Source organism: Arachis stenosperma, chromosome 9 (genome assembly GCF_014773155.1).
Source record: "Arachis stenosperma cultivar V10309 chromosome 9, arast.V10309.gnm1.PFL2, whole genome shotgun sequence".
Lineage (NCBI taxonomy): Eukaryota > Viridiplantae > Streptophyta > Magnoliopsida > Fabales > Fabaceae > Arachis > Arachis stenosperma.
Window position 1 is genome coordinate 34,502,727 of NC_080385.1, and position 72,089 is coordinate 34,574,815.

General features: G+C 35.8%; 1 protein-coding gene, 3 non-coding genes and 1 pseudogene across 6 annotated transcripts; 2 read left to right on the forward strand and 3 right to left on the reverse strand.

Annotated features, from left to right (window-relative positions):
- The first annotated feature begins 7,030 nt into the window (after positions 1 to 7,030).
- On the forward strand, positions 7,031 to 7,134 carry LOC130952834 (small nucleolar RNA R71). The gene has a single exon (XR_009075009.1). It is a non-coding gene; the product is annotated as a small nucleolar RNA R71 (small nucleolar RNA).
- Positions 7,135 to 12,843: 5,709 nt separating this feature from the next.
- On the reverse strand, positions 12,844 to 12,951 carry LOC130953946 (small nucleolar RNA R71). Its single transcript, XR_009076105.1, has one exon. It is a non-coding gene; the product is annotated as a small nucleolar RNA R71 (small nucleolar RNA).
- An 18,681-nt stretch (positions 12,952 to 31,632) lies between these two features.
- LOC130950700 (uncharacterized) lies at positions 31,633 to 36,816 on the reverse strand. 3 transcript variants are annotated; one of them, XM_057879259.1, is made up of 12 exons: positions 36,728 to 36,806; positions 36,532 to 36,631; positions 35,832 to 35,986; positions 35,566 to 35,690; positions 35,223 to 35,344; positions 35,037 to 35,119; positions 34,070 to 34,207; positions 33,805 to 33,936; positions 32,849 to 33,031; positions 32,597 to 32,691; positions 32,404 to 32,501; positions 31,633 to 32,049 (listed from the first exon to the last, which is right to left on the reverse strand). In XM_057879259.1, exons 1-12 carry the CDS (start codon positions 36,728 to 36,730, stop codon positions 31,946 to 31,948), a joined length of 1,338 nt encoding a protein of 445 aa, XP_057735242.1. In that variant the 5' UTR covers positions 36,731 to 36,806; the 3' UTR covers positions 31,633 to 31,945. The 3 variants fall into 3 exon arrangements, with proteins under 3 accessions (XP_057735242.1, XP_057735241.1, XP_057735243.1); XM_057879258.1 differs by having other exon boundaries at positions 31,634 to 32,049; positions 35,832 to 35,993; positions 36,536 to 36,631; XM_057879260.1 differs by having other exon boundaries at positions 31,635 to 32,049; positions 35,832 to 35,993; positions 36,728 to 36,816.
- Positions 36,817 to 40,152: 3,336 nt separating this feature from the next.
- Positions 40,153 to 40,800, reverse strand: LOC130949379 (uncharacterized; annotated as a pseudogene).
- Positions 40,801 to 70,262: 29,462 nt separating this feature from the next.
- LOC130952805 (small nucleolar RNA R71) lies at positions 70,263 to 70,366 on the forward strand. The gene has a single exon (XR_009074981.1). It is a non-coding gene; the product is annotated as a small nucleolar RNA R71 (small nucleolar RNA).
- Positions 70,367 to 72,089: the final 1,723 nt, after the last annotated feature.

The window sequence follows — 72,089 nt, forward strand, 5'->3', positions numbered from 1 at the left end:
CAAAGTGACTGACAACCACTCTTGTTCTACAAGCATCTGAGGCTTAGTGAATATCTCTTGGATTCCTGATACACGATGCATGGTTGATCGCCTGACAACCGAGTGCTCGCCTGACAAACGAGCCAGCCATTCCGTGAGATCAGAGTCTTCGTGGTATAGGCAAGAACTGATGGCGGCATTCAAGAGAATCCGGAAGGTCTAACCTTGTCTGTGGTATTCTGAGTAGGATTCAATGATTGAATGACTGTGACGTGCTTCAAACTCCTGAGGGCGGGGCGTTAGTGACAGACGCAAAAGAATCACTGGATTCTATTCCGGCCTGATTGAGAACCGACAGATGGATAGCCGTGCCGTGACAGGGTGCGTTGAACATTTCCAATGAGAGGATGGGAGGTAGCCACTGACAACGGTGAAACCCTTGCATAAGCTTGCCATGGAAAGGAGTAAGAAGGATTGGATGAAGACAGTAGGAAAGCAGAGAGACGGAAGGGAAAGCATCTTCATACGCTTATCTGAAGCTCTCACCATTGATATACATAAGTATCTCTATCTTTATCTTTATGCTTTATTCGTTTATCACTATACCCATTTGAGTCTGCTTGACTGAGATGTACAAGGTGACCATAGCTTGCTTCATACCACCAATCTCCGTGGGATCGACCCTTACTCACGTAAGGTATTACTTGGACGACCCAGTGCACTTGCTGGTTAGTTGTGCAAAGTTGTGTAGTGAATCACAATTTCGCGCACCAAGTTTTTGGCGCCGTTGCCGGGGATTGTTCTTGAGTATGGACAACTGACGGTTCATCTTGTTGCTTAGATTAGGTATTTTTTTTTTCGGAGTTCTTAAAAATGAATTCTAGTGTTTCATGGTGATCTGTTGAAATCTGGCTGGCTGAGAAGCCATGTCTAATCTTATTGGACCGAGGTTTCAACTTATCATCACAATAGCTTGTTGATCTCTATCAATCTTGCTATTGGAGCAATGATATGTGGTGCGCGAAATTGTGAACAATACTTTTTCACAACTCAAATAATCCCCGGTAATGGCTCCAAGAACTTGGTGCGCCTAATACCATGGCATTACACAACTTCGCACAACTAACCAGCAAGTGTACTGGGTCGTCCAAGTAATAAAACCTTACGTGAGTAAGGGTCGATCCCACGGAGATTGTTAGTATTGAAGCAAGCTATGGTCATCTTGTAAATCTTAGTCAGGCAGACTCAAATGTATATGATGATGATAAACGAAAATAACAGAAGAGGTAAAGATAGAGATACTTATGTATATCATTGGTATATGAGCTTCAGACAAGTGTATGAAGATGCCTTCCCTTCCGTCTCTCTGCTTTCCTACAGTCTTCATCCAGTCCTTCTTACTCCTTTCCATGGCAAACTTGTGTAGGGTCTCACTGTTGTCAGCAGCTACCTCCCATCCGCGCAGTGAAAGCTAATGCAGAGCACTCTGTCACAGTGCCGCCAATCACCGGTTTGGTTCCCTCCCCTACCGGAATAGAATCACTCTTTTGCGTCTGTCACTAACGCCCAGTAGGTTACAGGTTTGAAGCACGTCACAGTCATTCAATCATTGAATCCTACTCAGAACACCACAGACAAGGTTAGACCTTCCGGATTCTCTTGAATGCCGCCATCAGTTCTTGCCTATACCACGAAGACTCTGATCTCATGGAATGGCTGGCTCGTTTGTCAGACGAGCACTCGGTTGTCAGGCGATCAACCATGCATCATGCAATCAGAAATCCAAGAGATATTCACTAAAGCCTTGAATGCTTGTAGAACAAGAATGGTTGTCAGTCACCTTGTTCATAGGTTGAAGAACGAGTGATATCTTAGATAAAGAACAAGTGGAATTTGAATGGAAGAACAATAGTAATTGCATTAATACTCGAGGTACAGCAGAGCTCCACACCCTTAATCTATGGTGTGTAGAAACTCCACCGTTGAAAATACATAAGAACATAGTCTAGGCATGGCCGAATGGCCAGCCTCCAAAGTGAGTTCAATCATAAAAACATGATCAAAAGGCTCTCCCTCTATCTAATACAATAGTAAAAGGTCCTATTTATAGAAAACTAGTAGCCTAAGGTGTACAAGAATGAGTAAATGACATAAAAATCCACTTCCGGGCCCACTTGGTGTGTGCTTGGGCTGAGCAATCAAGGAAATTCGTGTAGAGACGTTTTCTGGAGTTAAACGCCAGCTCCCATGCCAGTTTGGGCGTTTAACTCCAACTTTTAATCCTGTTCCGGCGTTTAACGCTGGAATTTCTGAGGCCGGATTGCTTCGCGGGTTTGGGCCATCAAATCTTGGATAAAGTATGGACTATTATATATTGCTGGAAAGCCCTGGATGTCTACTTTCCAACGCCGTTGAGAGCGCGCCAATTGGGCTTCTGTAGCTCCAGAAAATCCACTTCGAGTGCAGGGAGGTCAGAATCCAACAGCATCTGCAGTCCTTTTTGGTCTCTGAATCAGATTTTTGCTCAAGTCCCTCAATTTCAGCCAGAAAATACCTGAAATCACAGAAAAACACACAAACTCATAGTAAAGTCCAGAAAAGTGAATTTTAAATAAAAACTAATAAAAATATACTAAAATCTAACTAAAAGATATCAAAAACATACTAAAAACAATGCCAAAAAGTATACAAATTATCCGCTCATCACAACACCAAACTTAAATTGTTGCTTGTCCTCAAGCAACTGAAAATCAAATAAGATAAAAAGAAGAGAATATGCAATGAATTCCAAAAACATCTGTGAAGATCAGTATTAATTAGATGAGCGGGGCTTTTAACTTTTTGCTTCTGAACAGTTTTGGCATCTCAATCTCTCCTTTGAAATCCAGAATGGTTGGCTTCTTTAGGAACTCAGAGTCCAGATAGTGTTAATGATTCTCCTAGTGAAGTATGATGATTCTTGAACATAGCTATTTATTGAGTCTTGGCTGTGGCCCAAAGCACTCTGTCTTCCAGTATTACCACCGGATACATACATGCCACAGACACATAATTGGGTGAACCTTTTCAGATTGTGACTCAGCTTTGCTAAAGTCCCCAATTAGAGGTGTCCAGGGTTCTTAAGCACACTCTTATTTACCTTGGATCACAACTCTTATTCTTTCTTTTTCTTTCTCTTTTTTTTTCTTTTTTTTTTTTTTTTTTTTTTTTTGAATAGCTTTTTCTTGCTTCAAGAATCATTTTATTGATTTTTCAGATCCTCAGTAACATGTCTCCTTTTTCATCATTCTTTCAAGAGCCAACATTCATGAACCACAAATTCAAGATACATATGCACTGTTTAAGCATACATTCAAAGAACAAAAATATTGCCACCACATCATCATAATTAAACTATTATAAAATTCAAAATTCATGCAATTCTTCCTTTTTCAATTAAGCACATTTTTATTCAAGAAAGGTGATGGATTCATAGGACATTCATAACTTTAAGGCATAGACACTAAGACACTAATGATCATAAGACACAAACATGGATAACATAAAGCATAGAATTCGAAAAACAAGGGAATAAAGAACAAGGAAATCAAGGAATGGGTCCACCTTAGTGATGGCGGCTCTTCCTTGCTTTTGAAGGTCCTATGGAGTGCTTGAGCTCCTCAATGTCTCTTCCTTGTCTTTGTTGTTCCTCCCTCATGATTCTTTGATCTTCTCTAATCTCATGAAGGATGATGGAGTGTTCTTGGTGCTCCACCCTTAGTTGTCCCATGTTGGAACTCAATTCTCCTAGGGAGGTGTTTAGTTGCTCCCAATAGTGGTGTGGAGGAAAGTGCATCCCTTGAGGTATCTCAGGGATCTCATGGTGAGAAGGCTCTCTTGTGTACTCCATCCTTTGTTTAGTGATGGGCTTGAGGTCATGCCTTCTTAATTGAACCGGCTTTCCTCTTGAGTCTTGCCTCCATTGTGCGCCCTCTTCACATATGACTGTGAGGACTTGGTCCAACCTTTGATCAAAGTTGACCCTTCTAGTGTAAGGATGCTCATCTCCTTGCATCATGGGCAAGTTGAACGCCATCCTCACACTCTCCGGACTGAAATCCAAGTATTTCCCCCGAACCATAGTAAGATAATTCTTTGGATTCGGGTTCACACTTTGGTCATGGTTCTTGGTGATCCATGCATTGGCATAGAACTCTTGAACCATCAAGATTCCGACTTGTTGAATGGGGTTGGTAAGTACTTCCCAACCTCTTCTTCGGATCTCATGGCGGATCTCCGGATATTCACCCTTTTTGAGTGAAAAAGGGACTTCGGGGATCACCTTCTTCAAGGCCACAACTTCATAGAAGTGGTCTTGATGCACCTTTGAGAGGAATCTATCCATCTCCCATGACTCGGAGGTGGAAGCCTTTGCCTTCCCTTTCCTCTTTTTAGAGGTTTCTCCGGCCTTTGGTGCCATAATGGTTATGGAAAAACGAAAAAGCAACGCTTTTACCACACCAAACTTAAAATGTTTGCTCGTCCTCGAGCAAAAGAAGAAAGAAGGGAGTAGAAGAAGAAGAAATGAGGAAGAGGGAGATGGAGGTGTATTCGGCCAAAGGGGGAAGAAGTGGTGTTTAGGTTGTGTGGAAATGAAGGGTGTAAAGAGGGGTTTATATAGGAGAGAGGGGGATGAAAGTTCGGTCATTTGAGGGTGGGTTTGGGAGGGAAAGTGGTTTGAATTTGAAGTGTGAGGTTGGTGGGGTTTTATGAAGGATGGATGTGAGTGGTGAAGAGAAAGATGGGATTTGATAGGTGAGGGGTTTTTGGGGAAGAGGTGTTGAGGTGATTGGTGAATGGGGGAAGAAGAGAGAGAGTGATGGTAGGGTCCTGTGGGGTCCACAGATCCTGTAGTAGGGTCCTGTGGGGTCCACAGATCCTGTAGTGTCAAGGAAAAGGCATCCCTGCACCAATTGGCACCAAAATCCACGTTTTGGGCCAATCCTGGCGTTAAACGCCGGGCTGATGCCCATTCCTGGCGTTTAACGCCAGGTTTTATACCTTTACTGGCGTTTAACGCCAGTTTGGTGCCCCTTTCTGGCGTTAAACGCCCAGAAAGGTGCCAGACTGGGCGTTAAACGCCCATCTGCTAGGCTGACTGGCGTTTGAACGCCAGCAGCATCTTCCTCCAGGGTGTGCTGTTTTTCTTCCTGTTTTTCATTCTGTTTTTGCTTTTTTCATTATTTTTATGACTTCTTATGATCATCAACCTACAAAAAAGATAAAATAACAAAGGAAAATAATTAATTATAAAACATTGGGTTGCCTCCCAACAAGCGCTTCTTTACTGTCACTAGCTTGACAGAGGTCTCTCATGGAGCCTCAGAAATGCTCAGAACCTTGTTGGACCTTCCCAACACCAAACTTAGAGTTTGAATGTGGGGGTTCAACACCAAACTTAGAGTTTGGTTGTGGCCTCCCAACACCAAACTTAGAGTTTGACTGTGGGGGCTCTGCTTGGCTCTGTTTTGAGAGAAGCTCTTCATGCTTCTTCTCCATGATGATAGAGGGATATCCTTGGGCCTTAAACACCATGGATTCTTCATTCACTTGAATGATCAACTCTCCTCCATCAACATCAATCACAGCCTTTGCTGTGGCTAGGAATGGTCTGCCAAGGATGATGGATTCATCCATGCACTTCCCAGTCTCTAGGACTATGAAATCAGTAGGGATGTAATGGTCTTCAACCTTAACCAGAACATCCTCTACAAGTCCATAGGCTTGTTTTCTTGAGTTGTCTGCCATCTCTAGTGAGATTTTTGCAGCTTGCACCTCAAAGATCCCTAATTTCTCCATTACAGAGAGGGGCATGAGGTTCACACTTGACCCTAAGTCACACAAGGCCTTCTTGAAGGTCATGGTGCCTATGGTACAAGGTATAGAAAACTTCCCAGGATCCTGCCTCTTTTGAGGCAGTTTCTGCCTAGACAAGTTATCCAGTTCTTTGGTGAGCAAGGGAGGTTCATCTTCCCAAGTCTCATTTCTAAATAACTTGTCATTTAGCTCCATGATTGCTCCAAGGTATTTAGCAACTTGCTCTTCAGTGACATACTCATCCTCTTTAGAGGAAGAATACTCATCAGAGCTCATGAAAGGCAGTAGTAAGTCCAAGGGAATCTCTATGGTCTCAGTTTGAGCCTCAGATTCCCAAGGTTCCTCATTGGGGAACTCACTGGAGGCCAGTGCACGCCCATTGAGGTCTTCCTTAGTGGCGTTCACTGCCTCTTCTTCCTCCCAGAATTCGGCCATATTGATGGCTTTGCACTCTCCTTTTGGATTTTCTTTAGTGTTACTTGGGAGAGTGCTTGGAGGAAGTTCAGTAATTTTCTTGCTCAGCTGACCCACTTGTCCTTCCAAGTTTCTAATGGAGGATCTTGTTTCATTCATGAAACTTTGAGTGGTCTTTATTAGATCAGAGACCATGGTTGCTAAGTCAGAATTATTCTGCTTAGAACTCTCTGTCTGTTGCTGAGAAGATGATGGAAAAGGCTTGCTATTGCTAAGCCTGTTTCTTCCACCATTATTATTGAAACCTTGTTGAGGTCTCTCTTGATTCTTCCATGAGAGGTTTGGGTGATTTCTCCATGAAGAATTATAGGTATTACCATAGGGTTCTCCTAGGTAATTCACCTCTTCCATGGAAGGGTTCTCAGGATCATAGGCTTCTTCCTCAGATGAAGCATCCTTAGTACTGTTTGGTGCATTTTGCATTCCAGACAGACTTTGAGAAATCAAATTGACTTGTTGAGTCAATATTTTGTTCTGAGCCAATATGGCATTCAGAGCATCAATCTCAAGAACTCCTTTCTTCTGACCAGTCCCATTGTTCACAGGATTCCTCTCAGAAGTGTACATGAATTGGTTATTTGCAACCATTTCAATCAGTTCTTGAGCTTCTGCAGGCGTCTTCTTCAAATGAAGAGATCCTCCTGCAGAGCTATCCAAAGACATCTTGGATAGTTCAGAGAGACCATCATAGAAAATACCTATGATGCTCCATTCAGAAAGCATGTCAGATGGACATCTTCTGATTAATTGTTTGTATCTTTCCCAAGCTTCATAGAGGGATTCTCCATCCTTCTGTCTGAAGGTTTGGACTTCCACTCTAAGCTTACTCCATCTTTGTGGAGGAAAGAACTTTGCCAAGAAGGCATTGACTAGCTTTTCCCAAGAGTCCAGGCTTTCTTTAGGTTGAGAGTCCAACCATATTCTAGCTCTGTCTCTCACAGCAAAAGGGAATAGCATCAGTCTATAGACCTCAGGGTTAACCCCATTAGTCTTGACTGTGTCACAGATTTGCAAGAACTCAGCTAAAAACTGATGAGGATCTTCTATTGGAAGTCCATGAAACTTGCAATTCTGTTGCATTAGAGAAACTAATTGAGGCTTTAGCTCAAAGTTGTTTGCTCCAATGGCAGGGATAGAGATGCTTCTCCCATAGAAATCAGGAGTAGGTGCAGTAAAGTCACCAAGCACCTTCCTTGCATTGTTGGCATTGTTGTTGTTTTCGGCTGCCATGTCTTCTCCCTTGAAGAATTCGGTCAAGCCCTCTAAAGAGAGTTGTGCTTTGGCTTCTCTTAGCTTTCTCTTCAAGGTCCTTTCAGGTTCAGGATCAGCTTCAACAAGAATGCCTTTGTCTCTGCTTCTGCTCATAAGAAATAGAAAAAGAAGAAGAGAATGTGGAATCCTCTATGTCACAGTATAGAGATTCCTTGAAATGTCAGAGGAAAAGAGAAATAGTAAGAAGAAGGAGAAGGAGAATTCGAATTTTAATAGATAAAATTCGAATTGTGCATTTAGAAGGAGTAGTACTCCATAAATAGAAGGATGTGGGAAGGAGGGAAGAGAATTTTCGAAAATTCAATTAAAAAATTTGAAAACATTTTGAAAAATGTTAATTGATTTTCGAAAATCAAAGTGGAAAAGAGATAAAGTGATTTTTGAAAAAGATTTTGAAATTAGAAATTAAAAAGATTTGATTGAGAACTATTTTGAAAAAGATGTGGTTAAAAAGATTTAATTAAAAAGTTATGGGTTTAAAAAGATGTGATTGAGAAGATATGATTTGAAAACATTTTAAAAGATATGTTTTGAAAACAATTTGAAAAGATATGATTTTGAAAATTGATGACTTGCCTAACAAGAAAAGATATGATTGAAACATTTAAACCTCTCTCAACAGAAAAGGCAACAATCTTGTGATGTTCAATCAAATCATTAATTGTTGGTAAGTATCTTTTTAAAAGGAAAGAAATTGAATTTGAAAACATTTGATTGAAAAGATTTGATTTGAAAAAGATTTGATTTGAAAAACTAAGAAAAATTGATTTTGAAAACAAAATCTTCCCCCTGGCACCATCCTGGCGTTAAACGCCCAGAATGGTATACATTCTGGCGTTTAACGCCCAAAATGCACCCTTTTGGGCGTTAAACGCCCAACCAGGTGCCCTGGCTGGCGTTTAAACGCCAGTCTGCCTTCTTCACTGGGCATTTTTGAATGCTCAGCTTTTTCTGTATAATTCCTCTGCAGTTGGTTCTGAATCTTCAATTCCTTGTATCATTGACTTGAAAAGACTCAAATTAAAAATATTTTGGATTTTTCTATTAATCAAAATGCAACAAGAATCAAATAACAATGCATGCAAGACATCAAACTTAGCAGTTTGTGCACTACTGACACTAACAATATGAGAATGCATATGAGACACACAAAACTTCAAGTCAATAGAATTCAAAGATCAAAACAAGAAATATATGCATGAATTCGAAAATTATAACAAAAACATGCATTTGACACTAAACTTAAGATGAGACTCTAGACTCAAACAAGAAACATAAAATCTTTTTGGTCTTTTTATGGTTTTATAAATTTTTTTTGTGTTTTTCGAAAATTAAGTGGAAAAAGGCATCAAAATTCTTAATGAGAATTCCAGGAATCAGTGCAATGCTAGTCTAAGACTCCGGTCCAGGAATTAGACATGGCTTCACAGCCAGCCAAGCTTCCAAGGAAAGCTTCGGTCCAAAACACTAGACATGACCAAAGGTCAGCCAAATCTTAGCAAATCACTGCTCCAAGAGCAAGATTGATACGAAATCAACAAGCTCTTGTGGTGATAAGTTGAAACCTCGGTCCAATCAGATTAGACATGGCTTCTCAGCCAGCCAGATTTCAACAAATCATCATGAAACTCTAGAATTCACCTTCAAGAATTTCGAAAAAAAATTACCTAATCTAAGCAACAAGATGAACCGTCAGTTGTCCAGCCTAAACAATCCCGGGCAATAACACCAAGAACTTGATGTTGTTGCCGGATCTTGGCATCTGATGTTACCACAAGCTTGCTCAAAACATGAACAATCCCCGGCAACGGCGCCAAAAACTTGGTGCGCGAAATTGTGAACAATACTTTTTCACAACTCAAATAATCCCCGGTAATGGCTCCAAGAACTTGGTGCGCCTAATACCATGGCATTACACAACTTCGCACAACTAACCAGCAAGTGTACTGGGTCGTCCAAGTAATAAAACCTTACGTGAGTAAGGGTCGATCCCACGGAGATTGTTAGTATTGAAGCAAGCTATGGTCATCTTGTAAATCTTAGTCAGGCAGACTCAAATGTATATGATGATGATAAACGAAAATAACAGAAGAGGTAAAGATAGAGATACTTATGTATATCATTGGTGTATGAGCTTCAGACAAGTGTATGAAGATGCCTTCCCTTCCGTCTCTCTGCTTTCCTACAGTCTTCATCCAGTCCTTCTTACTCCTTTCCATGGCAAACTTGTGTAGGGTCTCACTGTTGTCAGCAGCTACCTCCCATCCGCGCAGTGAAAGCTAATGCAGAGCACTCTGTCACAGTGCCGCCAATCACCGGTTTGGTTCCCTCCCCTACCGGAATAGAATCACTCTTTTGCGTCTGTCACTAACGCCCAGTAGGTTACATGTTTGAAGCACGTCACAGTCATTCAATCATTGAATCCTACTCAGAACACCACAGACAAGGTTAGACCTTCCGGATTCTCTTGAATGCCGCCATCAGTTCTTGCCTATACCACGAAGACTCTGATCTCATGGAATGGCTGGCTCGTTTGTCAGACGAGCACTCGGTTGTCAGGCGATCAACCATGCATCATGCAATCAGAAATCCAAGAGATATTCACTAAAGCCTTGAATGCTTGTAGAACAAGAATGGTTGTCAGTCACCTTGTTCATAGGTTGAAGAACGAGTGATATCTTAGATAAAGAACAAGTGGAATTTGAATGGAAGAACAATAGTAATTGCATTAATACTCGAGGTACAGCAGAGCTCCACACCCTTAATCTATGGTGTGTAGAAACTCCACCGTTGAAAATACATAAGAACATAGTCTAGGCATGGCCGAATGGCCAGCCTCCAAAGTGAGTTCAATCATAAAAACATGATCAAAAGGCTCTCCCTCTATCTAATACAATAGTAAAAGGTCCTATTTATAGAAAACTAGTAGCCTAAGGTGTACAAGAATGAGTAAATGACATAAAAATCCACTTCCGGGCCCACTTGGTGTGTGCTTGGGCTGAGCAATCAAGGAAATTCGTGTAGAGACGTTTTCTGGAGTTAAACGCCAGCTCCCATGCCAGTTTGGGCGTTTAACTCCAACTTTTAATCCTGTTCCGGCGTTTAACGCTGGAATTTCTGAGGCCGGATTGCTTCGCGGGTTTGGGCCATCAAATCTTGGATAAAGTATGGACTATTATATATTGCTGGAAAGCCCTGGATGTCTACTTTCCAACGCCGTTGAGAGCGCGCCAATTGGGCTTCTGTAGCTCCAGAAAATCCACTTCGAGTGCAGGGAGGTCAGAATCCAACAGCATCTGCAGTCCTTTTTGGTCTCTGAATCAGATTTTTGCTCAAGTCCCTCAATTTCAGCCAGAAAATACCTGAAATCACAGAAAAACACACAAACTCATAGTAAAGTCCAGAAAAGTGAATTTTAAATAAAAACTAATAAAAATATACTAAAATCTAACTAAAAGATATCAAAAACATACTAAAAACAATGCCAAAAAGTATACAAATTATCCGCTCATCAATATGCTAAGGCTTGGCTGGCCATTGGCCATGTCTAGTGTTTTGGACCGAAGCTTTCTTTGAAAGCTTGGCTGGCTGTGAAGCCATGTCTAATTCCTGGACCGGAGTCTTAGACTAGCATTGCAATGATTCCTAGAAATTCAAATTGAGAATTCTGAAACCTTTATTTTCTATTTTCATATAATTTTCGAAAAAAAGCACAAAAAAATTATAAAAATCATAAAAACCAAAAATATTTCATGTTTTCTAGTTTGAGTCTAGTGTCTAATCTTAAGTTTGGTGTTTTGCATGCCTTGTTTATTTGATCTTGGTTCTATTTTCAAGTCAATAGTACAGGGGACTGAAGATTCAGAACATGCAGCAGAGGAATTACACAGAAAAACTGGGCGTTCAAAACGCCCAGTGAAGAAGGACAGACTGGCGTTTAAACGCCAGCCAGGGTACCTGGTTGGGCGTTTAACGCCCAAAGAGGTAGCATTTTGGGCGTTAAACGCCAGAATGTATACCATTCTGGGCGTTTAACGCCAGGATGGTGCTAGGGGGAAGATTTTGTTTTTCAAATCAATTTTTTTCAAGTTTTCAAAGTTTTTCAAAATCAAATCTTTTTCAAATCATATCTTTTCAATCAAATGTTTTCAAAATCAATTTCTTTCCTTTTTCAAAGATACTTGCTAACAATTAATGATTTGATTGAACATTTCAAGTATGTTGCCTTTTCTGTTGAGAAAGGTTTAATGTTTGAATCATATTTTTTCTTGTTAGGCAAGTCATTAATTTTTAAATCAAATCTTTTTAAAATGTTTTTCAAATCATATATTCTCAATCACAAGTTTTTAAAACCAATCATATCTTTTTAACCACATCTTTTTCAAAATAAATTTTCAATCAAATCTTTTTGACTTCTAATTTCAAAATCTTTTTCAAAAATCACTTGATTTCTTTTCCACTTTGAGTTTTCGAAAATTATCAATCAATTTTTAAAATATTTTCAAATTCTCTTTGATTAATTTTCGAAAACTCTCTTCCCTCCTTCTCACATCCTTCTATTTATGGAGTATTACTCCTTCTTAATGCACAATTCAAACTCTATCTGATCAAGTTCGAATTCTCCTTCTTCTTTCTTCTATTTTTCTTTTCCTCTGACACCTCAAGGAATCTCTATACTGTGACATAGAGGATTCCATATTTTCTTGTTCTCTTCTCTTTCATATGAGCAGGAGCAGAGACAAAGGCATTCTTGTTGAAGCTGACCCTGAACCTGAGAGGACCTTGAAGTGAAAATTAAGAGAAGCTAAGGCAAAATTCTCTGTAGAGGACCTAACCGAATTCTTCAAGGAAGAAGACATGGCAGCCGAAAACAACAACAATGCCAACAATGCAAGGAAGGTGCTGGGTGACTTTACTGCACCTACTCCCGATTTCTATGGGAGAAGCATCTCTATCCCTGCCATTGGAGCAAACAACTTTGAGCTTAAGCCTCAATTAGTTTCTCTAATGCAACAGAATTGCAAGTTCCATGGACTTCCATTGGAAGATCCTCATCAGTTTTTAGCTGAATTCTTGCAAATCTGTGACACAGTCAAGACCAATGGGGTAGACCCTGAGGTCTATAGACTGATGCTATTCCCTTTTGCTGTAAGAGACAGAGCTAGGACATGGTTGAATTCACAACCTAAAGAAAGTCTGGACTCTTGGGAAAAGCTAGTCAATGCCTTCTTGGCAAAGTTTTTTCCACCTCAAAAATTGAGTAAGCTTAGAGTGGAAGTCCAAACCTTCAGACAGAAGGATGGTGAATCCCTCTATGAAGCTTGGGAAAGATACAAACAATTAATCAGAAAATGTCCCTCAGACATGCTTTCTGAATGGAGCATCATAGGTATTTTCTATGATGGTCTCTCTGAACTATCTAAGATGTCCTTGGATAGCTCTGCTGGAGGATCTCTTCATCTGAAGAAGACGCCTACAGAGGCTCAAGAGCTCATTGAAATGGTTGCAAATAACCAATTCATGTACACTTCTGAAAGGAATCCTGTGAACAATGGGACTAGTCAGAAGAAAGGAGTTCTTGAGATTGATGCTCTGAATGCCATACTGGCTCAGAACAAGATATTGACTCAACAAGTCAATTTAATTTCTCAAAGTCTGTCTGGAATGCAAAATGCACCAAGCAGTACTAAGGATGCTTCATCTGAGGAAGAAGCCTATGATCCTGAGAACCCTTCAATGGAAGAGGTGAATTACCTAGGAGAACCCTATGGAAACACCTATAATTCTTCATGGAGAAATCACCCAAATTTCTCATGGAAGAATCAAGAGAGACCTCAACAAGGTTTCAACAACAATAATGGTGGAAGAAACAGGTTTAGCAATGGCAAGCCTTTTCCATCATCTTCTCAGCAACAGACAGAGAATTCTAAGCAGAACCCCTCTGACTTAGCAACCATGGTCTCTGATCTAATCAAGACCACTCAAAGTTTCATGACTGAAACAAGGTCCTCCATTAGAAATTTGGAGGCACAAGTGGGACAGCTGAGCAAGAAAATTACTGAACTCCCTCCAAGTACTCTTCCAAGCAATACAGAAGAAAATCCAAAAGGAGAGTGCAAAGCCATAACCATGGCCGAATTTGGAGAGGAAAGAGAGGAAGTGAACGCCACTGAGGAAGACCTCAATGGGCATGCACTAGCCTCCACAGAGTTCCCTAATGAGGAACCATGGGAATCTGAGGCTCAAAATGAGACCATAGAGATCCCATTGAACTTACTTCTGCCATTCATGAGCTCTGATGAGTATTCTTCCTCTGAAGAAGATGAGTATGTCACTGAAGAGCAAGTTGCTAAATACCTTGGAGCAATCATGAAGCTAAATGACAAGTTGTTTGGAAATGAGACTTGGGAGGATGAACCTCCTTTGCTCACCAAAGAACTGGATGACTTGTCTAGGCAGAAATTACCTCAAAAGAAACAAGATCCTGGGAAGTTTTCCATACCTTGTACCATAGGCACCATGACCTTCAAGAAGGCTCTGTGTGATTTAGGGTCAAGTGTAAACCTCATGTCTCTCTCTGTAATGGAGAAGCTAGGGATCTTTGAGGTACAAGCTGCAAGAATCTCACTAGAGATGGCAGACAACTCACGAAAACAAGCCCATGGACTTGTAGAGAATGTTTTGGTTAAGATTGAAGACCATTACATCCCTACTGATTTCATAGTCCTAGAGACTAGGAAGTGCATGGATGAATCCATCATCCTTGGCAGACCCTTCCTGGCCACAGCAAAGGCTGTAATTGATGTTGATGGAGGTGAACTGATCATTCAAGTGAATGAAAAATCCTTTGTGTTTAAGGCTCAAGGATATCCCTCTGTCATCATGGAGAAGAAGCATGAAGAGCTTCTCTCAAATCAGAGACAAACAGAGCCCCCACAGTCAAACTCTAAGTTTGGTGTTGGGAGGCCACAACCAAACTCTAAGTTTGGTGTTGAACCCCCACATTCAAACTCTAAGTTTGGTGTTGGGAGGTTCCAACATTGCTCTGAGTATCTGTGAGGCTCCATGAGAGCCCTCTGTCAAGCTACTGACATTAAAGAAGCGCTTGTTGGGAGGCAACCCAATGATTATATTTTATATATTTTCTTTTGTTATTTTATGTTTTTTTTTGTAGGTTGATGATCATAAGAAGTCACAAAATCCATTGAAAAAGCAAAAACAGAATGAAAAACAGGAAGAAAAACAGCACACCCTGGAGGAAGAACCCACTGGCGTTTAAACGCCAGTGAGGCTAGCAGTTGGGCGTTTAACGCCCAGTCTGGCACCATTCTGGGCGTTTAACGCCAGAAAGGGGCACCAGACTGGCGTTAAACGCCAGAAAAGGGCAAGAACCTGGCGTTAAACGCCAGGAATGGGCACCAGCCCGGCGTTTAACGCCAGAAATGCCTCAAAACGTGATTTTGAGTGCCATTTGGTGCAGGGATGACTTTTCCTTGACACCACAGGATCTGTGGACCCCACAGGATCCCCACCAACCCCACCACCACTCTCTCCCTTCTTCCCCCATTCACCAATCACCTCATTACCTCTTCCCCAAAACCCCTTCACCTATCAAATCCCATCTTTCTCTTCACCACTCACATCCATCCTTCATAAAACCCCACCAACCTCACCCTTCAAATTCAAACCACTTTCCCTCCCAAACCCACCCATAATGGCCGAACCCCATCTCCCTCTATCCTATAAATACCCTTCTTCACTCCTTCATTTTCACACAACCTAAACACCACTTCTCCCCCTCCTTGGCCGAATACTTAAGCCACTCCCTTCTTCCTTATTTCTTCTTCTTCTACTCTCTTCTTTCTTCTTTTGCTCGAGGACGAGCAAACCTTTTAAGTTTGGTGTGGTAAAAGCGTTGCTTTTTCGTTTTTCCATAACCATTTATGGCATCCAAGGCCGGAGAAACCTCTAGAAAGAGGAAAGGGAAGGCAAAAGCTTCCACCTCCGAGTCATGGGAGATGGATAGATTCATCTCAAGGGTGCATCAAGACCACTTCTATGAAGTTGTGGCCTTGAAGAAGGTGATCCCCGAAGTCCCCTTTTCACTCAAAAAGGGTGAATATCCGGAGATCCGCCATGAGATCCGAAGAAGAGGTTGGGAAGTGCTTACCAACCCCATTCAACAAGTCGGAATCTTGATGGTTCAAGAGTTCTATGCCAATGCATAGATCACCAAGAACCATGATCAAAGTGTGAACCCGGATCCAAAGAATTATCTTACTATGGTTCGGGGGAAATACTTGGATTTTAGTCCGGAAAGTGTAAGGTTAGCATTCAACTTGCCTATGATGCAAGGAGATGAGCATCCTTACACAAGAAGGGTCAACTTTGATCAAAGGTTGGACCAAGTCCTTACAGTCATATGTGAAGAGGGCGCACAATGGAAGAGAGATTCAAGAGGGAAGCCGGTTCAATTGAGAAGGCATGACCTCAAGCCCATGGCTAGAGGATGGTTGGAGTTTATCCAACGCTCAATCATTCCCACTAGCAACCGGTCCAAAGTTACTCTAGACCGGGCCATCATGATTCATAGCATCATGATTGGAGAAGAAGTGGAAGTTCATGAGATTATAGCTCAAGAGCTTTACAAAGTGGCGGACAAGTCCTCCACCTTGGCAAGGCTAGCCTTTCCTCATCTCATTTGTCACCTCTGTTATTCAGTGGGAGTTGACATAGAAGGAGACACTCCCATTGATGAGGACAAGCCCATCACCAAGAAAAGGATGGAGCAAACAAGAGACCCCTCTCATCATGAGATCCCTGAGATACCTCAAGGGATGCACTTTCCTCCACAAGGCTATTGGGAGCAACTAAACACCTCCCTAGGAGAATTGAGTTCCAACATAGGACAACTAAGGGTGGAGCATCAAGAACACTCCATTCTCCTCCATGAAATTAGAGAAGATCAAAGAATCATGAGAGAGGAGCAACAAAGACAAGGAAGAGACATTGAGGAGCTCAAGCACTCCATAGGACCTTCAAGAGGAAGGAATAGCCGCCATCACTAAGGTGGACCTGTTCCTTGATTTCCTTGTTCTTTATTTTTCTGTTTTTCGAAAATTTTGCTTTATGTTTATCTATGTTTGTGTCCTATGATCATTAGTGTCTTAGTATCTATGCCTTAAAGTTATGAATGTCCTATGAATCCATCACCTTTCTTAAATGAAAACTGTTTTTATTACAAAAGAACAAGAAGTACAGGATTTCGAATTCATCTTTAAAACTAGCTTAATTAGTTTGATGTGGTGACAATACTTTTTGTTTTCTGAATGTATGCTTGAACAGTGCATATGTCTTTTGAATTTGTGGTTCATGAATGTTAAAATTGTTGGCTCTTGAAAGAATGATGAAAAAGGAGACATGTTACTGAGGATCTAAAAAATCATAAAAATGATTCTTGAAGCAAGAAAAAGCAGTGAATACAAAAAAAAAAAAAGAGAAAGAGGCGAAAAAAAAAACCGAAAAAAAAGAAAAAAAAAGAAAAAGAAAGAAATAAAGTTGTGATCCAAGGCAAAAAGAGTGTGCTTAAGAACCCTGGACACCTCTAATTGGGGACTTTAGCAAAGCTGAGTCACAATCTGAAAAGGTTCACCCAATTATGTGTCTGTGGCATGTATGTATCCGGTGGTAATACTGGAAGACAGAGTGCTTTGGGCCACGGCCAAGACTCATAAAGTAGCTGTGTTCAAGAATCATCATACTTAACTAAGAGAATCATTAACACTATCTGGATTCTGAGTTCCTAAAGAAGCCAATCATTCTGAACTTCAAAGGATAAAGTGAGATGCCAAAACTGTTCGGAGGCAAAAAGCTACTAGTCCCGCTCATCTAATTTGGAGCTTAGTTTCATTGATAATTTGGAGTCTATAGTATATCTCTTCTTTTTATCTTATTTGATTTTCAGTTGCTTGAGGACAAGCAACAATTTAAGTTTGGTGTTGTGATGAGCGGATAATTTATACGCTTTTGGCATTGTTTTTAGTATGTTTTTAGTAGTTTTAGTTGAGTTCTTAGTATATTTTTATTAGTTTTTAGTTAAAATTCACTTTTCTGGACTTTACTATGAGTTTGTGTTTTTCTGTGATTTCAGGTATTTTCTGGCTGAAATTGAGAGATCTGAGCAAAAATCTGATTCAGAGACTGAAAAGGACTGCAGATGCTGTGGATTCTGACCTCCCTGCACTTGAAGTGGATTTTCTGGAGCTACAGAAGCCCAATTGGCGCGCTCTCAACGGCGTTGGAAAGTAGACATCCTGGGCTTTCCAGCAATATATGATAGTCCATACTTTGCCCAAGATTTGATGGCCCAAACCGGCGTTCAAAGTCACCTACAGAAATTCCAGCGTTAAACGCCGGAACTGGCACCTAAATGGGAGTTAAACGCCCAAACTGGCATAAAAGCTGGCGTTTAACTCCAAGAAGAGTCTCTACACGAAAATGCTTCATTGCTCAGCCCAAGCACACACCAAGTGGGCCCGGAAGTGGATTTTTATGTCATTTACTCACCTCTGTACACCCTAGGCTACTAGTTTTCTATAAGTAGGACCTTTTACTATTGTATTTAGACATCGGGGTAGCTATCTTTGAGTTTTATGCTATCTTAGATCATTTGGGGGCTGGCCATTCGGCCATGCCTAGACCTTGTTCTTATGTATTTTCAACGGTGGAGTTTCTACACACCATAGATTAAGGTGTGGAGCTCTGCTGTACCTCGAGTATTAATGCAATTACTATTGTTCTTCTATTCAATTCCGCTTGTTCTTTGTCCAAGATATCACTTGTTCTTCAACTTGATGAAGGTGATGATCTGTGACACTCATCATCATTCTCACCCATGAACAAAGTGACTGACAACCACTCTTGTTCTACAAGCATCTGAGGCTTAGTGAATATCTCTTGGATTCCTGATACACGATGCATGGTTGATCGCCTGACAACCGAGTGCTCGCCTGACAAACGAGCCAGCCATTCCGTGAGATCAGAGTCTTCGTGGTATAGGCAAGAACTGATGGCGGCATTCAAGAGAATCCGGAAGGTCTAACCTTGTCTGTGGTATTCTGAGTAGGATTCAATGATTGAATGATTGTGACGTGCTTCAAACTCCTGAGGGCGGGGCGTTAGTGACAGACGCAAAAGAATCACTGGATTCTATTCCGGCCTGATTGAGAACCGACAGATGGATAGCCGTGCCGTGACAGGGTGCGTTGAACATTTCCAATGAGAGGATGGGAGGTAGCCACTGACAACGGTGAAACCCTTGCATAAGCTTGCCATGGAAAGGAGTAAGAAGGATTGGATGAAGACAGTAGGAAAGCAGAGAGACGGAAGGGAAAGCATCTTCATACGCTTATCTGAAGCTCTCACCATTGATATACATAAGTATCTCTATCTTTATCTTTATGCTTTATTCGTTTATCACTATACCCATTTGAGTCTGCTTGACTGAGATGTACAAGGTGACCATAGCTTGCTTCATACCACCAATCTCCGTGGGATCGACCCTTACTCACGTAAGGTATTACTTGGACGACCCAGTGCACTTGCTGGTTAGTTGTGCAAAGTTGTGTAGTGAATCACAATTTCGCGCACCAGCAAGCATGAGAACTTCCTGAAGAAATCAAGGGATAGGGTGGCTGTACTGATGACCTTCATTGATAACCTTCAAAATGATGAAAATGTTGCCACTGATGTTGAAGAGGATGCTGTTTCGGAGGGGAATGGTTCTGATGCCTAGGATTTGTCTCATAAAAACTGCTGCTGCTCTCTTTTTGTCTCATGATTTCTGCTTCTTTTGCTACTTTTGAACTATTTCATTTTGGATGACTGTAATAACTCTTAATATTGGTGCACTTTAGACATCTAAATTAGTACTTTGGTCTGTGCTCTAACTCTTTTCTGCAGGATACAAGACTTTGTTTTTGTTGCTCTTATCCGCCCTTGATGACAAAAGGGGGAGTAAACTTAGCAATAGGATAGGATAGGATAGTAGATCCTAGTACCTCTTACTTATTCTTGCTGCATTAATACTTGTTTTCACATGCTGAATTTGTTTGCTGATAATAGCTTGATGTTGGGCTGATTATGTGATGTTGCTCATTTGATATCCCTTGTACAAGATATATTGTACATAACTCTTTATCGTGCTTTCTTTAAGAATAATGTGAAACAGGGATAAAAAGGAAAGCATGGATTCAGGGGGAGCTACTGTTGAAAAGGATAGGGGGAGCAACATAAAATCAAAAGGAGTTTTCTAAACCTAACTCAAACTTATTTCCTTTTGATTACTGCTTAAATCATGTTTGTCATCAAGGGGGAGATTGTTGAGTTAAGAAATTAACTAAATTAATTAATGATGACAAACATTATTTTTTGAGCAAAATAAATAATTAGTGTTGATTAATTATATCTACTTATTAACTAATTGTTTATTGTTGCAGGCCAAATGTTAAACAGCCCAAATGGAATAAAAGACATTCAGCAAAGAATATTGGGCTGAAAGCAAAATAAAGAGCCCAAGCAAAAGCTAAGGAAGAAACCAAAGGAATTAAATCGGGCCATGCATACTAATACCCGATCCAAGCCCGAACTGGTTTCAGAATTGAAATTCCCTCTCTCTTGCTTAACTAAAAGCAACGTTCTTCTTCCTTCTAATCAAGTCACATCAAGATTTCAGAAAAAGCAAGAAAGAGAAAGAGAAGAAAAGCTTCTTCCATAAGCCATTAACCAAAGAAGTAAGAGAGAGAGAGTTGAAGCTCGAAGCACAGAAGCTAAATCAAGCTTAAGAAAGGTAAACCATATCATCTTGCATGCATCAGATACTCATCCTTTCTTCCCTACTCTCTGCTCTATCCGAAAATGGCTTTGAAGGGAAAGTTGTTCTCTGCCCTATTCTGCTGTGTATCTACGGTCTTAATCAAAACTTGGGGACCAAGTTGGTGTTCAAGGGTTCAGATTTGGTTGACCATTGGAAAACAACTTCGGTTACCCTTTGTGGCTTTCGGTCAAGTTGAAAAGTCAGAAGAAAAGATTCTACTTTGATGATTGAGAAGAAAAAAATGAGCTTGTGGGTTGGTGAAGCTCAAAGCTCAAGATGTTGACCTTGGAGGAAGAACCAAGGAACATGCAAGGAGATAAAAAGAAGCCTGTTGTTCATTCTGAAGCAAGGAGAGAAAACCAGTGAACCTGAGGTGTTTGTTCTGAGAGAGCACTTTGAAGAAGTTCAACTAACTGGACAGTGTAACCTAATCAAAGGTGCATTCCGCCAGTATGAAGAACTGAATCAGAGGCTTGCTAATCTGGTTTTTCGCATAGCACAGAGGCTGTTGATGAAGTCAATCTCCTTCATGTTTTTCTGATTGTAATGTACTTTTCTAAGCTTATCTTTCTGTAATTTCTTGAGAGAAAAAGCATTGTGAGAAATCTTGAGAAAAAGCCATGAGTGGAAAAAGGCTGAGAGATACACTTGAGAGAAAAGCCTAGAGTTATTTTCAGATTTCTTTAGGTTGGTTAAGTGTCTTGTATCTTGAACCTGTTTGGTATCCCTTTCTTAGTTGGGTTAGCACTAAGAGAAAATAGTTAGGTGTTAGCATAGCCAATGTCAAGTTAGGTTAGAACTTGAGTGTGAAATTGGTGTATGTAAAACTGTTAACTATAGGGAAATTCTTCCACATTTGTGGAGGAGACTGAATGTAGGTTGCATAGCACAAAGCAACCGAACCAGGATATATGCTGGTGTTAGCTTTTTCTTCTCTGTCATGTTCTGTTTTCTGATTTTCATGAGACAAAAATAAATTGTCTCATAAATTTTCGCTGCTGAGTTCAAACAGAATCAGATTTGTAACTTTGATTAAAAAGGGTCAAAACAGCAACTGGAAAAGGAAGGCATAGATTCAACCCCCCTTCTCTAAGCCTACCACAACCTTCAAAAGGGACTGGCGTGGGTTATTTTTTTGGTGAGAGATCGCATTGTCCTAATTTGATATGGACAGAAACCGGGTTAGGTATTTACTCTTTTTGGTTGCCAAAATGCTTTAAAAAATAAAAAAGATGAAAAGTTGATTTTGATGAAGTGTCGTTATTTTAAAATTACATATGCATCTAAAGTTATCTCGATAAAAATAATTATTTTTTATATTAATTTTAAAAAAAATATATAATTATTAAATAATTATATAAAATATTTTATATTTATCAATGTAATAGGCAGCTAAATTAGTTAATCAAGAATAAATTAAAATAAATAACTAAAAGATGAGACGGTGAACAATTTAATTAGAAACTTAGCTTGATAATCTCTGTATATAAGCTTTACATAAAGTCCACAAAATCTTAAAAAAATTCTAGTTCTTGTACTATAAATGCATGAATAAAAAAACTCTTTTTCCTTTGTTTCATATTCAGTTTGGAGGCACTCAGATAAAAATATCTAAAATGTTTTTTTTTTAAGATGTTTCTATGTTGTGTTTTAATTGGTTTCTATATAATTTATTAAGTATTTCTCATCACATATTATTAAATTCCTCAAAATATTTTCTTTCCAAAAACAATACAAAATATTTAATTTGAACTAAAACAGAAAAGTAATAAATTAACTATTAAATTTTTTTAAAAAAAATTATTTACATAAAAAAATATATCACATTATATATATATATATATACCATTTTGTTAAGAGTTATGAGTTTTAAAATACAATTTGATAACTAAAAAAAATTAACCAAAATCAATTAGAATTTGTCTTATTTAACATTCATTAATTACATCAATTAATAAATACTAAATAAGACGAGTTCTGACCATATATCAGACCCGGCTCGACCCGACCGGTTCGACTGGAAACCCAGTTACTCGGCCACCTGACCAGGCTGAGCCACACGTTGAACCGAAAATGTAATTGACCCGGAGAAACCCGGTTCACCCCGGTCGGGTTTTGATATAAACCGGCGACCCGGACGGGTTATTTGACCCGATCCGGGCAGTGCAAATCTTTTTTTAATTTTTGTATGCTAAAACGCCGTCGTTCTAATATCTCCCCACCCCTTTTCGTTGAAATGAAACCTAACCCTAGGCTATCCCCCCTTCTCCCATTGCCTCACTGCCCTCACCTCAAATCTCTGATATCCTTAATGGCAGTAAATCAGTAATGCAGTAATACAGTATCTCCGAAGTCACCACTCACCAGTCACCGCCGATACCCCCCTCAGCCAACCTCGTCTCTCCTTCACCCTCGTCGTCACTCTCCGCGGCGTCTTTTCTTCTCCCGGCCGTCACTGCTTCTCCCCTCACCTCGCCGTGTTCGTTGCTATATTGGTCGTTGGTAGGTTGTGCTTCTTGTGCTTCTGCTTTTGCTTCTGTTCTTTCTCGGTGCCTCACCTGGTCGTCAGAAAGCTCAGAGCCTGTGCTCCCTCAGGTCAATGCCTCTGCTATTGACCTATTGACTATTGTTATGGAATCTGTTGATATTAGTTAAAATATGTTCTTGAATTGTATTGTTCTTGAATTGTATTGTTGCGGGTTGCTGGTTGGTATTAGTTAAAATCTGTTCTTGAATTGGTATATTAGTTACAATCTGGTTGATATATTAGTTTAATTTGTTCTTGAAAATTGTTCTTGAATTGTATTGTTGCTAGTTGCTGGTTGGTATTAGTTAAAATTTGTTCTTGAATTGGTATATTAGTTAAAATCTGGGTGATATATTAGTTAAATTTGTTCTTGAATTTTAATTAAAATTGTTCTTGAAAATTTTTATGCTACTGGCTATTGGTTAAACCCTGCTTTTCGATTCAATGCTACTGAATTTGAAAAACATAAGCAAACCATTTCTGGCCTCCTAGATGTAATTGAGAAATATTCATATGAAGATCCAGAATTGAATATTAAGTTGACAAGTGAGAAGAGAATATATTCTAATGCTGAAGATAATTTTGGAAGACAATCTGCACTGCGTGAACGAAGCACAGTGATGTCAGGTAAATATTTTATTTAGTTCTATCTTCGTAAATTCTTCAATTGCTTGAATATTTTAATTGTCAGTTGCTATTACGAATTATTCTTGATATTGATTTCATGATTTGTCAAAAATACATAAATGTAGATCAATTAAATTTGGAAGATGACCAAGATAATGATGGATCAAGTAACAATGCTATGGAAGATATGGATACAAATCAAAATGAGAGAAATATTGATCAAGCTCCTAATTTGCCCTATGAAAATGTCGATGCCGACTTTGAGCTCACCCATTGAACTTGATTTAATGATTGTATTATCTTTAACTTGCTCTTGTTGATTTAAATTGAGAACATATTTTATACTAGAAACAAGTTTATTAACTCTTCTTTTAGATTATTAGTTATGTTTAAGACTTAATATTTGATTATTAATGTTTGTAAGATTCGCATCTTAAGTTTTAATACATTATTTCAATTTTATTAATATATTTTTATATTTTTTTAGTTATGACCGAATTAACCGGGTAAATCAGTAATATGACCGGGTTGATTATCGGTTCGGTTCTGATAACTATGGTTCTGACTATTTTTTTATCTCTCTAACATTAATTATCGTAAAAAAAATATTATTATATCTTAAATTTGAAATCTTTTTATGATTTTACTATTATTTTAATTATTTGTTCTCATTATTAGCATTTAATATGATTTATTTAATTTATTTACTGATTAAACATTCTATATCTTTTTTAAATTTATTTTTATTGCAATTATTTTTCTCCCTCAATCAATCATATATCATCATCATAACTAATGATTCTTGCGTGGTATTTCTTAATTTTAATATTACAAAATTTACATAAGATTACATTTATTTATATCTCATTCTGATTATTTTTATGTATATATATTATATTTTTTAAGAATATCTTTAAATAAGGAAACTGAATCAAATACTAAAAAACTAAATATAACATTTGTTTTAAAGCATACAAAGTTCTTCTATATATATCTACTATACTATAATAGTTGTTCAATACATTTTTATTATTTGCTTTACTATTTTATTTTACATATTTTTTTTTATTTGAATATTGAATATTATTCATTATGTCTGATAAAAAAAAGTACAAGTGTGATCAATATGATAAAAAGTTTTTATTACTTATAATCCAAATAATTGTAGTATATGCAACAAATACTTCGATATTTTATGGTTGCTCCAAGTTTATATGAAAAAAGAACATGATTATTATACATTTTTATGAATATTAAGGTATTTGAAATAAGTTCATAAGTTATGTTAAAGTTTAGAATGCGAATTAATATTTATGGTATTTTATTTATTGCTTTACTAAAATTTTTCTTTAAGAATTTAATTTGAGAATTGTTATCCTATTAATTAGGATTTTAGGGTTATAGTTTATCTTATATTATAGATCCTTGTTATGTATGTACGTCTCGTTTTTTTATTTGTTAAACTTGTATAATTATATTTAATTAATAAAAAAATTAAAATTTAAGTTCTAATCTTTATAAGTATTTTTTAATTCTTGTTAATATATAATCAATATGAATTTTCACGGATAATGTCTTTAATTTTTTGAAGTGAAATTTTATTTATCGTGATATAACAATTCTTTATAATTATTTTTATTAACAATGCAAAATATTAATAATTAAAACTTTATGAATTTAAATGGTATATATTTACCAAGTATAAGGTTTATATATTGATTCACACTATTAAATAATTAATCTTATTAAATAATTAATCTTGTATGTAATATATGTTTATAAAAATATTAAGTATATATTAAAGATTAATCAGTAACTATATATATATATATATATATATATATATATATATATATATATATATTGTTTTACATATTTAATATTTTTTTATACAAATAATTTATTTTTAATATACATATAACAGTTATAATTTTAACGATCTAACTATCAAATTATGTTATATATTTTTTTGTAATTTAAAAAACAAAAACACTATTAACAAAACAGTATCGGATTCTCCTCCTGATGAGACTTTCTCACAGCAACTATACCGATCATACAAATAATAAAGAGTAAGTAGACTATGAAAGTTTAGAATTAAAAACGGCCTATATAGCAAAATTGCACAAAGATTAGAGAAACTAAAGATTTATATTTGGTGTATATTTTATATTTTTAGTTTTCTATATCTATGAAAAGCTATGAACTTAGAAAAAAAAAATTGAAGGTTTAAAAAGGGTTAGGGTTCCAATTTCACTTGATTTTCCAATTATGACTTTTAACTTCAAAATTGTTATATGCACAAAAAATATAAGTCATACATGATATATTTTTGTATAAATATTTATGATATTTAATTTATTTTTAATATATATTTTGAATTTTAATATCTATTTTATATCAATAAGACTATAACAAATTTTTATTACACGTAACATGATTACGTTAATTATTCTAACTTAATTAAGCTCCAGTCTTTAATTGACGGTTAATTTTTTAAATTTACCTAACATCCCATCGAGCTGTTGATATATTAGTTTTCTTTGAGCTGAATAAAATCTTCTAATTCCTTAGACAAATTCCATCTAGGTTTTAGCAACAAGGAAATCTCACACAATCAACATATATAATCTATCATTATCTCTAGATAAACTTAAATTATTGTGTTCGTCACATGAGCAAGCACACATATGAACAATTACACTAGATATACATAATGAACAATTATTAAAGTATAAAATATATATTAAAAAAAATTAAAGAATATATATTTATATATAAATATATAATGATTAATTTTAGTGTATAGGTAAGATTTAAAAGAAAAGATAAACAATATATACTGTGAAGGAGTTAAAGAGGAGATAGGTAATTGAGGTTGTAAGGGTGAAGTGTGTGGCAGTGTTGTTGATGTAGGGATGTTTGGCAAAACAGAAGGGACAGAATCTATTAATAGGTGAGATGGAAGAGTCAGAAGTGATAGAGTTTGAGGGAAATAAACTAGAGAATTCATCAAAAAATACATTTCTAATAACATAATTTTTTTTATTTGGGATCTAAAATCAAGTTTAGTAGAGTTATAAGGTCTTTAGACGTGGATAGCAAGCACATCCAAAGACTCTTTAAATGAAAGCAGGTTGTAAGAAGGCATCCTCCCAATGTTGAAAAATACCATTGGTAGTGAGAAAAGTGTTGAAAGCTGATGATAGGAATTCCTTAGCATTGTCTGTCTGGATTGCTTTAAGAACAGCTCCAGTTTGTTTTTCCATGATAAACCTGTGACTTAGTAGTAAGTAAATAAAGACAAGTATATTGAGAGAAGGCGTCAACAAAGCTAACATAATATAGTGTGAGACTATGCATTTTTGCCATATAGCAATATTCACACATAGTGAAATGAACAGAATCTTTATTAATAATAGAAAGTTTACAATCATTCAGAACATGGTTAATAACCAATTGAGAGCAGTGACCTAATCTTCTATGCCAAATTTCATTTGTGGCTTTACTAAGGAGTCCTCGAAGAAGAGTCTCTTGAGATTTGACAAGACAATGAAAAGGATGAAACTCAAAATATACATTGTTATCTTGACACCAGTGCCATTTGCAATGAAGAGCTGGTCAGGACCAACATATTCAGAAAAAGAAATCAGATTGGAGGAGTCATTGGTGAGGTAATGGATTGCTCCAGAATCTGGATACCTTGAAGCCTCTGATGATGATGAAGAGCCATACAAGTTTTGATCGAATCTCAAGAAGCATTGAAGTGCTGAGTGTCCTGGTCTTGAGCATACTTGCCAAAAGTTTCTTCCACCCCTACCAACCTCTTCTTCCTCCACCACCCCAAAGAGAGAACATTGGATTAAAATTTGATTAAAAGCTCTAAATCTTTCTAACATATTTTCATGAGAGATCATTGCTGATTCAATTTCTCCCAAAATATAGACTTCAGGTTTCGTTTGAATTGTAGTAATGCATGTAGAAAATTCTTCAGGTAAACCATCACAAATAGCAGAAATGTCATCTTCTGTGGAAACTGTGTAACCAACAGCATGAAGGGAATCAACCAAATTCTTAGTTTTAGTGATGTATTCAGATGCAGCAAGATTGAGTTTCTTGATGCTTTTGAATTGTGATCGAAGCTGCTTGATAATAATCTTGGTAGAGGAAATGAAGTATTGTTGAATCTTGTCCCAGATTTCAAAGGCCGAAGTATACATTGAGTTAGTTTGTTTTTGAGTGATTCATCCACTGAAGCTAACAACCAAGAACTCAAACTGCAAATCTTGAAGCATCCATTTTGAAAAAGTAGAGGAGATTGTCCCAGCAGCTTTGGCTTCGGGTGTTGCAAATTCTGATGGAGTTTCGTTGGGGAGAATATGATCATAAAGATTCTTACCTTTGATTGTAAAGATTGCAATCTGCTGCCATGTTACAAATTTTTTTTTTCTGTAAGCTTATCTGGTATGTGGCTGAAAAAGGATTTAGCATTGGCAGAAACAGCATTAATGAGGGCCATGGATCATGAACCAAAAGCTTTGTATACCATGTGAAATTAGAGAAGATGCAGAGAGATGGTAAAGAACAAAAGAGAAGGAATTCTGTGATTTTGTATTTCATTCAATTAACCAAAAACACGTCTCTACTACAATAGAAACTATAGATAAAGTATTAGCCAATTACATATGCATAGCTTTCTTGTTGACTTTTATCAGTTATAACAGAATTGTTTAAATCTGTTTTGACTGAACTTGGGCTTCTCTCTACATAATTGATGAAGATGTTATATTTTATAATCAAAATTAATGAGAATATGGTATTTTAAAATTCTTTTACATTTAATTTTGAATTACTGATGAGAGAATTGTATTCTCTAATGAAATGTTTTGATAAGATATTTTGTTATATTATATTTTTTTTTTGTATTTTGTATAATTAATACTCTTATATAATTCTGTAATATCCTACCACACAAAATTTTATACTTAGGTCGTAAATCAAATGTGGTGAAACGTCACTATCTCTAAAAATAATATATATATATATAGTTTAAGTAGGAGTCTTGAACAAAAATATGGTAATTCTATCTAGGAATTTTAATCTATCTCCTCAGTTTTAGCTCTTCACAAACCTTCCCAGTCATCAGGTGAAACAACCCTCAGTTCTCCTCCACCACTTGAAGGATCTCTCAAGGTCAAGCACGTACAAAACATACAAGTAATACACAGTTAGGGAAGCAGCTACAATATTTAAGTCATGTAGCATATAGAAATAGATAAACAATTATGCAAACCAAAAATATGCATATTCAAAACAAATCATATAAATGCACATGAGACATGTCTGCTATATAGCCGATGATATCATCTGTCGATTATCTAACCAAATCCGATATGTTTGGTAGTAAATCCTGAACAGTCCCCTCAATGTGTATTCTCAAAAGCATATATAATTATTCAATCATTTATCACGTAGGCATGGTTAAAAAATCTAAATCTCAACTTGGAGAAGTGGGGGCGAGCCAGTGCATTTATCCAAGAAGACGCAGATAAATTGCATATATAATGTATTTTTTATGTATTTTTTCAAAAGAATATAATTTATAAAACTGAATGTTTGAATGTTTTAATCCAGTATAATATATAAGAAATTTAATGTATATGTGCAACATCAATAATTTTTTATTGTAAACAACATATATATATATATATATATATATATATATATATATATTTTGATTAAAAAAATAATAAAATTGAATATTTTCGATGACTAAATTATGGATGGCTCTTATACTATTTGTTAGAACAAGTTATTTTTATTAATCCAGATCATCCATATTAAATAACAAAAAATATATATCATAGTGCGGAAACATACCTGTATTCATAAAAGTGATTGAAGTGTTGTTTCAATCTTTATCAACCAAAACCTTCTGTATTTTTTATAGGGCTGAATTGTAACTATTTTGATGGAAAAAGGGTTGCGGAGGCTGCTTTAGTATATTGGAGACCGAAATCTTGAAGTCACTATTTATATTTGAGCATGTCACCTATTAAACCCTAGAGTTCAAATAAAAATAGTATCTAAAGCTCAAATAAACATAATATCTGATTTTATTTTCATTTAATTCCAAATCAAAAGTAATTATGATTTATTCAATTTAGCATTTATAACAATAAATAAGATCACTGTTATACAAGTTATTTAATTTGAAATAACATAATTTGCGATTGTAATTAATATATTTATTGTCCACAAACAAATTAAAAAATTAAATAACTTTTCAACCGCTAATGGATCTTTTTGTACCATTACTTCAAACTACGACGGCAAAGCTTCATAAGAAGCTTTCCAACCACCAAAAAGGTTCGTAACTGCCTTTCGCTTAGCAAGGCATATTTTGCAGTAACTTGTCATATAATTGAATTTTGACTGCATTTCAACAATTACAGATTTCACCTTCAAAGATGGATCATGTTCAACCAATGGCTTTATTACCTTTGCAATCATGTTTAAGTTTAGCTTGGAATGATCTTAAAAAATTTTAGTTTTAGTCACACATCATTGTATCGTCTTATAACCCAACAAAATTTTTTCTTAATAAGACTAGCCCTGATACTGATAAACCAATCGTAACTTGTTTCATAGTATACACACTTAGCATAAAATGTGGCTAGCTCAGATTCACACATCCAGTAATTTACACCCCTACGAATGGTGTAATCTTTAATTGTTGTAATAACAGACTCTCTAAAACTGAACTCCATACCGATAACAAATTCACCGTTTGTAACAATAACAGGATCTATACCAATAACAACAAAAAATAATTATTACTATTGCTCTGATTCAATAATAATAATAATAATAATAATAATAATAATAATAATAATAATAATAATAATAATAATAATAATAATAATAATAAGACTGCTTACTTGAATTGACATACTCAGAAAACTTGGGTGCATTCATAGCGTCTAACTCCAAAGCGTACATGAAAAAAGGCTCTCCAGATGAATGTTGGCTCGCTAGTGTATTTGCCACATCTGCAACGTCAGACTCAACTATTATATCATCTTCACCCACTTTTTCAGTTAGACCAATAATATAATAAGTGTCCTCAAATTCCTCTTCGGTTTCAGTGTTATAAACTGTCCAATCAATGTTATGCTATGGTAAATCATCCTCATTCTTCAAACTCAATATACAACTCGATAATGGACATTTGTCCCCGATTTTACTGGTAGATCAAAAACATCCCTTGCATATTTACTTCATCAACTACATACATTATTTAAAACTGAATAAAACCACCAAATACTAAAATAGGCTGTCTATAAAAAATATTTACGACTCTCTTTAATACTTGATTGACAAAATATACTCTTAAATTTTTCATATGTTATTGTAAAAAGAATAACAATACCATATAAATTTTCACATACAAAATTCGCACCCACAGTTGTTTGGAAAAAAATTAGACTATTATAATATATTTTTAAACTAATACCTATCTCCATTTTTATACTTACATTCTCAAAAAAATAAAATATCCTCACTCTCAATCAGCCTATCAAATCCACTCTCAATCAACCTATCAAATCCGACCCTCCTTTTATAATACTCTAGTTATATCTTTTAATTAAAAAATTACAATATACCCATATATATGCAATCTGTGCATTGTGACTTTAAAATTAAAATAATACATATGCACGTTAAAATAATACATACGCACCTCGCGTATTAACTTATATTTATAAAAGCAATCTGCCCCCAGCATATTGCTGCTAATGAATTAAAAGAAAAATCTACTCGCATTAACTTTAAAAATATTTAAAAAAGCAATCTGCCCTCAGCATATTGCTGCTAATGAATTAAAAGAAAAATATACTCTATCAATTCGCCCTTTACAAATTCTACTGCTCCAAAATTTTGCAAAACACCGTAGCTTTCAATATTAAAGCATTATACGAAATCTCCCAATATCTAAAAAATGAACGGCAATCATGTTCCTCCAATTTTTTAAATTAAAATTGAATTAATAAAGCTAGCACAATATGAACATGTAAGCTAAGTTTGTACGTAAGAACTAGCAACCAAAAGAGTCAAAAAGAAAAGGTTCAAAACATGTTACGCCCTCTTCTAAAGGAACTTAAAGCATGAATTTTCCTTGTTTCTTTTTTCTCCAAGTAATGGGTCAACATGAGGGAAAATAATGCTCAAAATTTCGATACGATTGTAATTTACACGAGTGAAGTGGCTGCAGAGAAGGGAACATTCATCAAGGACAAGCATTTAAATATAAAACTTGCAAAGATGTCATGTCACTACTGCCCAAGGCAGTATTTCGATCGCAGGTTGTCCAGAATCTCCGTAAACTCCATTGGCGTTGCCTCGCCACAGAACACTTCGTCCCAGATCTTGCGTAAGTCTGCCGAAAATGTAGCCATCCAAATTAAAAATCAGGTCAACAACTCTAATTATGGTGTTAACATTTTTACTAAGCAGCCACTCAGCAATTAACCAACAAGAATACTGATAGAAGCAGCAGCATTTTGACAAAATTACTAAGAAAAAGTTATATTTTCGTTTAAGACTGCGAATTACACAATGCTGGTTGATATCTTAAAGAAAATGGTCCGCAACATTCATGTCCATTCATCTACACTCAACCCTACCATTATATGTGTATTTTCTGAACTTTAAAAGTAAAAAAACTTTCAAGATATTTAAAAAAATAATTGTCAACGGAAATGCTTACAATCTTATAACTTACAAAACCTACCATCTTTATCTGTTGATGGAAGGCACATCACAATCATGTCAAATCTTGGTACCTTGGTCAAATGCTCCATATAACTGACAGCTAGATCCATTTGTTCACTGGCAAAATAGAAATGAAAATAAAAAATAAAAATGCCATCATGTCTGGAACCTCAAGCAGTAGTCAATAAAATGGTCTAGGCACAGTAACTTACTTGAAAAAAGATGCCACACACTTGATGATGTCAATCAGCAAGGCAGTAGAGAGGGCATTTTTGAATATTTTTGGTAATTCATGAGGAGATATGGCCTACTTTGCGGAAACCAAATTAGTTTATTCAATAGGAAGCAGAACATTGAAGTCCAGAAATTCAACATACAAGGAGAAAATCTGTTTGCTGTGTCAACAGTTATATCCTTCAAATTGAAATATAATCAAATACGAAATGCACAAACAAGTTGAATACCTTTAACAGGCAAGTCTGCAAAGAACGATCACCTGAAAACCCTCTCCAGGAGACCTCAAACTGATAAGCTGTAGTTGGTGGTGTTATGTTCTTTGCAGCTTCAGCCGTAGCTAGAGAAGCTGCACGAGAAGCAAGTTGTTGAATAGATGTTTGCACGTGCTGCTTACTACCTTTCTGATTTCTCTGTAAAAATTGCAAGGCAGTAAAATCATGTAAAACTGAAACAGGAACATGAACTACTATAGCAATAAGCAAAATAAAAACTGCAAAATTATAATCGACATAATATAAATAAATAAATAAATACATGCAAAATATTCAAGGAGGTAAAACAAAAATAAAAGATCCTAATACGTTCTTTTGTTCCTAGTATTGAGTTTATAAAGTTAAGAAATACACAGGTGATTTAACAGACCCTGAAAAGAATATAATGTGATATTTTAATTTAGGTTTAACTACAATGTAGGTTTCCATAGCTTCACTCAATTTTCAATTAGAACACTATAGTTTGAAAGTAATCAAGTCCCTATATTGTACAAAAAATTTCAATTGAATGCATATTATTTAAATGTTTCTAATAAAGTCCATAAATTCACTCAACAAAAAGTATTCATAGGTCCTGTTATAAAAAATTGATATCAACTCCCCATAATGCAAGATAAATCCCTAATTTTTTTCTGAAAATTTTGGTATAATAAGGAGACTTAATTCGAAATGTTTAAATTATAAGGATTTGAATAAAAAATTATACATAGGACAAGTACTAGATTACAAATTTTTAATATGTAAGAATTTTATTAAAAGTTAGGTGAAACTATAAGAACCTATAGAGTAAAGTATACTTCAATTTGAATATGAATTAGCAAAGAACATCAAAAAACAACTTTAAAGTCACTAGAAAAATTTCCATGCAACTAGGTTACTTGTTACAATAAAGGCAGGATTTGATGATAAACCTTAACATGCTGGACATTGTTGCTTGAACTAGAACCATCTGCCTCTTGTCTTTGAGCCCTGCTTCTGATTTTATTACTATCTACCTCCTCCATTATGTATGACTCTTTAGCTGGAATTTGCTGCTCATTACCCTATCAAGCGTCAAAAGTAAAATATTAGCCTCAACCTTTTTACATGGAAAACACAGAACAAAGATATCTTCGTTTAGTCCAAATCCATAAACATAACAACAAACTTGATATTGGAATCTCTGCTTATCTGTACCTTAGCTGGCCCGGACTTTTGAGTAATATGTGAAATGGGATGGATGCTGCCTCCATTCTTTTTTGTGTCCAACTTCACTTCTTTTTGAGTGCCCTTTACAGTGCTTTTCAGAGCTCCAGATACTTTATCAAGCATTGCCTGGAAGTAGGAACATGGCTATTAAAAATTTGAATCACTGCAACAGAGATGCGAGAAAGAAAAAGCAGATACCAAATTATCTAGAAGACGTATTAATCAGCTGTTTGAATTAACCACGTGAACCACTAGCCAAAAGCCCAAAACAATAAAATTACATCTATTAAGAGAAAAGATAATTAGCCAACCCCACCTAGTGGAGGAAGGCTTTGTTGTTGTGGTGGTGTTAGGAAACATTGACCTCAACACTCAACAGTCCAGTTCTACTCACTCATTTATTTGCTTATTTATTCTCAATAAATCAAATATAGTGTGATAGATTAAATTAAGACAGCTACCATATTTTCTTCATTGTATATTTCTATTATATACCATAATACTGGAAAAACATAAGACTTTAAATTTTTTATTAAAATACCATTTTCCATAGATTTCTCAGTCATGTAAAACACTTCACCCAGTTTTCACATGGCAATGTTTTTTAATATAATTTTCCCTGAGGCCTTATGACCCTGGCAAAAATGCTACTCTCAAGTATTTGAGCTGGTTATTTGATCTAGAAAGTCTTGCTAACAATATGATTCATTTATCTGATCCTAATTGTATGAATTTTCAAGGCCTCATATTCCAAAACAACTTTGGGGGGAAAAGCATTTCATTCTATTTCTACATCTTTTGAGCTCTCTCATCCATCACTGTAGCAAGGTTTAAACCAAAAATTTCCTCACAACCCTATAAAACCCCTTATTGCCTAGCTATGGAAAAGAGAAACAATGTACTTAAAACTCATGTACAAGTCATAGAATAAAACTGGAACAACTGAGATGCTTACTTTGTCGTACAAAGACTTGGCATCAGCATGCTGTTTCTTAATTTCTTGATTGTTAGGTTCCAACCTTAAGGCAAACTCCGCATCTGCAATTGATACAAATCATACGGTCAACAAATTCAAGACTTGAAATAACAAGATGCTTTCATATTTGATTAAAACAGACCAAGTACATCAGTATTAACACACCCTCCATGGATTCTTTAAATTTCGCGAGTTCTTTTCTAGATGTTGCTCGGCGTGAGTATGCTTTTATGTAACGATCATCGAGATTTAAGGCCTCTGTACAGTCATCCTCAGCCTCTTGGAATCTACAAACAAAAACAAATAGGTGATGCATGTAACAAAATACCACTTCAGGAAAAGAAGTGCCCTACAATAGCTTTAGTATGGTGATAGACCAATTAACCCTTTATAGAATTTTTTTCCCCTTAAAAAAATGTTCTATTAAAAATTCCACCAACTTTAATTTTATATATATAATAATATATAAATTTATAAAGATAAAGAAAAGTGAGTTTATTGAGCTTGCCTTCTGAGCTTGATATAGGCCATTGCTCTATTTGCATATGCTACGGCTGTAGGCGAGAAGGCAATGCTTCTTGAATAGCAGTCTATAGCTTCCTTATATTTTTTCTGCTTGAAATACTCATTACCCTGGAAAATACAGATGAGGTTGCAGCAGCAGCATACAGGACAGAAAACTAAGATCAGTCCATCATATCCTAAAGTCCTAATTGATCAAGAAAATAAAACATGATGAAAATTTGGGAAAGCTACACATAGGATGCTTCCTACCAGATCTTTCTCGGACACGGCGTCAGGGATATCTTCGGAAACAAAACTACTAGTCACACGGCTAAATGGATCATTATACAGTCGAGAGTTACTTCTTGCATTATCAAAAGAAAGAGTATCGCGCCTTGAGGACCCCAATCCAGTATTTTGAGAAGCTGAATCCTTTATAAATTGCAGTCAAAATATTATACATCATAAATACATTTGTTCATCAATGTTCATACACATGCACATGAACATAAAAATAAAAACAAACACAATATAAGCAACAGAGAAATGAGAGAATAAGGTATAAACTCATTGCATGCAAAGAAACACTGAACTGTTTTCAGCTGGTTTCTTGAAATATTCTTCCATTCTCTCAATAAAATCGAAACCGTATATACTCCATGTCTACATTTCCTTTGTGCTGAAACTGTGGAGGGAAGAAAATCCCAACCTAAAAAACAAAAATACCCCTAAAAACAACTACATCGGTTCTTGATCCCCCCCCTCTTTTCCCCCGGGTTCATATTCCAGCCACATAATCTACACATTATATGAAAAAGATTGTGTTTGATACTGTAGTGTCTCCTAATCCTATGAACAGATACCCGATTACGCATAATCATGTAGATAAAATTAATTAGCTTCCACACTATGCAAAAAAAAATATGAAGTTTCTACTCAAAGTTCAATAATTATGCAAGTAGAAAATTACCAACATTTTCCTTTTGAGGGTTTTTGTTCGTGTGTGGAGCTTCTTCGTGTTTTCGAGAAAGTTCCCAATCCTGCAAGTCGTTTAGGAAACCCTTGAAATCCTGTTTACAGAAACAAACGACAACAAGAAAGCTCCGATTAAAAGCGTTTCAGTAAGTAAGTTCCCTAAATACCCAGCTAAGAGGAGGAAGTGTTACCATGATTCTGAGGTGCTCCCTTCTCTTCACTTCACTAACACTTCCTGTTTAGCTGAGAAGCATCCAATAAAAGTTGAGGAAGAAGGGGGGTATTTTTTTTTTTTTTTGAGGGTCAGACGGGGCACTTATTAGTTTATTAGAACAACAAATCTTTATGAAATTCGGCCTGTACATGAGCCCATCAACATATTTTCAAGAAGATATACTGTTTTTGTTTCCAAAAACGAACTTTGATTTTGCAATGGATAATGGAAAATGTTAATAGGTAGCAAAACCCAATAAAATAGCTACAGGCTTGTTTTTAGTTTTTGAACACTTAATTTATAGATGATACTTTTTTTTGTGGTTAAGCAATCCACTCGTCCATTTAAACAAGTGGGGAGTGGATCCTCTCCAGTGGAGAAAAAACTGGATGGTATCCAGTGGAAGATCTCACCTTTCATTGCATTCTTTCTCTCATTTATTTCTGGCCCCACTTGTAGAATTAAAGGTGGAAGATTACACTTTATTCTCTCCAGTGACAAAAAAAATGGAGAGGATCCATTTCCAAACAAGTGTCGAAGATTTAAATATTTGTTTACAAATGGATAGAGAACAGGTTAATATTTTATTTTTGTAAGTAAATTTGGATGAATGTGGAAGTATGTGAAGCTTGGATATTTTGAACTGTAAATTACAAAGAAGGTTAAAGTTGTTTGTCTTTCAACTAAGTCCAAATTAAGATAAATTTTTAGCACGGTAATAATTATTATATACACAATAGCTATTAACATAAACTAGCAAGAGGCCGGTGCATACGCGCAGGTGGATGATTAAGTTTGAGCAATTAATAACAAAGATATATGAGAAGAAAATATAAAAATTAGATAATGATATATTTGTCATCTACGCTTATGAAGCTAAGAAATATGATAAAAATGATGTAAAGAATAATTCTGAATCATGCATTAATTAAACATGGTTAATTAATATAAATACATGACAAGAAAAGAAAATTTGATTGTTGATGCAAAAGTGCACATTTTCCATTCTAAATTTGACAGTTGTGCTGCAATAAATGACATAAATACCAAGTAAGTTTGTAAATTAATAATGTGTACAACATATAGATAGAATGATAATGGTAAAATTTGGTAAAATTTTAGAAAGAAAATATTGAGACATAAATAAAGAAGAAATAGTTAAAGAAAGAATTCAAAAAAATTGAGAATATAATCCTTACCTATTGTGTGTGACACAATATACTAAAATCAAATATTTCTAAAAACTTTATGATAAACGACATTGTTGATTTCAGTGTAATTATTTAAATTGTCATGAGAAATAACAATCTTCAGTCTATATTTGTTAGTAACTTTTGAAACTGCAACATATAGTTGGCCAGGTTTAAATACTGGCTGTTTAAGGAGTAACCCAACATAATCCAATGATTGTCCTTGACTTTTATTTATAGTCGTGGCATATGAGAGCATCAAAGGAAATTGCCTTCATTGAAACTTAAATGGCAGTTTTGTATCCGAAAGAGTTAATGTCATCCTAGGTATAAAAACTTTTTCACCAATGTTAGATCCTGATAAGACTTCTGCTTCGATAACTTTATTGCCAAACCATGTGATAACTAATCTAGTACCATTACAAAGGCCTTCTGAATGATCAATATTTCTAATAAGCATGACAGGACAGCCTTACCTAAAGCAAAGCTCATGCTTTGGAAGTCCGGGAGATTTAATAGTTGCCGAAAATTCTGAAATGTGCATTGATAACCTATAGGGACCACACTTTATCCATCTTCTGAATGAGCAAGCTTTCCATCTCCTAAATCAAGGATCCACTGTGCAAATTCTTTTCATTCTCTGACACTTTCATCTTCTATTGAAGACCTTAATATCATATTCTGAGTTAAACTTAATAACTTGCATTCATGCCATAGATAAGAGGAATTAATCGATGCATTAACAATATCTTGTCTATATCCCTTTATTATCACTGGGATGATTTGCCTAAAATCACCACCAAAGATGACTATTTTTCCCCCAAATGACAACCGTAAAATTGAATGATTTGTATGCTGAAGCAAGTCTCTCATAGATCGATCTAGTGATTCAAAGTAAAATTTATTCGTCATTGGTGCTTCATCCCAAATAATAAGTTTGGTTGCCAAAATTAATTCAGTTTGTGGGCTTCGTTGTTTTATATTACAGGTGGAATATTCATCAGGAGTTAGGGGAATTGCAAACCTGGAATGAGCTGTTCTTCCTCTAGGTAGCAAGAGTGAAGCTATTCCACTTGAAGCAACTGTTAAGACAATTTGACCCTTTGATCTAAGAGCAGTTGAGATAGTATTCCAAAAGAAAGTCTTTTCTGTACTTCCGTACCCATATAAGAAGAAAACTTTACCGCAATCTGAATTGACAGCTTGAAGGATTTGGTCATATACATATTTTTGTTCTGTTGTCATTTGTGATAAAAATTACTTGTGTTGCTCAGCCAACATAACTCGATCATAACGGAGTTCATCCAATATTAATTTGTTTTGCAAAGAGCCATGTCTCATGCTGTGGATGTTATCCATGTTGGGAAATGGCATTGTTGCATATTCTCGAAGTGTTTTGCCATTGCTGTTAAGTATGTGTTCAATCTCTATTAGAGTAAGCTCTTATAATTCATCATCTGATAAAACCAAATCTGCAATTAAAATTGAAAATGAGTATTAGAAAATTCAGAATAAAAACACCTTAAGACATTTGATTGTACATTGTGACATTTATATTTGCTAAAAAGTTTCAACAATTTTGATATTAATATAAATATAATAAATGATATCATGTGGACATTTGATGAAGAAAGTTGCAGCAAAATAAATGTAGATATTAATGAATAAGTTCAAACTTGGTAAATTGAACATAGTTATATAGTTATGTAGTATCTCATCTGAAAGTAAAGTCCAACATTTCTGCCAAACTACTTTAGGTCGAGTCATTGAATTTGACCACAAAAGAGTTGCAAACAGCTTTTTCAAATAATATCCAAAACCCTAATGACTTGCTTCTTCAATAGCATCAATGTATTCTTGATCATCATCAAGTAACCCATGCGTGTAGCATGCATCTCTGAATGTAGGATAAACAAAACCATTGAAAGACTGAAGTTCTTCATAGCTTCTTAGCCCTTTAACAATGTTGAGTAACATTCTTAAATAGTATAATTCACCTGCAGATGGAGGGACAAAGAATAATCTACCAATAACAGTGTTTGTTTTCCTAGGCTCCCATATTCTAAGGCTGCGTTTCCAAACAAATTCAATCAGAAAATTGTTATAAGTTAATTGTCTAGCTGCCTCATACTCGGTGTTTGCTTGAAACCAAGCTATGAACATGGGTTCTTTAATTGTTGCTTTATCAACAGTTCTTTGCAAATTTTCTTTATCAACAGTTCTTTGAAGGTCTTCTATAGTGAATATCAAATGCAAATATTCTCCAAGCAGATTCACATGGAGAGATATACCGACAATCATAATACATTTTCACTTCATCTATGATTGAATTAGAATTGGGAAGCGTTGAAGTTGAATAAAAAGAAGCCATGACTCGATCACTTCCCTTGTTAACATACTTAAAAAGATACTTTATCAATCTTGATTGATTGCACCATTCAACATTGATATGGGCATCATACTTCATTAATAAGAACTTATTATGTGGCACAACATACCGATTATCTAAATGAATACCTGAAACCTCAATGGTATTACCGTCATTTCGACGTCTATAAAGTGGATATCTATTTTGATCGATGGTGGTAAACTCTACAAATTTTTTAGGAAAACGTCAGGTGCAAACACCATTCTCCATGCAAGGTGAATTTTCGTTTGCAATTCCACAGGGTCCATGCATCATAAAAGCCTTAACTGCCTGATAGTATTTTGGATCCAGATTCTGACCTGAAATTTCTGCTGAGATAATGTTGTCTACGTCGTCAGGACCAGGAAATTTATGCTCTCACGCAAGAAATAGTAGTATATGTGCATGCGGTAATCCACACTTCTGAAACTCAATAGTATATATAACTGCAATAATAGATATGCATTAAGTATGATTGTATTATAATTGATTGAAATAGTTAACATTTTCCCATTAAAAGCGCGGGTTTGGAGTATTACCTACTCTTGATGTACCAAAAATTCTATTCTTTTAGATATCTTTGATGAGTATGTTTTGCCTTGAATAATCTACAAACCAAGTTTGGTCTATCTTCAAGTTTTAAATTATTTTCCTTACAATAGCGCTTCATTCTTCCCAATTGGGGTTGCAGGTTACTGTTATAAATAAATCTGGATAACCAATTGACCTACAAATTGTCATTGCATCTTGGTAAATCATATATCGTGGTTCCCCTGTGAATGTTGCAGGTAAAACAATGCGCTTGCCTAGTGATGATGCCTCAGTTTAACCGTTCAAAATTACATCGTTAAGACCTTTATAGATTTCAGCTCTAAATTGTCTTTGCTTTGAGTATACATATTTATGTCTAGTCGCTTCAACCATTGCGAATGCATCAACTAAAAACTGTTGAAAAAGTCGTCGAGAATACTACAAAACACCTTCACGACTTGATCTATGCTGGATTCTAAATGCAAAAAATCCATCATGCTAATATAGGAGATTTCCTGTGTAGAATTTTTCAACAATTTGTTTAAAAGGATGTTTTCTCTCCAGCCATCTTCACCATAAGGAAATAGTAAAGGATATTGTAATCCTAAATATGATGGGTTGAGTTCTGAAATTCGTTGAAGTTGGCCAGATTTTGTTTCAACAAAGATTATATCACCTTCCATCTTTGCCCCCTTTTTTCCAATAAGCCGTAAACGAATATTAGTTTGTGGATTAGTTCTAATTACGTTTCGTACCATGTTGTCTAAATCTGACCATCTGATTTGTTTATCGCTGTCTTTCACAACTAAAGATAACACACCCAACTCCAATATCAATGGAAAACAGATTTCCATCACCAATATGAAAGTTAAAATATTGATTTTTAACTTATTGTAATACCTATAAAAGTCATGACAAAATGATAGACATGGAATAATTTTTTTTTGCAATATTTTTTATTGGTTTTGACTTTATTAGGTATTTTTACAATGTTTTTTATGAATTTTTTTTGCGGCTGATAAGTTTAACTATTCAAATAATACAATTTTAAAACCAACATGATATACCATCTAAAGAAATCATTTATGCAAATCATAATACCTATAGAAGTAGTGACAAAATAATAGACATGGAATGAATTTTTTTGTAATATTTTTTATTGGTTTTGGCTTTATTAGGTATTTTTACAATATTTTTTATGAATTTTTTTTGTAGCTGGTAAATTTAATTATTCAAGTAATACAATTTTAAGACTAACATGACATACCATCTAAAGAAATCATTTATGCAAATAAGTAAGATAAAAATAAGAATTTAAGAAGTAATTAACTTTCTAACCTGGTTGAAGCCCAGGTGTTCCATTATTGAATTCAAATGGTGGATCAAATGTGACATATGATACTTGTGTTCAATTTACTACAAAAGGCTTTTGTTTATTGATCAATTGAAGCTCTTTGTCATTGTTGGTCAGATTTTCTACAGTTGAATGGTTACAAAGAGATTCTTCTGAACCTTAAAAAAAATGAAATCCATCTTGAAATATTCATTTAGTATTGCAACTATGCAATTTCAAATTGTGGCTTCTAATTTACCTTGTATGATCAGATTAATATTCTGTTTATAGTTAGTAACACTTGGTTGAAATTCAAATTCTACTGTACCAAGTTTATAGCCAACCATGTTAGCTTGAGTCATGGTAATCATGGTCTGGTTAGCAGACAATTTTTTATCTGTAAAATCAAAATTCATTATAATGTCATAAAATCTATAGTAATCAATCTTTGGGGCTACACAAAATTAGCTAAAAAATTGTAATAATGTTCTGTTTATGATTATAGTTAAAAATTAGCTACACAAATTTGTGAATTTAGAGTCCACATGAATATCTTTATTTACCCTCGATTCCTTTGACTTTAAAATTTATATAGATGTCTTTTTTTTCCTACCTTCTTGCGTAGTGTGGAGTTTCAGTTTGTTTTACAGTTAGTCTTAGTTTTAGTCTTATTACAAGTGGTGTACGCACATCATATGGCAAATTAAATACCGAATAAAATTTAATGAATTTAAATATATTAATTATATGTATATATACTTGTATAGACACACAATTGAAGGAGATATATATGGATATATAATTTTATAGTTTCTACAATGAAGAATACTTTTACCTGACTGCACTTCAGACATAGCTTTTCTAATCATTGATGGATCTATTTTTTTATTTTTTTATGAGTATTTTGCTGTTGTATTCTCTAAGCAACTATAACATAGACTTTGTGTATTTGCTGTAAAAATAAAAAATATAATTATTGTACAATTAATAAAAAAAATTGGTTTGATAAAAAATTTGCTTAGTTTATGAATGATATAAATGTTTAAGAAGCATAAACTGTGGTAGATATGAAGTGTTACCCATATTGTGTTACTGGATAAGTTTATTTTTTTTTTAACAACTAACCTAAGATGTCTGTCCTTTTGTGCTTTCTTCATAATTTCTAAACTCACTTCATGGAATCAAGTTTCAGTAAAAGAGCTGAAGTTAACAAATAAAAGTTAATAAATAAAATGCATTAATTAACTCCACCCTAAATTAAAGAAAACTTCCATCTAAAATAATTGATTCTTAGGTTGTTAAAGCACACGACAAAAAAAGCAATCCTAATTATAATTCTACTTTTTTAAGTGAAGCATAAAATTTGTATCCAATGTAACATATAAGAGTTTTAAATGTAAAGGAGATGAGATGAGCAGTTTCAATTACTTAAATTAGGACACGTTTTGTTAAATTTATTGCGAAGATTAAGCATGGAATACTTGATCTGTTTGCTGGCCACCTTATCAATTTGAAACTAAACACAACATAGCACTATCTTTTTGTATTTAAAAATAATGAAAGATTATGTTGATTTCTGAAAATCAGATGTGTCATTAGTGACTAATTTTAATAGTATAGTTCAGATTAATATCATTTGTCCTCTGTCCAATTGTCTTGCAATTTTCAACTCAAAAGCATTTGAGAGAAAGAGTATAGGATAAAAAAAAAAGAAAAAAAAGATAGATAAATTCTCAATAGACAAACTTAATGCCAGAGTTCCATGTCTCAGTCCTTCAAATTGTAAATAGTTATGCAGAAAATATAATTATAAATTATTGACATGTTGTTAATAAATCTTTCTTTCTCAAAGTTAAAATATTATCTCAACATAAAAAATACAAAATTGTTAATGGAAGCATTTTTTAGTAGCCTACATATATCATTGTTTAAAAAGTTTGATCCTTTTTACTTCATTGATATGGTAAAGGTGATGAAATTAATACTCAAATCAATGTTGGCTATTTTTTTTTCTGAGCTTACTCTTTGTTTAATTTCAGTGAATTACTTGTCTATGTATCCTAAATGTTAGTGTCATGGCCAGGTATTTTATTTTTCTAACCAAATTCTAACTTATACTCTGTACTCCAAAAATGAAACATAGTCCTGTTATTTATCTTCTATATCTGCTATTATAAAGTATAAATAATTGAGTACAAAATAATTTTTGCTTGAAGACTCAAAAGCTAAATTTCTGATATTTCTCATGTGTTATTTATAGTATTTATAAATAGGAGACAAACAATGAATTTTTGTTCAGATGCAACGGTAAGAATTGCTTATTTAATGTAATGATACATGTCGCCACCAGGCTCGGTATGTATACCTGTAGTTGGAGATTGCAAAATATTTATTCTATTGTAATCATTTGTAGTTTTTAAATGACTGAAGTGGATTTGGGTGTAACCTACAAACCAAGAAATACATCGTAATAAGAAATTAATTTATTTCAACAGTACATTAAATATGAACGGTCACAGATTTACCTTTCATGAACAGTGTAATATTTTTGAATGTTCTAAAAATTCTGCAGTATTGGTTTGATTATTGACAGAATGCTTCTTGTGAATAAAAACATGATGGTGAAATTTGAGAAAAAAAAATATCGTTGTCATATGTGAAGATGGAGATTTAATAAAATGATTGGATTTCTATTTGAGTGGAGTTACTTTATAATAGTTGGTGCCAGTGGTAGGATTTTAGTCATAAAGCAAGATATTAGTTGTAATACATATTTCTTATGGTACAAATATTTTTCTCCTAAACCTCAAATTTGGATCATTGTAATTGATATGAAAATCTATTGTACAATTTGAAAGACTTTTATGTATGAATAACATTATATATAAACATAAATTTTTGCCTGCATAACTGTTTACTATGATTGTATTTAAGTAATGAATTGTAATGTCTATAAATTGTTCATCATAACAATGAAGGCTACCCATGAATTATGTTGACAGCCAGAAAATGTTGAATGCAACTGGAACATGAATATTACCATTTTCTAACTCAATCAATGGTTGTTGATTCCTAAAAAAAAATTTTTCCATCCTTTCTATCGTTGAGGATTCTCCTCCCCTGGTTGGTGGTAAAATGGCAGGAAAATTTTCTATATGTGACATAAATTAAAAAATAAAAATACAAAGTATCAATAAAATTACTTACTTGAACGTGTGTTTTTAAAAAAATATTAAGGCAAGAAATAAGAAAGGTAGTATGAGGTGAAACCTTGTTGCAGAGCATAGTTTAATCTCCTCTTCTTTTGAGCTAGAATGTGATATCTATGTTATCTTGCTTGCTTCCTATCATCTGGTTCCATATTACAGAATTGATTTAGAACAAATATTTATACTAAAACAGATGTGTAATATTGCTACTAAGCTACTTCTTTCATGTATTTGTTTCTAAGCCACACTGTGAAGAAGGAAAGAATCAAACGTTTAGTTCTATTTAGACTAACAGCAACCAAGTCTATGAGTCAATAGAAAATTCACTCTCCACTTAAAATTAAGTAACTCAAATTTTAGATTTTATATTTTCTTGAAAAGAATAGTTAAAAAATACCAATATACTTGTAGATGTGTGACCCCAACACTGTATCAAAAGCAAATGAGTTACTGTAAGGTTAAATTACTAATTCATTTGGCAAAATTTCAAGTGAATTTTGTTTAACATATTTTATTGAAAAATGGAACAAATAGAATATGACTTTTTTACTTTGTTTATATTATTTGAAAAGAAAATTTTGGTGATGCATCAGTACGATATAGAGCCACTCAAATTACTAACATGATGGTTCCGTTACAAACTACAGCTTTATACCATGCGTAAAGTATCTTATTTATTAAGTGTAAATTTGGAAAAACAAAAATGAATGTCCTGTTTTTTACAAAAATTATTTCTTACTTACAAAAGATTAGTGAAATTAAAATGTTTTTACCAAGTTGCCCAGTTCCAATTTGATCAAATTTAAAAAAGAGTAGTGTCATTGAATTTTTTTGAAACTTATTCATGTTTGCGTGCAACTAACCAAGACAAAATAGGATTAATTAGCCTTACTGTACACATAATTTTATCTATATAATTACATATATTTCTTGCTACAACATAAAATAACAACAGACAGGATAAAACTATTTATAAGGCAACTAAACTGAAAAAATTTCTATGAAATATTCATGGATGAGCTTCACTTCAATAGTTTGAGACCAATGAACACATTGAACATGATGCTTCTCATATTGATTTGCAATATGGAATCTTGATAAAACAATTTTCTTCAAATCAATCCCAGTTTGTTTGGTATCATCAGCTAAACTTATAAGATTATTATCAATAAATAACTTGGGATTATCATATATACTCAACCCCTTCAACTTCAAAGTTGATTTCCATTTAAAGCACTCATCCTTTGTATTTATAATGCTCCATATGCACATAGTATAATTATTTTCATCTTTTGGGTGAGATAAAAAGAAAACAAACCGTTGATATCTTAGTAGAAATTGATTTTTTTTATTTATATTTGTCACGTATGGGAAGGATGTAGAAAGTTTTTTTGTTGATAGAATAAATTAATATAGAATCTGGAAACTGATAATCATCACCAGTGAAATGAATCCAAAATATTTGACCATTTTCAGCAATATAATCAGGCCCTACCTTTTCTCTTATACCTTCACATGCACTTATTTTTGTTCATTGTTGATCTTCAGAGGAATAAACACTACGAAATATGAAATCTTCCTGCAAATTCCTTTTGAAGGTGTGAAGTATGCAATAATGCATGCTTTTTGGAAAGTAAACAAAAGCAAAAGCTGAAAAAAAAAAACTTGAACTCCAAGAATTTTGGTGGAGGAATTTGTCTCTTTGATCCAGTAAATGCATTCCAAACTATTATCTTTATTTCATGTTGCAACATATTATAAGAAAGACATATATTGCCATTCTCTATGCCTATTACCATCAGTTTGTCAGCATCACCCAACTCTGCTAGCAATGAAAAAAAAACAGTCGATTACCTTGTTTTAGATCGAAGCAATTTTTTTCCTCTCCGGGTTGGAAAGAAAACATGAATTAGAATGGAAGGATGAGCCTTTGAGAATAGTTGATAATACTTTGAGACAAACTCAAAAACTGATAGTGTTTTTTTCTAGTCATGTGACAACAATTTGCACCTACACACTGTAGCAGGGTCAGTTTTGTATAAAATATAGATGATTAAATCTTTAGGTAATGAAGGTATTGCAAGTTTGTGAGCTACATCATAGTTTTTCATATTACAAAGAGAATATCATAAGTTTTTTCTTCCAACTGTGGAAGAGCTGAGTTTATCGAAATAACTAAAAAGAGAGGGTTGAGGTCAATTGGAAGAAAACCACTGGAACGGCTGGGGTGGATGTAGCTTATTTTGGCCATATTTTATTATGTAAGTAAGTCATATGAAAACCGATATTAATAATATACCTGTTAGAAAATTATTTAAAAAAATTGCATTTAAAGATATCCAGTCGGTGAGGTGATTGTTCTCTGAGCAGATAAGGTCACCGTTTTGTGAAAATATGATGTCATGGGCTATATAGGTCTTAGTGGATAATACCCAATACAATCACTCATTAATTAGTCTAATTCAGTTTTGCAAAGAAAATAGAAAAAGATGAGAATTTAGTTACTTTATCTCTTTCCTTATAACTAAAATTTGTTTAGTTGTCCTGAACTAAGTCTTCTACTATTTCAAACTAAGTTAGTGGAAGTAGCTAATATTTAATATAATAACTAAAAGTATATATAAGGTAACTTCACAACTAAAAAATATTAAACATTTTAAATAAAGATTGACAATGGATTAAACAATAGTTATTTAGTAATATATTTAGTAATAATTTTATTTTTTGTATTGTTTTTATATAGTTTTTGTGTAAGTATTTTCGAAAATTTTTTTTGTTATCACACAGCAGATTAATTATCAGAGTATTGATCATATTTGTATATATCTTAATAGTGTACAATAAATATTTAGTAATAATTTTATTTTTTGTATTATTTTTATATAGTTTTGTGCAGGTATTTTCAAAATTTATGTTTGTTATCAAATAACAGATTAATTATCGGAAGATGCATGATATTTGTATATACCTTAATAGTGTATGATGTTTTCAGAGTTTTGAATTTTATTATTTGTAATTTTTTTTAAGTTAAATAAATTTTATATCTTATACTGTATTAAAGTTTGCTTTTGTTTAAATCACTTAAATCAATTTTTTATTATGATAGTAACGAAAGTTTTTATTAATTAAACTACACATATCATGACTTATTATGTTTTTTTTATCTTTTTTACTTCATTGGTATACCAAAAATTTTGAAGTTTATAATCTTATCAACCATTTGTATTTTATTTTAAAGTTGTTATTAGTTAATCACAATGCATTAACTCTGTTTCTATTTTAAATTGTAAGTTGTCATAGTTAGTTGATTTATTTTATTAACTAAGTACTACCTTAAATTGTGTTAAAAAAAAGTTTAAAATAGTGACGTTTCTTATTTTTCTACATTTGCTTTTATAAAGCATTAAAAACTAAGTACAAATTAATTTTCCCTTGAAAAGGAGAATTATTAACTTCCTAATAATTTTTATGTATAGTTTATAATATTTTAAAAAGAGTTGATTAATTAATACTTGATTTATATGAAAAGAGAATAATTTTTTCTGATATCCTACCAAGCCTTATTTATCTTGAATTTAGTTAAACTCTTCTTTTATTACAATGGTAAAAAAAATTTTCATAAAACTTTGATGATTACCAAAGATGTTGAAATTAATATTTTATACTAAAAAATTTTTAACATGTACCTTGTTTTCTATACTTGGTCATATAAAACATATAAATAGTTGATGAGTACAAAATAAATTTTACCTTACAAAGAGAATTATTAAATTTCTTGTAATTTTCATGTATTATTTATAATATTTTTGAAAAAGTTCATTAAGTAATATTGAATTTAAAAATAAAAAAAGATATTTGGTTAGATTTCTAATATTTAGTATAAAAAGGTTTAGTTTCATAAAGAATTTGGTAAAAAAATCTTAAATTGTTAAAATAAAGATTTATAACACTCATGGCACTTATAGCTTGCTAGTACGCAACTTAATTGAACAATAAATATTTAGTAGCCGTTTTATTTTTATTGTATAATCTTTATTAATTTTTTTCATGCATGTGTTTTTAAATTATTAATTTCATAATAATAATTTCATAATCTTTATTAATTTTTTACTCTTTATAGTAGTTTAGAACGTCAATTTCGTAATAATATTTCATTTGTATAATGATAATTCCATGCATAATATTTCTTATCTCATTCCCTTAATTTGTTAAGTTCGATGAATAGAAATAAAATTTTTGTTTATAAGATTATATAATCCTTGCTTCTTTCTTAATGCCACAATATTTATTATAAATTTGGCTTATTTCTGGTAGGTAACTCCTTTTTTCTCAATTGAAAGTTTGAAAAATAATATTATCAATTGTTATGAAAGCTTTGAATTCAGTTAACTCACATGTTGATCACTTAATTGTGTTGACAAACATTACACAATGACTATACGAACATGCTTACTTAAGAGCAAAAGCATAAACATAAAATACATAAGTAGAAATGTCTAAAAACATCTCACACAAACAACATGAAATAGCAACTGTAAAATTCGGTTAATTAATGACTAATTAACCCATAAATTAAAATATATTCTAGAGAAAATTAAAACGAGAATTTTTTACACCAATTTTAAAAAAATTGGCCCAAAATTGAGTCGAACGGACTAAATCGGACCAACCGGACTCATGTTGGGCCCAAGGCCCAGCCAAGCCTCATTAATTTAGAGAGCTCAGCACTCTTTCTCCCCCTCAAATAACACACACATGCTGGAAAGGGAAGGGAAAACTCAAAACCTTGCCCTCATTCACTTCAATCTTCCTTTGATCATAACTTTTGATCCGGAGTTCCGATTGATGCACCGTTTGTGGCCACGCGACCACTGAGTCGAGCTCTACAAAACTCATAACTTTGTTCTTGAGGTAAGCAACTATTTCTTCTTCAAATTTCCAGCCCTTAATTTCGAAAATTTTGGGTGAAAGGTGTTGAGATTTTGAATTTTTGATGTTATATGATCCAATTAGCTTGAGAGAAAGGCTTAATCTTGTCTCTTTGATTTTTGGGTAAGGTAAGATTCTCAACCCTAAGCTAAACACTTGAAATTTTGTAATTTAGTGATTGATTTGTATGTGTGGGTGTATAATATGTGTATTAGTCAATGTATGTGTGTACATTGGAGCTTGAATGATAGTTTTGGAAAGTTTTGGAGTGGAGTAATAGCCTTGAAAAATCTGTTGGCAAAGTTTTGGAACCTTGAAGGTTGAATTTGGAAGTATTCTGGGTTAAACGGGAATTGGCCAAGGTATGGTTTCGGTTTTCTATATCTAAAATGTAATGTGGTTGTGAAAACATAGGCTAGTGACCCTAAGATAGGATTTCAAAATGTTGATGTAGTTGTTGGATGATTTGGATTGATTTGAATATATGAATAATGGTTGAATGATTGTGAGTGGTGCTAAATGTTGGTAAAGCATGTAATGTTGTAAGTGATGTGGCTTGATATGCTTACCTGTTGGTCAGGATGAGGCTCTTGTTGGTGAGCATGATTTGGCATGTAATATGGACATGTATATATATATGTAGTGGTTGGTGAAATTGAATATTTGTTTAGAAATTGAGATATGGAATGTTGATTATGACTTGAATTTATTGAATCGAGATTTGGTTAAAAATGGAAGAATTGGTGGGTTGAGGATTGAATGAGAGGTTGGAAATGCTTGATATTGAAAGGTTGAGTTTTGGTTAGTTTTGAATAAATTTGGAAGTGTATGTTTTGGAAATTGGAAGTTTATGAACTTTGGTAAAAATGAATTTTTGATGAACTTCAACGAATAATATCTTAAGCTATTGTTTTTGGAATTTGATGTTTTTTATATCAAATGAAAGATAATTTCATAAGCTTTACAACGGTTTAAATTTGGTAGAAATTTGAATTTTGTGGAAGGAGATATGATCATTGAAAGTTGGGGTCTGAAATCTAAATTCTGTGAATTTGGCAGAATTTGTGATTTCTAGTTTGGGGGCGAACGCACAGCCCAGTGCGCACGCACACCCTGTGGATTTTTAATCCTGTGCACACGCACAGCCTTGTGCGTACGCACACACAGGGACATGGCTTCTGCTGAAGCGTTGGCACGCCTTGTGCGCGCACACAACCAACGACGTCTTGCAAGCTGTGCGCACGCACACATTAGGAGGCATGTTCTGTTGAGGGCGTTTGCACGCCTTATGCAAGCGAATAGAATTGGAAAATTTTACACTTGTGCGTACGCAAACCTTTATGCGTACGCACACATCTTAAAAATTCTTCTGGGCGCCAGCATGCACACCCCTGTCCGTACGCACACGACCCTGCTTTCTTATAAAAACCTTGTTTTCTAGTCTTTCACCTTCCCAATAAGCTTGTAACCTTCTGGGACCCTGTTTCAAGCTTATAAACCCCCATTTTCATCCTTTAAGTCTTAAATCAATATAAAATGCATAGTGATTGAGAAGAAGTTAGGGAAGGGGGTAACTTGTAGATGAAGAAAGCAGATATAATGAGAAGTTATGACTAACGATGATGTTATGAGTTGTTGAGGAGGATGGTGGAGTGCTGTGTACAATATGAGCCGAACGGCTGTGTATGATTTGAGCCGAATGGCTGTGTGTGATAATGGTTTATGGCTGATTATGAATTATAAATTTAAGTCGGATAGTTGAGATGAATGTTGATTTATGGTTGAGAATAAATGCATATATGCTGAGTTATTGATGTTGTGATTATTGCACTCCACCTATCTAAGATACGAGTTTCTCTGGGTGAAAGCAGTGTCTAGCCACCACGTGCTCCAGGTGGAGACTTGATACTCTGCTGACTCTATGTTGTAAGTGTGGTCGGACATTGTAAAAGTTCTGGATGAGCTCACCCCCATGGATGTACACCAGTGAGGGTGTTGGATGTGAATTTTGATTATGTTGTGGATAACTCGAGTTGGGGATGCGCGACAGAGGGACATTCCAATGGTTAGCTACCAGAACTTGTCAGATTGGCTTTATAACCGACAGATGAGACTCATCGGCCACTAGGATAGGCATACATCATATGCATTATATGTGATTTGTTTGGAATGCCTAATTGACTCCATATTTACTTGCTAATTGGCTAACTGCCATATCTGCTCCCTACTTGTGCAATCCTTTGTTTGATATAATTGTGTTTACATATCAAATTACTGATGGCGGTTGGGAAGTTCGAAGGATTTGGAAATGGGATATTTAGTTAGACTGAAGATCCTTAGTTAGTCGCCTATTTTCATTTCTCTTGGTTTAGTATATTTATATGCTTTGATTATGAATTGGGAGTTCTAGGATTGTCTTCGGCTTTCCCATGACATTACATGTTAGATATTTGGGTACTGTTACTATGTTGAGGACCTCCGGTTCTCACCCATGCAGATTTTGTGGTTTTTAGATGTAGGACGTGAGGCTCCTCACTGAGGCATACTGGAGACTTTTGTTTTAGCAAAGATCCTTAGCTCTCTGGTGGACGAAATTGTGATCACTGTTCTTTTGATTTGATTCATTGTAATTGGATTTATTCAATAATTGTCCTTATTTGAAGTCACAACTCCGTTCAACTAACCAGCAAGTGTACTGGGTCGTCCAAGTAATAACCTTACGTGAGTAAGGGTCGAATCCACAGAGATTGTTGGTATGAAGCAAGCTATGGTCACCTTGTAAATCTCAGTCAGGAGGATTAAAGGTTTATGGGTTTGAAAATATAAAATAAAAAGAAAATATATAATAAAAAGGATAGAAATACTTATGCAGATTCATTGGTAGGAATTTCAGATAAGCGGAATGGAGATGCTGTAGAGCTCTCGGACGCCTGCTCTCCCACTGCTTCTACTCAATCCTTCTTACTCCTTTCCATGGCAAGCTGTATGTAGGGCATCACCGTTGTCAGTGGCTACATCCCATCCTCGCAGTGAAAGCTAATGCTCACGCACTCTGTCACAGTACGGCCAATCACCGGTTGGTTCCCTCCCCTACTGGAATAGAATCCATTGATTCTTTTGCGTTGTCACTACGCCCAGCAGGTTGCAAGTTTGAAGCACGTCACAGTCATTCAATCCCAGAATCCTACTCGGAATACCATAGACAAGGTTTAGACTTTCCGGATCCTCATGAATGCCGCCATCTGTCTAACTTATACCACGAAGATTCTGTTGGGGAATCTAAGAGACACGCATTCAAGCCTTGTTGCATGTAGAACGGAAGTGGTTGTCAATCACGCGCGTTCATAAGTGAGAATGATGATGAGGGTTATCTAACTCATCACATCCATCATGTTCTTGGGTACGAATGAATATCTTGGAATAAGAATAAGATAGAGATTTGAATAAAAGAAAATAGAACTTCATTAATCTTTGAGGTACAGCAGAGCTCCACACCCTTAATCTATGGTGTGCAGAAACTCTACCGTTGAAAATACATAAGTGAAAGAGGTCCAGGCATGGCCGAATGGCCAGCCCCCTAAACGTGATCAATGATCTCCTAAGATGAAGAATAAAACAAAACTGAGACCAAAGATGTCTAATACAATAGATACATGTCCTATATATACTAGACTAGCTACTAGGGTTTACATGAGTAAGTAATTGATGCATAAATCCACTTCCGGGGCCCACTTGGTGTGTGCTTGGGCTGAGCTTGATCAATCCACGTGTAGAGGCATTTCTTGGCGTCAAACTCCAGGTTATGACGTGTTTTGGGCGTTCAACTCCGGATCATGACGTTTTTCTGGCGTTTAACTCCAGACAGCAGCGTGTACTTGGCGTTCAACGCCAAGTTGCGTCGTCATTCTTCGAATAAAGTATAGACTATTATATATTGTTGGAAAGCCCTGGATGTCTACTTTCCAACGCCGTTGAGAGCGCGCCAATTGGAGTTCTGTAGCTCCAGAAAATCCATTTCGAGTGCAGGGAGGTCAGAATCCAACAGCATCAGCAGTCCTTTTGTCAGCCTTTTTCAGAGTTTTGCTCAAATCCCTCAATTTCAGTCAGAATTTACCTGAAATCACAGAAAAACACACAAACTCATAGTAAAGTCCAGAAATGTGAATTTAACATAAAAACTAATGAAAACATCCCTAAAAGTAGCTTAATCATCCTAAAAACTATATAAAAACAATGCCAAAAAGCGTACAAATTATCCGCTCATCACTCTCGGAACTTTATTTTGGTTTTATGTACTTACTTAGATACTTATTATCTCCATTGTATATATATATATATATATATATATATATATATATATATGTACTGTATTAAATCCTCTTAGAGGTTATTTTAGAGAAACAGGTTTTGTAACATGTCTTTTTGGTTCTTTTGGGTTCTCCTACTTTATATATGTATGTATACTTCTATGGTCGGACCAGTTATCTTTGCAAACCTAGTTTTGTGGCTTGATATCTGTATTTTTGACACTCTCTTGTATATCTTCTCGCGTTAGCTTATCCTTTATCTGTTTTATTTACGTTATCAATCGGAGTATTGCGCTTTTCGTTTTAACAGTTTTGATTTACCCTTTTTTCTTCAAAGGCTCCTAGTTATAAACATTTTCACACTATTATATATACTAAATTTTTTTAGAGGTCGTAATACCTTGCCACCTCTGTTTTATAACTTAAGCATCAGACTCTGTGTGGTAGGGTGTTACATTATGATATCAGAGCAGTTCATTTCTGTAGAGCCTGAGAAACGGACTGACTATGCTTCTGTGTATTCTATGTGTATGTGTTTATGTGCTATTAGGATATCTGATTGATATAACCAGCATAAACGTTCATGAGCATGCATTTGGAATTTTGAAGCACTAGACTTCCGATATTGAGACTAATCAACTTGATATCATTTGTTTGGTGTGTATAGAAACCAGATGGCGCCTCGTGGATGCGGTCGAGACCGTGGGAGAGGTCGTACTAGTACTCAAGGACCGAAAACCAACCCTAATTACCTGGTAAACTTTATAGCGGCATTAGAAAACATGGCTGCTGCTATGCAGGCCACTGCGGACGCTCTTGGACACCAGATAAATAATAATGGCAATGGCAGAAATAAAGCTCAGGGTCTGATGACACTAGCAACCTTCTTAAAGGTTAATCCACCAAAGTTCAAGGGAACCACTAATCCGATTGAAGCCGATACCTTGTTTCAGGCTATGGAGCGAGCAGTGCAAGCGCAGTTGGTACCTGAAGAGCAATATGTTGAATTTGCTACCTATCTGCTCAGTAGGGAAGAATAGCATTGGTGGAAAGGAGCCTGACGTCTCCTGCAGCAAGGTGATGACCTTATCACCTGGGATGCCTTCCAGGTAGAATTCTATAAGAAGTAATTTTCGAATTCTGCCAGGATGGCCAAAGAACTGGAGATATTACAATTGAAGCAGGGTGCTATGTCCGTATCTGAGTATACAGACAAATTTGAGGAACTATTCAGGTTTTCCCGCATGTGTTAGGGAGCTTCGGAATACTTTGAGGAATGGAAGTGCATTAAGTATGAAGGAAGGCTCCGAAGTGGCATTTTAAGTTCAGTGGAACCAATGGAGATCAGAACTTTCTCAGAGTTGGTAAATAAGAGCAGGGTTGCTTAAGAGTGTGTGAAAAAGGCGGCTGCAGAGAAAGGAAGCCATAGGAGACCATTTCCACAGAACCGAGGGAAGAGCTTTGCTTCTATAGGTCCACCTTTCAAGCGAGGAGGCTTTACACCACACCAGACTCAGGGTCAGAATAATTTAAGAAGGCCCAACAACAACAACTTCCAGGGGAGAAGATTTAAGAAGCAGCCTCAGAATGAGCAAGCTTGTGCTCGGTGCGAAAGTTACCATCCAGGAGTCCCGTGCAAGGCTGGATGGGATTTATGCTATTCTTGTGGTAAGCCGGGGCATAAATCCTCAAACTGTCTTGAGAAGCAGAGGCAAGGTACTGGGAGAGCACAGCAGCCTAGTCGGGTGTTCACTACCTCAGCTGTGGGTGCCGAAGGGTCCGATACACTTATCCGAGGTAAATATGAAATGGCTGGTCAAATTTTAAATACTTTATTTGATTTAAGAGCAACACATTCATTCATTACATTCGAAAAAACTAGTGAGTTGGGATTGAAGATTCTAGTTTTGGGCTACGGTCTGAAGGTGTATAATGCCACCTATGAAGCCATGGTGACTGATGAACGGATTTTTGACGGTTTAGAATTTCACAAATGAAATCTCGTTACAAGTATAGTTTCTAAATCAATTAATAATCCTTTCATACAAAAATTTGTTTGTCACAAGTAACAAAACCCTAATAAATCTAATAACCGAAGTATTTAAACCTCGGATCGTTCTCCCTAGGAATTGCAAAAAAATATCTTGTTATTGGTTATGAGGTATATTTTGGGGTTTTGAGATGAGAGACAAGAAATGTAAATGGAAAAGAAATTCTAATAGCTAAAAAGGTCTTGGCAAGGGTTGGTGGTCAAGGATTTCTATCCTTATCACTAACCACAACATGAGAATTGGCAAGGATCAATCTCATTAAGTCATCATCTAACTAGGAGTAAAGGAAGGTCAAATGAGCTATATCAATCCAAGTCCATAAGTCCTAACTCTCCACTAATCCAATTAGTGAGAACTAGAGTTAATGGCTCCCAATCATCAATTACTTGGACATTAGTAACTCAAGAGTTCCTAAGTTATCTTTCCAAGCCAAGAGGAATAAAAATCTAACTCACAACTAAAAGGAGCATTTTAACAAACACATAGAAGGCAATAAAGGCAAACATTATTAATTGCAAGAATTAAAGGAGTCTATAACTACAAAAATAAGAGATTAACAATAGAAAGGCAAAACAATTATGAAACAACAAAGAACTTACCAATTGCATTGAGGAAGAAATGTAGATCTACAAAAGAAAGTTCATAAACTACAACTAACAATACAAAGGAATTACAAGAGAAGAAGAATTCTACAACTACAAGAGAACAATTAAGGAATAAAAAGGAAAATTAAGAGAAAAGAAGAAGAAGTGGATCTAGATCTAAACCTAATCTTAATTCTAGAGAGAAGAGAGAGATTTTCTCTATAGAAACTAATTTTCCCTCCTAAACTAAACTAAACTAAAATAATGGTAACTAAGTGTGTAAAGTGATGTGATGCCCCTTCAATCCTTGGATTAAATAGCATCAAAAATAAGTTGAATTGTGCCCAAAATGCTCCTAAAATTGTTGGCCACGAGTTGCATTAAGTGAATCACGTGCAGCCATCGGTGCGTATGCGTATGGTGCACGTATCCATCTTTATTCGCATGGAAACTATGGAAAATCTTATATTATTTCAAAGCCCGGGATGTTAGCTTTCCAACGCAACTGAAAACGCGTCATTTGGATTTTTGTAGCTCAAGTTATGGTCGATTAAGTGCGAAGAGGTCGGGCTTGACAGCTTTGCGATTCCTTCATTTCTTCATGAGTTCTCCATTTCTACATGCTTTTTTTCTTCATTCCCTCAATCCAATATTTGCCTCCTAAACCTGAAATCACTTAACAAACATATCAAGGCATATAATGGAATCAATGTGAATTAAATTTAGCTATTTTAAGACCTAAAAAACATGTTTTCACTCTGAAGCACAATTAAAGGAGAAGTTATAAAACCATGCTATTTTGGTGAATAAGTGGGAGAAACGTTGACAAAACCCTCCAAATGCAACACAAGATAAACCCTAAAAATGGGGTTTATCAACCTCCCCACACTTAAACCATAGCATGTCCTCATGCTAAACCAATAATTGGTATGACATTTATTCAATGCAACGTATCTATATGCATCCTATCTAAATGAATGCAACTAAATGCAAAATGATTCTACCTACTTGGTTAAAAATAAATCAATCTCCAAGACATACATGCAAAAGTAGAGCCAAGATCATATGACGATTGATGAATCCTACCAATTCAAATATCAAAATGAAGTTCAAATAGACTTGCAAGAAGAACGCTCATGAAAGCCGGGAATCAAGGAATTGAGCATCGAACCCTCTCCGAAAGTGTTTTCACTCTAGTCGCTCAAGTGTATAGGGTTGATTCTCTCGATTATCCCCTAATCATGCTTTCCAAAATTTGTTTTTCATCTAACAATCAACAATTATTCAATGCATGCATACATTCATCATGAGGTCTTTTCATAGGTTGTAATGGGGCTAGGGTCAAGGTAGGATCATATATGGTTAAGTGGACTAGAATTTGAATCTTTGATTGACTTAAGCTTTCCCACCTAACCTATATAATAACCTATATAATTAAGTGCTAACCTAACTACCCATTCTTCACTTTTTTCACATACTCATGCATTTCCTTTTCATTTTACAACACCTATGCATTGATCTTTATTGAGCTTTACTTTGGGGCATTTTGTCCCCTTTTTATTGTTTTTCTTCTTTTTCTTTCTTTTTCTATTTTTTTCCTTTTTTTCACATTTACTTTTTTTTCTCATTTTTTCTTTCTTTCAAGCTACATACAAGAACATCAATGCATAAGGTCTATACATTTAATCAATACATGAGTATGCATCCAATTCCCAAATATAGAAATACAAAACACCTTTTTATCCCAACCAATATTCCCAAATCTCCCCAATCTTGAATAATAAACACTCTCACTAGCCTAAGCTAATCAAATATCCAAACAAAGAATATTTATTATTTTTCGCTTTAGGCTTGTAATGTGCTAAAATAAAGAATAATTGGGTTAAGCGTAGGCTCAAAATTGGTTAACAATGGAGAGTAGAAGGTAGGCTATTTTGGTAAGTGAGCTAATAAATTGATGGCCTCAATCATATAAATGCATAGATACAAGGAATAATGGACATATAGAATTAAACAAATCAAAGAACACAATCATAGAAAGAGAACAATTGCACACAAGCAGGGAAAGTAAGTGGTTATAAGATGTAACCACGTCATTAGGCTCAAATCTCACAAGCTTGTGTTCTTAGCTCAAAAACCATGTTCCAAAATAAATTCTTCAAGCAAGTTCAACAAAAAATTTTCTTTCAAATTGGTAGGGTGCCCTAAAATAGTTTCTTGAAAAAGAAATCATCACCCTAACCAAGTAGTCCTAATAAGAAAGAAGTGGTAAAGATATGTACAATTTCTAACTACATGCAACCTATCATGCAATGCAACAACTAGCTAACATTGGTGTTGAAAAAGGAAATTGTTACCCATGGAGATCGGTCGGACGACCTCCCCACACTTGAAGATTGCACCGTCCTCGGTGCATGCAAAGAAGCGCAAGGTGGACGGGTTACTACAATTGATGAGCTTCCTCAAAAGATTGTGCAGATGACTTGTTTTCTGCCCCAGTTGAAAGTTTTTCCTTTCTTCCTTTTTGGTGGCCAACCTAGAAGGAGAGAAAAAGAAAGAAAATTAAGCTTATAACAAAGATATCAAAGCAAATAGAACATAGGCGGGGGCTAATGCCAAGTAAGTGTAGGGTTTTCATCGACATGGTAGCTACAACATGTGAGTAAGAAAACAATATAAGCTAAGGCATATCAACTAATACTTGATACAAGAGTAAAGTCAATGCATGAAGAGCATATTGGGCATCAAGTTCAAACAAGAAAAGGTGGATCATGAAAGACAATATGAGGCCATATCAATGCACAAAGAACACAAGAGTCATAAAAGATTGAGCATTGATTTTAAAGGTTTCATCACCCAATAATATCAAACAAGTCAAAAGGCACCAAAATAATGCAAGAAATTCTCAACAATTGAGTAGGAAGATGCAACACCATTATTAAAATAAGAAACCAAAAAAAAAGGTAAAAACAAGCTATAAAAACAAAATAAAAATGTAAAGAATAAAAGTATTCGAATGCCATAGACAAAAGAAAATAGAAGATGAGAAAAAAACTCTTTTTTTTACCGACGCGGACGCGTCATGCACGCTCATGCGTCGATGCGCAGATTGGCAGAAGGACGCGTACGCGCCAGGTGCGCGCACGCGTGGGTGGGATTAGGTGCAGGGCACAACGTCAGCCCAAGGTTGGCCCAACTCTCTGGAAAATGTACCAAGAGGGCAGGTGGTGCTATCGATGCGCGTGTACAGCGTGTGTGCGCGTTGGTGCACGAAATTGTGATCATCAATGGCGCCATCAACATGGTACACTCAATTGCAATCTCAACTCCTTATCACAACATCGCACAATTAACCAGCAAGTGTACTGGGTCGTCCAAGTAATAAACCTTATGCGAGTAAGGGTCGATCCCACAGAGATTGTTGGTATGAAGCAAGCTATGGTCATCTTGTAATTCTCAGTCAGGCGAATTCAAATGGTTATGGAGGATTAATGATTAAAAGATGAATAAGACATAAAATAAAGATAGAGATACTTATGTAATTCATTGATGAGAATTTTAGATAAGCGTATGGAGATGCTTTGTCCCTTCCATCTCTCTGCTTTCCTATTGTCTTCATCCAATCCTTCTTACTCCTTTCCATGGCAAGCTGTATGTTGGGCATCACCGTTGTCAATGGCTACAGTCCCGTCCTCTCAGTGAAAATGTTCAATGCGCTCTGTCACAGCACGGCTATTCAGCTGTCGGTTCTCGATCATGTCGGAATAGAATCCAGTGATTCTTTTGTGTCTGTCACAAACGCCCCACAATCGCGAGTTTGAAGCTCGTCACAGTCATTCAATCCTTGAATCCTACTCGAAATACCACAGAAAAGGTTTAGACTTTCCGGATTCTCAAGAATGCCACCATCAATTCTAGCTTATACCACGAAGATTCTGATTAAGGAATCCAAGAGATAAACATTCAAGCCTTGTTTGCTTGTAGAACGGAAGTGGTTGTCAGGCACACGTTCATAAGTGAGAATGATGATGAGCATCATTTAATCATCACATTCATCATGTTCTTGGGTACGAATGAATATCTTAGAATAAGAACAAGCTGAATTGAATAGAAGAACAATAGTAATTGGATTAATACTCGAGGTACAGCAGAGCTCCACACCTTAATCTATGGTGTGTAGAAACTCCACCGTTGAAAATACATAAGAACAAGGTCTAGGCATGGCCGAATGGCCAGCCTCCCAAAGAGGGTTCAATCATAAAAACATGATCAAAAGATTGTCCAATACAATAGCAAAAGGTCCTATTTGTAGAGAACTAGTAGCTTAGGGTTTACAAAGATGAGTAAATGACATAAAAATTCACTTCTGGGCCCACTTGGTGTGTGCTTGGACTGAGCATTGAAGCTTTTATGTGTAGAGACTTTTCTTGGAGTTAAACGCCAGCTTTTGTGCCAGTTTGGGCGTTTAACTCCCATTCTTGTGCCAGTTCCGGCGTTAAACGCCAGAATTCTTGAGCTGACTTGGAACGCCTGTTTGGGCCATCAAATCTCGGAAAAAGTATGGACTATTATACATTGCTGGAAAGCCCAAGATGTCTACTTTCTAAGGCAATTGAGAGCGCGCCAATTGGGCTTCTGTAACTCCAGAAAATCCACTTCAAATGCAGGGAGGTCAGAATCCAACAGCATCTGCAGTCCTTTTTCAGCCTCTGAATCAGATTTTTGCTCAGGTCCCTCAATTTCAGCCAGAAAATACCTGAAATCACAGAAAAATACACAAACTTATAGTAAAGTCCAGAAAAGTGAATTTTAACTAAAAACTAATAAAAATATAATAAAAACTAACTAAAACATACTAAAAACATACTAAAAACAATGCCAAAAAGCATATAAATTATCCGCTCATCACAACACCAAATTTAAATTGTTGCTTGTCCCCAAGCAACTGAAAGTCAAAGAAGATAAAAAGAAGAGAATATGCAATGAATTCCAAAAACATCTATGACGGTCAGTATTAATTAGATGAGCGGGGCTTTTAGCTTTTTGCCTCTGAACAGTTTTGGCATCTCACTCTATCCTTTGAAATTCAGAATGATTGGCTTCTATAGGAACTCAGAATCTAGATAGTGTTATTGATTCTCCTAGTTAAGTATGATGATTCTTGAACACAGCTACTTTATGAGTCTTGGCCGTGGCCCAAAGCACTCTGTCTTCCAGTATTACCACCGGATACATACATGCCACAGACACATAACTGGGTGAACGTTTTCAGATTGTGACTCAGCTTTGCTAGAGTCCCTAATTAGAGGTGTCCAGGGTTCTTAAGCACACTCTTTTTTTTGCCTTGGATCACGACTTTTTTTTTTGTATTCACTATTTTTTTCTTGCTTCAAGAATCATTTTTATGATTTTTCAGATCCTCAGTAACATGTCTCCTTTTTTCATCATTCTTTCAAGAGCCAACATTCATGAACAAAAAATTCAAAAGACATATGCACTGTTCAATCATACATTCAGAAATCAAAAGTATTGCCACCACATCAAAATAATTAATCTGTTATAAAATTTGAAATTCAAGTAATTCTTCTCTTTTTCAATTAAGAACATTTTTCATTTAAGAAAGGTGATGGATTCATAGGACATGCATAACTTTAAGGCATAGACACTAAGACACTAATGATCATAAGACACAAACATAAATAAAACATAAAGCATAATTTTCGAAAAAAAAAATAGAAAAATAAAGAACAAGGAAATTAAAGAACGGGTCCACCTTAGTGATGGCAGCTTGTTCTTCCTCTTGAAGATCTTATGGAGTGCTTGAGCTCCTTAATGTCTCTTCCTTACCTTTGTTGCTCTTCTCTCATGATTCTTTGATCTTCTCTAATTTCATGGAGGAGGATGGAATGTTCTTGGTGCTCCACCCTTAGTTGTCCCATGTTGGAACTCAATTCTCCTAGGGAGGTGTTGATTTGCTCCCAATAGTTTTGTGGAGAAAAGTGCATCCCTTGAGGCATCTCTATGGTCTCAGTGTGAGCCTCAGATTCCTATGGTTCCTCATTAGGGAACTCATTGGAGGCTAGTGGACGTCCATTGAGGTCTTCCTCAGTGGCGATCACTGCCTCTTCCTCCTCTCCAAATTCGGCCATGTTGATGGCCTTACACTCTCCTTTTGGATTCTCTTCTGTATTGGTTGGAAGAGTACTAGGAGGGAGTTCAGTAACTTTCTTACTCAGCTGACCCACTTGTGCCTCCAAGTTTCTAATGGAAGACCTTATTTCAATCATGAAACTTTGAGTGGTTATGATTAGATCAGAGACCATGGTTGCTAAGTCAGAGTGGCTCTGCTTGGAATTCTCTGTCTGTTGCTGAGAAGATGATGGAAAAGGCTTGCCATTGCTAAACCTGTTTTTTCCACCATTATTGTTGTTGAAACCTTGTTGAGGTCTCCGTTGATCCTTCCATGAGAGATTTGGATGATTTCTCCATGAAGGATTATAGGTGTTTCCATAGGGTTCTCCCATGTAATTCACCTCTTCCATTGATGGGTTCTCAGGATCATAAGCTTCTTCTTCAAATGAAGCGTCCTTAGTACTGCCTGGTGCAGCTTGCATTCCAGACAGACTTTGAGAAATCATATTGACTTGATGAGTCAATATTTTGTTCTGAGCCAATATGGTATTCAGAGTATCAATCTCAAGAACTCCTTTCTTCTGATTCGTCCCATTGTTCACAGGATTCCTTTCAGAAGTGTACATGAATTGGTTATTTACAACCATTTCAATGAGTTCTTGAGCTTCTGCAGGCGTCTTCTTCAGATGAAGAGATCCTCCAGCAGAGCTGTCCAATGACATCTTGGACAGTTCAGACAGACCATCATAGAAGATACCTATGATGCTCTGGTGCGCGAAATTGTGAACAATACTTTTTCACAACTCAAATAATCCCCGGTAATGGCTCCAAGAACTTGGTGCGCCTAATACCATGGCATTACACAACTTCGCACAACTAACCAGCAAGTGTACTGGGTCGTCCAAGTAATAAAACCTTACGTGAGTAAGGGTCGATCCCACGGAGATTGTTAGTATTGAAGCAAGCTATGGTCATCTTGTAAATCTTAGTCAGGCAGACTCGAATGTATATGATGATGATAAACGAAAATAACAGAAAAGGTAAAGATAGAGATACTTATGTATATCATTGGTGTATGAGCTTCAGACAAGTGTATGAAGATGCCTTCCCTTCCGTCTCTCTGCTTTCCTACAGTCTTCATCCAATCCTTCTTACTCCTTTCCATGGCAAACTTGTGTAGGGTCTCACTGTTGTCAGCAGCTACCTCCCATCCGCGCAGTGAAAGCTAATGCAGAGCACTCTGTCACAGTGCCGCCAATCACCGGTTTGGTTCCCTCCCCTACCGGAATAGAATCACTCTTTTGCGTCTGTCACTAACGCCCAGTAGGTTACAGGTTTGAAGCACGTCACAGTCATTCAGTCATTGAATCCTACTCAGAACACCACAGACAAGGTTAGACCTTCCGGATTCTCTTGAATGCCGCCATCAGTTCTTGCCTATACCACGAAGACTCTGATCTCATGGAATGGCTGGCTCGTTTGTCAGACGAGCACTCGGTTGTCAGGCGATCAACCATGCATCATGCAATCAGAAATCCAAGAGATATTCACTAAAGCCTTGAATGCTTGTAGAACAAGAATGGTTGTCAGTCATCTTGTTCATAGGTTGAAGAACAAGTGATATCTTAGATAAAGAACAAGCGGAGTTGAATGGAAGAACAATAGTAATTGCATTAATACTCGAGGTACAGCAGAGCTCCACACCCTTAATCTATGGTGTGTAGAAACTCCACCGTTGAAAATACATAAGAACAAAGGTTAGGCATGGCCGAATGGCCAGCCTCCCAAAGGTCTAAGATAGCATAAAACAAAGATAGCTACTTAGATGTCGTCTCTCCGACTCTCTGACTCTCTGACTCTCTGACTCCCTGACTCTCTGACTCCCTGTCATACAATAGTAGAAGGTCCTACTTATAGAAAACTATTACATAGATGAGTAAATGACATAAAAATCCACTTCCGGGCCCACTTGGTGTGTGCTTGGGCTGAGCAATCAAGGAAATTCGTGTAGAGACCCTTTCTGGAGTTAAACGCCAGCTTTTATGCCAGTTTGGGCGTTTAACTCCAACTTTTATTCCTGTTCCGGCGTTTAACGCTGGAATTTCTGAGGCCGGATTGCTTCGCGGGTTTGGGCCATCAAATCTTGGATAAAGTATGGACTATTATATATTGCTGGAAAGCCCTGGATGTCTACTTTCCAACGCCGTTGAGAGCGCGCCAATTGGGCTTCTGTAGCTCCAGAAAATCCACTTCGAGTGCAGGGAGGTCAGAATCCAACAGCATCTGCAGTCCTTTTTAGTCTCTGGATCAGATTTTTGCTCAGAACCTTCAATTTCAGTCAGAAAATACCTGAAATCACAGAAAAACACACAAACTCATAGTAAAGTCCAGAAAAGTGAATTTTAAATAAAAACTAATAAAAATATACTAAAAACTAACTAAAAGATACTAAAAACATACTAAAAACAATGCCAAAAAGTATACAAATTATCCGCTCATCACAACACCAAACTTAAATTGTTGCTTGTCCTCAAGCAACTGAAAATCAAAATAGGATAAAAAGAAGAGAATATGCAATGAATTCCAAAAACATCTGTGAAGATCAGTATTAATTAGATGAGCGGGGCTTTTAACTTTTTGCTTCTGAACAGTTTTGGCATCTCAATCTCTCCTTTGAAATCCAGAATGGTTGGCTTCTTTAGGAACTCAGAGTCCAGATAGTGTTAATGATTCTCCTAGTGAAGTATGATGATTCTTGAACATAGCTATTTATTGAGTCTTGGCTGTGGCCCAAAGCACTCTGTCTTCCAGTATTACCACCGGATACATACATGCCACAGACACATAATTGGGTGAACCTTTTCAGATTGTGACTCAGCTTTGCTAAAGTCCCCAATTAGAGGTGTCCAGGGTTCTTAAGCACACTCTTATTTACCTTGGATCACAACTCTTATTCTTTCTTTTTCTTTCTTTTTTTTTTCGATTTTTTTTTTTTTTTTTTTTTTTTTTTTTTTTTTTTTTGAATAGCTTTTTCTTGCTTCAAGAATCATTTTATTGATTTTTCAGATCCTCAGTAACATGTCTCCTTTTTCATCATTCTTTCAAGAGCCAACATTCATGAACCACAAATTCAAGATACATATGCACTGTTTAAGCATACATTCAGAGAACAAAAATATTGCCACCACATCAAAATAATTAAACTATTATAAAATTCAAAATTCATGCAATTCTTCCTTTTTCAATTAAGCACATTTTTATTCAAGAAAGGTGATGGATTCATAGGACATTCATAACTTTAAGGCATAGACACTAAGACACTAATGATCATAAGACACAAACATGGATAACATAAAGCATAGAATTCGAAAAACAGAGAGATAAAGAACAAGAAAATCAAGGAATGGGTCCACCTTAGTGATGGCGGCTCTTCATCAATGGGGGTGTCTCCCTCTATGTCAACTCCAACTGAATAACAGAGGTGACAAATGAGGTGAGGAAAGGCTAATCTTGCCAAAGTGGAGGTCTTGTCCGCCACTTTATAGAGTTCTTGAGCTATAACCTCATGAACTTCTATTTCTTCTCTAATCATGATACTATGGATCATGATGGCCCGGTCTATGGTCACTTCGGACCGGTTGCTAGTGGGAATGATTGAGCGTTGTATGAACTCTAACCATCCTCTAGCTACGGGCTTGAGGTCATGCCTTCTTAATTGAACCGGCTTTCCTCTTGAGTCTTGCCTCCATTGTGCGCCCTCTTCACATATGACTGTGAGGACTTGGTCCAACCTTTGATCAAAGTTGACCCTTCTAGTGTAAGGATGCTCATCTCCTTGCATCATGGGCAAGTTGAACGCCATCCTCACACTCTCCGGACTGAAATCCAAGTATTTCCCCCGAACCATAGTAAGATAATTCTTTGGATTCGGGTTCACACTTTGGTCATGGTTCTTGGTGATCCATGCATTGGCATAGAACTCTTGAACCATCAAGATTCCGACTTGTTGAATGGGGTTGGTAAGTACTTCCCAACCTCTTCTTCGGATCTCATGGCGGATCTCCGGATATTCACCCTTTTTGAGTGAAAAAGGGACTTCGGGGATCACCTTCTTCAAGGCCACAACTTCATAGAAGTGGTCTTGATGCACCTTTGAGAGGAATCTATCCATCTCCCATGACTCGGAGGTGGAAGCCTTTGCCTTCCCTTTCCTCTTTTTAGAGGTTTCTCCGGCCTTTGGTGCCATAATGGTTATGGAAAAACGAAAAAGCAACGCTTTTACCACACCAAACTTAAAATGTTTGCTCGTCCTCGAGCAAAAGAAGAAAGAAGGGAGTAGAAGAAGAAGAAATGAGGAAGAGGGAGATGGAGGTGTATTCGGCCAAAGGGGGAAGAAGTGGTGTTTAGGTTGTGTGGAAATGAAGGGTGTAAAGAGGGGTTTATATAGGAGAGAGGGGGATGAAAGTTCGGTCATTTGAGGGTGGGTTTGGGAGGGAAAGTGGTTTGAATTTGAAGTGTGAGGTTGGTGGGGTTTTATGAAGGATGGATGTGAGTGGTGAAGAGAAAGATGGGATTTGATAGGTGAGGGGTTTTTGGGGAAGAGGTGTTGAGGTGATTGGTGAATGGGGGAAGAAGAGAGAGTGATTGTAGGGTCCTGTGGGGTCCACAGATCCTGTAGTAGGGTCCTGTGGGGTCCACAGATCCTGTAGTGTCAAGGAAAAGGCATCCCTGCATCAATTGGCATCAAAATCCACGTTTTGGGCCAATTCTGGCGTTAAACGCCGGGCTGGTACCCATTCCTGGCGTTTAACGCCAGGTTTTATACCTTTACTGGCGTTTAACGCCAGTTTGGTGCCCCTTTCTGGCGTTAAACGCCCAGAAAGGTGCCAGACTGGGCGTTAAACGCCCATCTGCTAGGCTGACTGGCGTTTGAACGCCAGCAGCATCTTCCTCCAGGGTGTGCTGTTTTTCTTCCTGTTTTTCATTCTGTTTTTGCTTTTTTTCATTATTTTTATGACTTCTTATGATCATCAACCTACAAAAAAAAGATAAAATAACAAAAGAAAATAATTAATTATAAATCATTGGGTTGCCTCCCAACAAGCGCTTCTTTACTGTCACTAGCTTGACAGAGGTCTCTCATGGAGCCTCAGAAATGCTCAGAACCGTGTTGGACCTTCCCAACACCAAACTTAGAGTTTGAATGTGGGGGTTCAACACCAAACTTAGAGTTTGGTTGTGGCCTCCCAACACCAAACTTAGAGTTTTACTGTGGGGGCTCTGCTTGGCTCTGTTTTGAGAGAAGCTCTTCATGCTTCTTCTCCATGATGATAGAGGGATATCCTTGGGCCTTAAACACCATGGATTCTTCATTCACTTGAATGATCAACTCTCCTCCATCAACATCAATCACAGCCTTTGCTGTGGCTAGGAATGGTCTGCCAAGGATGATGGATTCATCCATGCACTTCCCAGTCTCTAGGACTATGAAATCAGTAGGGATGTAATGGTCTTTAACCTTAACCAGAACATCCTCTACAAGTCCATAGGCTTGTTTTCTTGAGTTGTCTGCCATCTCTAGGGAGATTTTTGCAGCTTGCACCTCAAAGATCCCTAATTTCTCCATTACAGAGAGGGGCATGAGGTTCACACTTGACCCTAAGTCACACAAGGCCTTCTTGAAGGTCATGGTGCCTATGGTACAAGGTATAGAAAACTTCCCAGGATCCTGCCTCTTTTGGGGCAGTTTCTGCCTAGACAAGTTATCCAGTTCTTTGGTGAGCAAGGGAGGTTCATCTTCCCAAGTCTCATTTCCAAATAACTTGTCATTTAGCTCCATGATTGCTCCAAGGTATTTAGCAACTTGCTCTTTAGTGACATACTCATCCTCTTCAGAGGAAGAATACTCATCAGAGCTCATGAAAGGCAGTAGTAAGTCCAAGGGAATCTCTATGGTCTCAGTTTGAGCCTCAGATTCCCAAGGTTCCTCATTGGGGAACTCACTGGAGGCCAGTGCACGCCCATTGAGGTCTTCCTTAGTGGCGTTCACTGCCTCTTCTTCCTCCCAGAATTCGGCCATATTGATGGCTTTGCACTCTCCTTTTGGATTTTCTTCAGTGTTACTTGGGAGAGTGCTTGGAGGAAGTTCAGTAATTTTCTTGCTCAGCTGACCCACTTGTCCTTCCAAGTTTCTAATGGAGGATCTTGTTTCATTCATGAAACTTTGAGTGGTCTTTATTAGATCAGAGACCATGGTTGCTAAGTCAGAATTATTCTGCTTAGAACTCTCTGTCTGTTGCTGAGAAGATGATGGAAAAGGCTTGCTATTGCTAAGCCTGTTTCTTCCACCATTATTATTGAAACCTTGTTGAGGTCTCTCTTGATTCTTCCATGAGAGGTTTGGGTGATTTCTCCATGAAGAATTATAGGTATTACCATAGGGTTCTCCTAGGTAATTCACCTCTTCCATGGAAGGGTTCTCAGGATCATAGGCTTCTTCCTCAGATGAAGCATCCTTAGTACTGTTTGGTGCATTTTGCATTCCAGACAGATTTTGAGAAATCAAATTGACTTGTTGAGTCAATATTTTGTTCTGAGCCAATATGGCATTCAGAGCATCAATCTCAAGAACTCCTTTCTTCTGACCAGTCCCATTGTTCACAGGATTCCTCTCAGAAGTGTACATGAATTGGTTATTTGCAACCATTTCAATCAGTTCTTGAGCTTCTGCAGGCGTCTTCTTCAAATGAAGAGATCCTCCTGCAGAGCTATCCAAAGACATCTTGGATAGTTCAGAGAGACCATCATAGAAAATACCTATGATGCTCCATTCAGAAAGCATGTCAGATGGACATCTTCTGATTAATTGTTTGTATCTTTCCCAAGCTTCATAGAGGGATTCTCCATCCTTTTGTCTAAAGGTTTGGACTTCCACTCTAAGCTTACTCCATCTTTGTGGTGGAAAGAACTTTGCCAAGAAGGCATTGACTAGCTTTTCCCAAGAGTCCAGGCTTTCTTTAGGTTGAGAGTCCAACCATATTCTAGCTCTGTCTCTCACAGCAAAAGGGAATAGCATCAGTCTATAGACCTCAGGGTTAACCCCATTAGTCTTGACTGTGTCACAGATTTGCAAGAACTCAGCTAAAAACTGATGAGGATCTTCCATTGGAAGTCCATGAAACTTGCAATTCTGTTGCATTAGAGAAACTAATTGAGGCTTAAGCTCAAAGTTGTTTGCTCCAATGGTAGGGATTGAGATGCTTCTCCCATAGAAATCAGGAGTAGGTGCAGTAAAGTCACCAAGCACCTTCCTTGCATTGTTGGCATTGTTGTTGTTTTCGGCTGCCATGTCTTCTCCCTTGAAGAATTCGGTCAAGCCCTCTAAAGAGAGTTGTGCTTTGGCTTCTCTTAGCTTTCTCTTCAAGGTCCTTTCAGGTTCAGGATCAGCTTCAACAAGAATGCCTTTGTCTCTGCTTCTGCTCATAAGAAATAGAAAAAGAAGAAGAGAATGTGGAATCCTCTATGTCACAGTATAGAGATTCCTTGAAATGTCAGAGGAAAAGAGAAATAGTAAGAAGAAGGAGAAGGAGAATTCGAATTTTAATAGATAAAATTCGAATTGTGCATTTAGAAGGAGTAGTACTCCATAAATAGAAGGATGTGGGAAGGAGGGAAGAGAATTTTCGAAAATTCAATTAAAAAAATTTGAAAACATTTTGAAAAATGTTAATTGATTTTCGAAAATCAAAGTGGAAAAGAGATAAAGTGATTTTTGAAAAAGATTTTGAAATTAGAAATTAAAAAGATTTGATTGAGAACTATTTTGAAAAAGATGTGGTTAAAAAGATTTAATTAAAAAGTTATGGGTTTAAAAAGATGTGATTGAGAAGATATGATTTGAAAACATTTTTAAAAGATATGATTTGAAAACAATTTGAAAAGATATGATTTTGAAAATTGATGACCTGCCTAACAAGAAAAGATATGATTGAAACATTTAAACCTCTCTCAACAGAAAAGGCAACAATCTTGTGATGTTCAATCAAATCATTAATTGTTGGTAAGTATCTTTTTAAAAGGAAAGAAATTGAATTTGAAAACATTTGATTGAAAAGATTTGATTTGAAAAAGATTTGATTTGAAAAACTAAGAAAAATTGATTTTGAAAACAAAATCTTCCCCCTGGCACCATCCTGGCGTTAAACGCCCAGAATGGTATACATTCTGGCGTTTAACGCCCAAAATGCACCCCTTTTGGGCGTTAAACGCCTAACCAGGTGCCCTGGCTGGCGTTTAAACGCCAGTCTGCCTTCTTCACTGGGCATTTTTGAATGCTCAGCTTTTTCTGTATAATTCCTCTGCAGTTGGTTCTGAATCTTCAATTCCTTGTATCATTGACTTGAAAAGATTCAAATTAAAAATATTTTTTGGATTTTTCTATTAATCAAAATGCAACAAGAATCAAATAACAATGCATGCAAGACACCAAACTTAGCAGTTTGTGCACTACTGACACTAACAATATGAGAATGCATATGAGACACACAAACTACTTCAAGTCAATAGAATTCAAAGATCAAAACAAGAAATATATACATGAATTCGAAAATTATAACAAAAACATGCATTTGACACTAAACTTAAGATGAGACTCTAGACTCAAACAA

Bases quoted from the DNA above. Each gene is read 5' to 3' on its own strand.
- LOC130950700 (XM_057879258.1), bottom strand. The intron at 32,692-32,848 runs GTATTCAACTTG...TCCGCAAAGTAG, and splicing joins TGCAGACTTGCCTGTTAAAG to GCCATATCTCCTCATGAATT. The intron at 32,050-32,403 runs GTAGGTTTTGTA...CATTTTCGGCAG, and splicing joins TCCATCAACAGATAAAGATG to ACTTACGCAAGATCTGGGAC.